Here is a 72,089-nt window from a genome sequence, read left to right as displayed (position 1 = left end):
ACAGGAAGCCTGAAAACAAAGACAAAGGCTTCTACAGGAAGCCCGAAGATCAGTGAGAAACAGGCTTCTACAGGAAGCCCAAAAGCAAAGACCAAGGCTTCTACAGGAAGCGCGAAAATCGTTGGAGAACAGGCTTCTACAGGAAGCCCAAAAACAGAGACAAAGGCTTCTACAGGAAGCCCGAAAGTGCAAACACAGGCTTCTACAGGAAGCCCGAAGACAGAGACAAGGGCTTCTACAGGAAGCCCGAAATTGGAAAAAGGGGCTTCTACAAGAGGCCCGAAAGTCATTGAGAAACAGCCTCCTACAGAGAGTCTGAAGGCAGAGAGAGGGCCTTCTTCAGGAAGCCCAACGGCGGGAAAGAAAGAATCTTCTACCGGAGGCCCGGAAGTGGGCAAAGCAGGGTCTTCCACAGGAAGCCCGAAATCTGAAAAGGAGGGGCCCTCTACAAGGAGCTCTGAGAGAGAAAAACACAAGAAAGAGAAGGTTGGCATTCTCGAAAAGGAGGCAGCAGCGGCACTGGCTGCCCTCAGTACACCTCCAAAACCGAAGGAGAAAAGGGAGAGGGAGACCCCTCTACCATCTGAAGCCAGGAGAGGCAAGAGGATGACCACGTGCAAGCCACAGCCTCCACCCAGCAGCCAAACCACTTCAGGGGACGTCCCTACTTCACCCAGTGCAAGAACCCCCTCTAAAACATCAGCCACCCCCGAAAAGGGGAGCCCAAAAATAACTTCCTGGACACGAAAAATAGGCCAGTCGCCTTCCGAAGCCCGGCTCAAGGAAATAGGAAAGGGGAAGGAAGCATCACCTTCGTCACCACCAGGGGCAGCAAAGGCAGGGCCGCCAAAAACGGGAAAGGAAGAAGCGCCACCCTCGGCAGAAAAGGCAGAACCACCAAAATCAGGGGAGGAAAAGCGTGCTCCGGGCTCTAGTTCTCGGCCAAAGACGAGGAGCCAGGGCAAAGTTGCTCAAGGATGAGCAAATAGTTTAGCTGGGGGGTGATGATGAGCCCCAATTTTTGGTATAATTTGGGCTCATTTGGCCTACTTGCTTTGCTCAAACCATTCACTTTTTACTGCTTATGCATGCATTTCTTAGTTTATTCGTGTTGTTTGTAGGAAGAAGGGTAGACATTTTATCTACGTGACTAATGCATGATGCTTTCAGGTTTTTGGCATTAAAAGGGAGAAAAAGACAACGAAAAAGGAGACAAGGAGACAATGAGGTGGCACTGCTGGTTTTTAGGAGAGAATGTCCACGGTCTTGGGGACCTTCCTCGTGATTCCCACCAAGAACTCCGAGCTCCAATCCATCTCCCCACCGAGCTTAGAAACAGCCAGCTGTTCTACAGGAACAGCATTTATAATTGTTCTACAGGAACAGTAGTTATGACTGTCCTACAGGATCAGCAGTTAAACTTTAGTTGGACAGTCGAGCTCCTAAAATCAAGGACATCTGTTGGATGATCGTTTTTGCATAAATACTGAGGCCGTAGCCTTGCAGAGAAGCTTTTGAAAACCTTGGCATTACTCTTGTAATTGGAAAGTACGAGCTAGAGCTCAGTCTTTGTTCCTTTTTGTAAGCCAATTTGGCATGACCTTAGATTATGAATAAAGAAGGCAGATTTTGATCTAGTTCTAAGTTTTCTCAAGGAGCTATAGCTCTCAGGTTAGGGCCCAACCTGAGAGCAATAGATCTCCTCAATGTTGTAATGTGTTTGCATTTCGTTCCAGCACTTTGAGTTTGTTTATTTCCACATGCAATTCGAATTCACAGTTTGGTAATTTAGTCGTTTTCATGAGCATAGATAGGACTAGTTTATGGTGATTTTCTTTCAGTTGCTTAAGTTTGATAGGAGGATAGATATAATCTCTTGGAGCTCCAGCAAAAAAGGTTGAGGAAGTCTCCACTGCCATCTCTGTTTGGAGATTGGAGTGCAGCCTATACCAACCACAAAAATACGCAGTTCTTCACTTTATACATGCTGCAACATAGTCTCGTTTATGATAGATCTTTCCATGCACTTCACTCTTGCACCATACACCTTCATCACCGCTTCATGCACATTCCTCTACACGCTTTATATTGCTGTTCATTGAGTTCAGGTAGCTTAGGTTAATGAATTTTCATCTTGGTGACAGTCATAAGCCATTTGTTTTATTTACACTGCTCTTTATCGTTCTATTACCTTCTTCTTCGTCTTGATCACGCATACAACCACATCCTTGACCTCTACTCCGCTCTGTTATCTCCCAAACTCCTCCACTCCTCACATAACTGCATTCTTTAGACATTTCATTGTTATAACCTTCCATCCATCAACCCACTTCATACACTCGTTCTCCATCCTACTTCTCCACTCCTAAGCCATCACCAGCTTTATTCCTACCTTGCACATCTCCCCCTCCCATTCCATCACTCCACCATCACTTCAAACACCCACGGTAGGTCATCCTGTAGCAATTTGTAGACTTCCTGTAGAAACCCCTGTGTTTCCTGTAGAATCCCCTGTAGACATCCTGTAGGAGGCCACTCACTCGGTTGTTGAGCCTCTGAATATGAGGAACCTCTATGGACTGATGCTAAGGATCTCTGGGGACCTCTCCTAGCCTCCCCAACCTTTCCCAAGCTTTCCTTCCTTCCGCATCACATCTGCACAACCAAACCCTAATAAGCACAAAATCACAATCACTCCATCCACTTAAAGAAAAAATACAAAAACATGTCTTTTAAGATGCAAGTAGATTAGATTCATGCATTTTCACTTATTAGAAGTAATGGCATCATTGGTAGAAGTTTCCTTCACATTCTTTGCATCATAGAGGTTAGACTAGTTAAATTAGGGTTTCCTAGGGTTTCCATGTTTTGATTTGCTTTCAGTTCATTTTTGCCAAGTAGATTAGTCTTCTTTGAGCTAGCTTTCGTCCATCATTTAACAAGCTTCTTCTGAGAGCCTATAGAAGTTGGCTTGAGCCCTAGCGGACTTGTGCCAGCTGACCAAGTGACAGCTGCGACAAGAGCTAGTACTTGTGCATACAGCACCGTCGCTTCCAAGTTTGTACGAACTACCGGGTTGATAAAATAAAGAGACAGGAAGCCCCAGGAGTTGTAGCATTATTGCTACAATACTGGAGCTCACCACCAGGCTTGCGGATCTTGCTTCAGTCCATATAGTTCCTTCTTCAACCAAAACACATGAGACTCTCTCCCATGAATATCAAAGCCTTGTGGCTACTAAATGTACACCTCCTCTTGTAGAAGTCCATTAAGAAATGTGGTCTTCAAATGCATATGGTGGATGTTCCACCACATCTCTGCTACAGTGGAGATACTACTCGAATCAAAATGTATTGAGCAATCAATGCAAAAGTATCATTATAATCAACTCCCTCCACATGTGAAAAGCCTTGTGCAACAAATCATGCTTTATACTTCTCTACCCTATCATCCACAACATACTTGATCTTATACAACCACTTGGAAGTCACAATTGACTTCCCCTCTGGTCTCAGTACCACCTCCAAAACATCATTCCTCATAATGGAAGCATACTCTTCCACCATGGAATATTTGTAGGCTTATTGATACATTGCCTCCTCATATGAATAAGGTTATGCCACTTAGATGTTTCTAAACATAGCCAAATAGTTACAAAACCTCTCTGGTGGTTTACTCTCCTTGAAAACACTCTTAGAACTCCCCAATGACTCGGCTTCGTTCAAGAGCTCCTGCAACCTATTGAATTTCCTCTTCAGTGGAGTGGCATAATTCTGCTCGTCCTCCTCATCTACCAAAGGAGTAGATGAATTCTGCACACTCAAAAACTATCCACCAATGCTTTGAGATGTTGAACTAGGTGTGCTAATACCCTATGAGTTGATAATCCAGGATTTAGTGACAACTGAAACTAGTGTAGAACTAGTGCTAGATGAACTTATACCTCATGAACTCTTTGGCCTTGTGGTCTAAGAAACCTATGTCTAAGTTCCTTGTTTCTCTCCCTCCAAATATCTCAAAAAGGCTATATCCTCCCCAAATATCACATCCCTCCTCACAACAAAATTCCTCAAGGAAGGAATGTATATGTGGTAAGCCTTCAAAGTCTTGTTATACCCAAAAAAGATACCCTTTCTGTGGTGGGTTATAGCTTTTTACTCTTCCCTAAAGGTACATGTGACCATGCCAGGCACCCAAATATTCAAAATTTCCCAACCTCGGGTTTCTTCCTAGAGAAATCCTCCTTAGGAGTTTTCCTCCCCAATGCATTATGAGGACTCATATTCAAAACATATACTATGGTGCTACAAGACTCAACACAAAGAAAGAATGGTAAAATCTGATGATGAAACATAGCTGTAGTTGCTCCCACAATGGCCCTGTTCTTCCTTTCAATAACCCCATTTTGTTCTGGTTTTGTAAGGAGTTGTCAACTCTCTCTCAATGCCTTCGTGTGCATAAATATTCTCGAAGGCGTTGGAGGTATACTTACCCCCATTATCTGACCTCAACACTTGGATCTTCCTCCCTGTTTGTTTCTCCACAAGAGATTTGAACTCTTGGAACCTATTGAATACCTCATGCTTGGTCTTCATGAAATAGATCTAGGTCTTCCCGAAGAAGTCATCAATGAATATAACATATTACTTGTTGAAGTATGAACTTGTTTTCTTTTTAACTATCCTTTTTCCCTCTCCTTTATTTTTTTGGGACCATTTTGTAGTAGTTTCAACCTAATCAATGTCATCTCAGGTTTACTCAAGCATAAAAAAGGTATTAATAATCCATGTTTTAGAATCTATTATTTCTTTGTGAATTATAATGAAAACATCTCTAAAACTACAAAATTTTGATCATTGTGCAACTAATATTGGATTCTACAGCCATATGCATGGTTAGATAGGTTTCAATGCACCAATGAGGAAATAAAATGTACCTATAGATGATAGATGTTTGCCACATGGATGTCAACCTATCGACATGATTTGGTAAGTTATAGAGATCGCAATATCTAAGAGTCAAACCTAAAGTCAAACTCAGGTTATGATGAAGCAACAACCAAGCGAAGATCGACAGAAGATCATGACAAAATCAAGCGAGTGTGGAGAAGACTTGTTCGATTGAGAAGAAATATTCAAGAAGGATCCCTCATGATTTTCTCTTCGAGTAGAAAATCACGAGGAGATAAATTTTCAATTTAAATCTACCTCTAAAATGGAAAAACAATTTCATTGTCCGTCAGCATAAGACTCTTAATTTAGTTTGATGAAGATCTGTATAAAATCCATAAGGTGAAACCAAAAACATAGTTAAGTTTATTGTTGTTTAATTTTAGTATTTGCAAACCTCGTTTAAGAAAACCTCTACGGATTAATATTACTTTGTTCTTCAATGCGTAGTTGAGTAGTCTTTGACCAGTGATATACTTATGCTCATAGGAGGCCCCCCTCAAGAGTTGTAAGGATAGTTAGTTCTTGTTAGTTTATTTTTTATTGCATTGATAGGTAATTTTTTCATTCACTTTGCAATTTCATACATTTTTCTTTCTATCAATTAGAATAGTTACATTTCAGTTGTGTGTTTTTAATCATCTGTTGTTTCTTTTCCAGAGCACTCATAAATGAAAAATACCAAAAAGGTTTATTTCTAGCATGCATTTCATTTGAGTAATCTATTTTTATAACTTAGTTAAAATCGTGGATAATGAAGAGATGGTTTTTCAGAGCTATTAGCGCACATTAGTAATCACTTGAAGTTACATGTTTTTGGTTTGATTTACTTTTCTTCTGCAATAAGTTGGCATTATAATTTATTTTTTTTGCAACTAGAGTTAAGTTTCTTTTTCTACAATAGAGTTAATTTCCTTTTCTACAAATTAGTGTTACGATTTCTTTTCTGCAATTTAACAATAATCTTTCCCTTGTGAAATTAAGGATAAACTTCCAATTATGCAATTAGAGTTAGGTTTTCAATTTCGTAGTTAGAATAAGTTGAGGTTTTAAGTGCTAGATTAATTTTAAATTCAGTTTGGCATTTGGTTTGGATGTAGCTTTAATGGAAAGAACATGTGCGTCACAACTCTTTAATTTCCACACTTAGATCAATTTCATTTCAAGATATAATTCCTAGCATATATGGTGCACATACATCTCATAAGTACATGAACCTTGGTTGACAACTAATGAAGTAATTTATGGAAAATTAAATTACCCAACTGTTATAGACATTTTTGTGCCTTACAAATTTAAGCATGAAATGTCCATAATCAAAGGGATCCAAAGTCCCTAAAGATGTTGTTACAGCTCCTAAAGGAACAAGGTCAACCAATGACAGCTTCTCCCAGAAGTTCTCCACCAAAAACTACTCAAAACTAGTCAAATTAGGATCAATTCAGAAGCTCCACTAGCTGCCTGTGTTGCAAAGCACCCAAATACACTGGCTAGGTGCGTTGCAACGCACTTGAATGCACTACCCAGGTGCGTTGAGCAGGAAATGACAAGTGGCAGAGTCATTCAACGAGGTGGAAAGACCATGGAAGCTTCCAGAATTTTCTCCATTGACACTTGCCTCACTGAATTCGACCAAGTGATGAGTAAGAGGCTCTCAGTCTCCAAGTGGAAGCAAGAACTGAAAGAGAGAAGCCACAAGTCAAAACATAAGCTGACTCATCCTCTCTGCTTACATCTATATATGGATCCCTCATCCCAGAGATCCAGAGGCTGGAATTTTGTACTTTGCAAAGAATTGTTGTTGGTTTGTACATTGGGTGATTTATGCTTTTTTGGAGGAGAGGAAGGGATTCCTTTGCTGGGAGGTAGATGTTGGATCGGAACTCACTTGGTTGTATCTCCTCTTGGACTTTCTTATCATATCAATAAAATTATTTGAGTTTCTCCTACATGCTGTGTATCAATGATGTTTTGTTATATTTGCATGTTTAGTTTAATCTGATCCTGAGCTTTTTATGAATGTATATCTATATCTTCGTGTAGTTTCTCTCTCTTGTGATCTTGCAGGAATTCGGTGAAGCTGGGCCGGTAAGGGAGCAGGGAGCTGGGAGCTATTGAAGAGAGGAGCGATTGGAACAACAAACTAGCGAAAGACACAGGTTAGTTACATCCTTTCTCCTCATTTACATTTCATAAAGAAGAATACTCAAGTAGTTTTCCTTGTTTGTTGCTAAGGCACTATCACACCTTAGAGTGGGATAGGGGCGTTCTGAATAGATACTTTTCCCAACAACAACTTGGCGACTCTGCTGGGGATCGAACCCAGAATCTCTGGTTTCGTAGACCAGAGTTATCTTTGTCATTAGACTCGTTAAAAAGATTAATAGCGACATTAACTTGTCTTTAGACGAGAACGAGTTTCACTATCGCTAGGCTCATTAAAACATAGCGATGGGTTTGCCCGAAGGGAAAATTATAGAACAAGCATATGTTATCCTCCTCAAGCTTGACAAAAATAAAGAGGTACTGGTCAGCAATGACTGGGGAAAAATTGGGAAGAAACTCAAAGAACCTTTATTGGTAGCAAGTCGCTCTTGAACATGACACTTCCACTCCGTGCCTGAGTCGGGTTGGGTTGTTTCATTCACCGGTCACATCACCATGGTCTCGCCATACCATCCACCTTTGGGGTAAATGCTACCAATCCATCACATAAGTGTCGCTGATATGTTCAAGAGAAGTCATCCAGAGAAGTCAACCGTGTCCCATCCACTGCCATACATTATACTTCATTCTTTCATGACCGCCACCCCGAACCATATATCATCAGATCGTTTTCACCTCCATCAAAATCATTTGCTCCGTTCCGCGTCACTGATGTGGGATTCATTAAGGCCCTCCTTTAACGGATCGCTTCTTGTCGACATCAGCTAATTATCCAAGAAGTTGATCTAGGAACACCCCCTTCAGTACTTTGAAGCTTGCATGCCTCAATGGCAAGTTTCTCACTTTCGGCGATAGGTATACATCAATGACCTTCGACCGAAAGATTTTGCGTGGTGTTCGACGCCAAGTCCTTTATTCACACCACATGAATTGTACTGCAGTACCTTGAGGGTCATTATCATTATCGGTGATTCCTCTCGCGCTTGTTAACAGTTTACATCATTGACTGGTAATCAAGCGATGTCTTTCCATGTTCTACTTCAAAACATTTCTCACATGGATCGACTTGTACTTAGAGTGAAGATCGGATGAGATTGAAGACCCCGGATCTAGTTTCATCCATCCGGGCTGCGATATATATTCAGGAAAAATAAAGACATTGACATGTACAGCATTGCAGAACAGATAATCATCCTACCAAAAGGATGATTATTTCATCAGAATCATCAGTCTACCATCAGACGATTGTCTGTCTTATGTACATAAATGAATTTATAAAGCTGAGCATGGGAATGCCCGCCTCAGCTAGATCATGAAAACAGTATGAAAAATAATGTATTGTATTGTATCTTATTACAGGTCTCCTCCCAGCATTGAATGAACTTCGGATCCTCCTAATAAAGCATTTCACCCGATAAACGGCCTCATACTTTAGGGGGCAACTGTTATAGACATTTTTGTGCCTTACAGCTTTAAGCATGAAATGTCCATAATCCAAGGGATCCAAGGTCCCTAAAGATGTTGTTACATCTCCTAAAGGAACAAGGTCAACCAATGACAGCTTCTCCCAGAAGTTCTCCACCAAAAACTACTCAAAACTAGTCAAATCAGGATCAATTCAGAAGCTCCACTAGCTGCCTGCGTTGCAAAGCACCCAAATACACTGGCTAGGTGCATTGCAACGCACTTGAATGCACTACCCAGGTGCATTGAGCGGGAAATGACAAGTGGCAGAGTCATTCAACGAGGTGGAAAGACCATGGAAGCTTCCAGAATTTTCTCCAATGACACTTGCCTCACTGAATTCGACCAAGTGATGAGTAAGAGGCTCTCAGTCTCCAAGTGGAAGCAAGAACTGACAGAGAGAAGCCACAAGTCAAAACATAAGCTGACTCATCCTCTCTGCTTACATCTATATATGGATCCCTCATCCCAGAGATCCGGAGGCTCGAATTTTGTACTTTGCAGAGAATTGTTGTTGGTTTGAGATTGAGGTTAGTACATTGGGTGATTTATGCTTTGTTGGAGGAGAGGAAGGGATTCCTTTGCTGGGAGGTAGATGCTAGATCGGAACTCACTTGATTGTATCTCCTCTTGGACTTTCTTATCATATCAATAAAATTATTTGAGTTTCTCCTACATGTGTGTATCAATGATGTTTTCTTATATTTGCATGTTTAGTTTAATCTGATCCTGAGCTTTTTATGAATGTATATCTATATCTTCGTGTAGTTTCTCTCTCTTGTGATCTTGTAGGAATTCGGTGAAGTTGGGCCGGTAAGGGAGCAGGGAGCTGGGAGCTATTGAAGAGAGGAGCGATTGGATCAACAAACTAGCGAAAGACACAGGTTAGTTACATCCTTTCTCCTCATTTACATTTCATAAAGAAGAATACTCAAGTAGTTTTCCTTGTTTGTTGCTAAGGCACTATCACACCTTAGAGTGGGATAGGGGCGTTCTGAATAGATACTTTTCCCAACAACAAATAAAAGACATCGCTTGATTATGTCTTTCTTTCTTATGTCTATATCTCTGCAAAAACAAACAAGAGAGGAGATTAAATCCTAATTTTGATGAGAGACAGAGAAAAATTTCATTAAAAACTGTGCAACAACTTTCCTTTCTGCGCCCAACGCACCTACACATGTGTTATGGGTGCGTTGAATGTCAAGTCACCTTCATGATGACCCACAATCAGCGCAGGTTTCGACAAGCCTAGGGTGCGTTGATGGCAGAACGCACCAATCAAACCCCAGGGGCTCAGAAAAGCAGGGATTGAAGCACAGAATGCAGAAAAGAAACCATGAAATGAAAGAGCTCAGGTTTAGCTCCTACCTGGTCCTGACGGCGCCGAGAATCGTCCACAAAATCTCCCGAAATCAGCTGATGAAGATCAAGGGGGAAGAGGCACCTCTGAAGCTCCAACAAACCAAGTTCAAATGAAATGGTAAAATGGGAGGTAAAAACACTTTTTAATTGCTTTTTACGTAGTTCAAAGTAAAATATTAGCGTTTTAATCTCGTTTCTAAGCAAATGTTGTTCATTTCTAACTAGTTTGATGAAGCAATTGAAGATACAGTACTATCTTTGAAAAGCAAAGCTATTTATGGTAAAAAATCAAAACAAGACCATGTTATCGAGCAGTTTTAGCGCATAGTTCATGCTCGTTAAAAAATAAACATAAGATCGAGCAAGTGTTTCAACCCGCGTTTAAGCTCGTTAAAAAATGAACTATCCTCCAGTAAATAACCACCGTGAATGTAACATTATCAGCCATTAAAGCCTTGGTCGTGTTTGCACCGTCACCTCCACTTTTCAATTGGCCGATCATTCACCTCCATTTGATTGTTTACTCATTTTGAGGAACAGCTGCGAAGAGTGATTTCACTAGCCATCCTTGTGACACTAGCCATTCTTGTGAATAGATACTTTTCACTGGGCCTGTTTATGATCTGAACAAGCTGATCCACAAATGCTCTAACTGCCCTTTGTGATAGCTCTTAGTCCTCCTTTAAATCATCCTTCTAATTGTACCTTATTGATAGCTTTTATCCGGCCAAAAACCTCAGATCAAACTGCAAACCGTGACCCAGAACCCAGAGACAATTCTCGTTTCTACTTCAGCGCAGGCTCTGTGAAGAGACTCTGCATTTCAACGCAGGTCCCGAGAGGGCTACCTGCGCTGCAATTCAGTTTCTCTGTGCAACAGGTGCGCTGATCAGCCTTTGCCCTGTGCAGCTGTGGTTCTTTGCATCCTTGTGTTCAGTTTTATCTCTGTTTTTGCAGCCTGTTATCAGTGTGTGTACCTATCTGAAAACCCCTTTTCTTTGCCTTAATTCCGCCTCAGTTGTGTAAAAAAAACTATATTTGTTTTTGTGTATTTGTTACATCATTTGCAGTTTCCCATTACAAAAGTAAACTAGTCATACTGTCGCCCTTAGATCTAGACCTGTCATAAGTGTCGTTTTGATCTTAGGAGTAAGTTTGTTTGCTGTTGACAGTTGATTGCGCTTTTACTTTTATCTTTTGGTTTGAATTTGTGAATTTCTAGTGTCGAAACAAGTGTTTACTTCAAAATCATAAGTGTCGTAATCGTCTTTTTGATTTTTATAATTTTAATTAATTTTATAATTTTATAATTAATTTTATAATTTTATAATTTTAATTTTTATAATTTTAATTAATTTTATTAATTTGATTTATTAATTTGTTTCATTAATTTATAATATAACTTTGATTTATTACTATTATACCTAGAATTAAATGAAAATAACACTAACTCTAATAAGAGAATAACTTATACCTAGAACTAAAAGAAATTAAAATTAACACTAAAATGAAATTAATTAATACCTAGATCTAAATGAAATTATTATTAACACTAAAAAGAAAATAATTTATACCTAGGCAAGTATAAACTCTAGAATATTAAATTGTTTTATTAATATTATATGAAATAATATTAATTTGAATTAATATTAAATTGTTTTATTAATTTGTTTTATTTAATTTAATATGATATAATAATATTAGTTAGTTTTATTAATATTATACCTAGAACTAAATGAAAATAACATTATACCTAGAACTAAATTTAAAATGATGTAATATTATTAATTAGCTTTATTAATATTATACCTAGAACTAAATTTAATATGATATAATATTATTAATTAGCTTTTCTAGAACTAAATAAAATAACATTAACTTTAATATGATTAAAACTAAAATGAAATTAGTTTTAATTAATATTAATTCCTAAAAAAATTTAATTTAATTTATTATTATTAATATAAATTATATTATATTAACTATTATAAATAATTAATATTTAGAATAAATTAATATAATGATTAAAGTAATATTTTAATCATTATATTAATTTATTATAAATATTAATTATTTATAATAGTTAATATAATATAATTTATATTAATAATAATAAATTAAATTAAAAAAATTTAGGAATTAATATTAATTAAAACTAATTTCATTTTAGTTTTAATCATATTAAAGTTAATGTTATTTTCATTTAGTTCTAGAAAAGCTAATTAATAATATTATATCATATTAAATTTAGTTGTAGGTATAATATTAATAAAGCTAATTAATAATATTACATCATTTTAAATTTAGTTCTAGGTATAATGTTATTTTCATTTAGTTCTAGGTATAATATTAATAAAACTAAGATGAATGATCAATTGAGCTCCCGATGAAAAGCTCTGCTACTGCTTCCAAACCCTAACCAGCCGCCGCCCTAGTTTTTGCGCCCTGCTACCGCCGTCGAATCCTTGCTGGTCGTTAGCAATGGATATGGCGGGAGGAGGGGAGAGCTCTGCTCCCCCTCCAAAACATTCTGAGCACTCTGACGCTGCCAGGAACATTCAGCATACGCCCCCTTCTGACGCCGATCCAGAATCAGGACAAGGTGTAAATCAGAAAGAGGAAGCAAGGACCCATACGGCCCCTACAGATGATGCAGAAGATGACAAAGAGACGCCTGCTAAAGCCAAAAAGAATCAGCATAAGGTTACATCAGCCACCTGCATACCAAAAGCAGCTGAACCCATCAAAGTGGAGTTGCCCAGCCATCGCATCAATGGTGAAATCCAGTACATGCAAGACCATGCACTCATCGGAAAATTTTTAGGCTTCTGGCCAACGGAAAGGGCTTTACAAGGCTGGATAGCCTCCAAGTGGAAACCCAAAGGTCAAATAACTCTGCAACTAGGACCAAAGGGCTTCTTCACTGCTATATTCCACTGTGTGGAGGACAGAGTGAGAATATTCGAAGCAGGGCCGTACTTCTTCAATTCTTCAGGCCTCTATCTCACTGAATGGAAGCCCAGATTCAATCCTGATACGGAGGACTTCAGCTGGGCGCCCGTCTGGATCAGGATGTACTCTCTCCCTGCAGAATACTGGAAAGAAGAAACCCTTGCAGACATAGGCAACAAACTTGGCACCTTCATCAGAGTGGCAGCTGAGACAAAGACTCGCAAGTACACCTCTTACGCCAGGATCTGCGTCCTGATGCACCTCACCAATGCTCTCGCGGATACGGTAAAGCTCTACCATGATGATTATGAATGGACTCAATCTTTAGATTATGAACACATTCCCTTTCGTTGCCGCAAGTGTCATGAGCACGGTCACCTCTTTCGTGACTGCCCCTTAAATGCACAGTCCAAAGCAGCCGCAGCTGGTACTGAAACGGACTCAGAAGGTTTCATTAAAATACCTAACCGCCGCAGGCATGCCAAAAAGAGCCAGCCAGTCATTGAAAGCACCCCCAAAGTGGACAACCAGAACAAATTCTCCGTTCTTGCAACGCAAGAAAATATAGGCCAACCTAGTTCTGATCCCCCTCACTCTCCCTCCCCGCCATCTCCACCTCACTCTCGCCCAGATCCCATGCAAGAATCCGACCCTGATCCACTGAAACCCACACCCAGTCCTGCCATGGAGAAAGGCAAATCCATTTCCAACTTCAGTCCCTCCTCATTCTCCAAAGAACATTCCCCTGAGGCTAGCCAGCAGCAGGACACCGATATGGAAACCGATGTCTCTCTTGCTCTCAGGCTCCAGCAAGAAGAGGATGAGGAAGCTCTAGATGACAACATTGATATGGTAGAAGATCAAGCGGAAGTCAACATTGATGGATTAGACATCTTCACACTTGAAACGGCATGCAAACAAAAGGAATATAACTCTATTCAACCCTGGCAGATCGACAAGCTGGAAGGAGTTCTAGCCAAGGCGCAGCATAACAAAAGCCTGGGTATCCAGGGAGGTAGCCCATGGGATGGAAAAAAGCTTCTCAAAGACCTCAAGAAAAGAGGACGGAAGACAGAACTCCAGCGCACAATAGCATTGGGGGAAATACTTATGGAATCGGGGCGATTCCCTAAGTTGACCAAATTCTACAAACCCAAACAATAGTTTCCATGAAGTTAATATCATGGAATGTGAGAGGATTCAACAGTCCCTCAAAACACAGAATGATCAAACACCTGATTCAGCAAGAAAAACCTACCATAGTTTTTTTGCAAGAAACCAAAAGCACCACGGATGCTATTGAACGAATCCGAGGCAAAGTCTGGGCAGGAAGCAGAGCCATCTCTGTTGATGCTTCTGGAGCCTCAGGCGGCTTAGCCATCTTTTGGAACCCCCAGATAGTCACATTATACGACTTTCATGCTACACTTCATTTCATTCAAGCCTCATTCCATCTCATTGGCACTGGCATACATGGCCACCTCACAAACGTCTATTTCCCTCAATCAGTTCAGCAAAAGATAGAACTCCTGGAAACAATTGCTCACCTCAATGAAAGCAGACAATTCCCACTATGGATAGGGGGTGGCGACTTCAACATAATCACTTCATTGACGGAGAAACAGGGAGGCCGAACCGGGCTCGACAGCGACAGCGAAAGCCTCAAAGATTTCATTCGAACCAACCATCTCATGGACATCCCCACCTCTAATGGAATTTTCACTTGGACAAACAAGAGACGAGGCATACAACACATAGCCTCCCGCCTTGACAGATTCTTCCTCTCTGACAATGCAATCCATCTGGGAGGGGATTTTCATGCTTCCATTCTTCCTCAAGGAGGGTCGGATCACTGGCCAATTCTGCTACAATGGAACAGACCAGGCAATCAAAGTAACAGACCCTTCAGATTCGAGGCATTCTGGTTCACAAACGCCACTTTTAAAAAGGTGGTCCACGATGCATGGGCAGCCTACATTCCACCGGAGGGTGCCAAGATGTATCAATTTCAGCAAAAGTTAAAGAACCTGAAACATGTCCTTAAAATATGGAATCGCACAAGTTTTGGCAACATTCAGGAGAAGCGCTTACAACTAGAACAACAAATGAATAAACTCCAACAAACCCTCATCCTCCAAGGCAGAACAGAAGAACATGCACAACAAGAACAGGAATTATGGAACCAAATAGAAGAGCGCAGAAAGCAAGAAGAAATACTCTGGCGGCAAAAATCCAGAATCAACTGGCTCAAAGAAGGGGAGAAGAACACAAAATTCTTCCATAAGACCACCATTCAACGGCGAATGCATAATAACATAGCATTCATCAACAACCAACAAGGTGAAAGAGTTGAAAAGCATGAGGATATGGAAAAGGAATTCACAGGGTATTTCAAGGAAATATTAACAGAGCCCATTGAAAACAGAGAAGCAGCCATCCGCGCCATCACACAGCACATTCCAAGCATAATTACTGAGGATCATAACAACAGATTACTACAGCCCACCACCATGCAAGAAGTCGAAGAAGCCATGGCTCAACTCAAAGATGGAAAAGCGCCAGGTCCTGACGGTTTCACGGCTAACTTCTTCCATGAATTCTGGGACCTCATCAAGCAGGAAGTCTGGAATTTGGTTGAGGAATCCAGAAGCACGCATTGGATTCTTCCGTCTCTCAATACAACTTTTCTAGCTCTGGTCCCCAAAGGTGAAGAACCCAACAGGCCGGAGAATTTCAGACCCATCGCTCTCTGCAATGTGATATATAAGCTCATCTCAAAGGTCATTGCAAATAGGCTTAAGCCTCTCCTCCCTCTTCTCATATCTCAGGAGCAGACAGGCTATGTGGAAGGACGGCAAATTATGGATGGAATCATTCTTTCCAACGAGGTCATACATTCTCTAAAGATCCTCAAGAAACCAGGTATGATTTTAAAACTCGACCTCTCCAAAGCATTTGATAAGCTCAGTTGGAATTTCATCCAAAAAATGCTTCTAGCCTTTGGATTCAATGCCACATGGACCAAGTGGATAATGAACCTTATCTCTTCCCCTTGCTTCTCAGTCCTTCTGAATGGATCCCCCTCTCCTCCTTTTCGACCATCTCGTGGCATAAGACAAGGGGATCCTCTCTCCCCTTTTCTATTTGTTTTAATGGCGGAGGGGCTTAGTAGACTACTCAAAGCTGCCACAGCCTCTCGCAAGCTTAAGGGCATATCCATTCATGGCCTCAATCCGCAGACCCATCAACAATTCGTGGATGACACCATGTTATTTGGCCACCCATCCTCAAAAGAAGCCTCCATGTTTAAATCGCTCCTCTCCCTCTACTCTGAAGCATCTGGCACCTCCATTAACGCCTCCAAATCGCAGCTCTTCTTTTTCAATACCCCCCCCTCCACTCAAAGGAACATAGCCCGAATCCTGGGATTCACCATCTCCCATCTGCCTTCCAAATATCTTGGTGCGCCTCTCTCGTCCTCTGCTATTAAAAATACCTCATGGCAATCCCTCCTTGATAAGCTGGATTCAAAGCTCTCTTCATGGACCTTTCGTGCTCTCAATATGGCTGGCAAATTGGTCCTCATCAAGTCTGTCCTGCAAGCTATGCCGCTGTATCTCTTCTCCACTCTGGCAGCTCCAAAATGGGTCCTAAAAGCCATTCGCAACCTTCAACGAAATTTCCTCTGGGGCTCCTTAGGCAAAAACCGCAAATGGGCCCTCGTGAACTGGAAAGATGTATGTAAACCCAAAACAGAGGGAGGCCTTGGGCTTCGAGATCCTCTTCAAAGCAACAATACTATGGGAGCCCGCATGTGGTGGAATTGGCTCTCCAAGCCTCACACACCCTGGGCACGCTTATGGCAAGCAAAATATGCAATGGGCAGTCAATGGCAAGAACTAATCTGAATCAATCCCAGTGCCAAAGGCTCTCCAATCTGGAATGCGGCGAAGATACACAGCAGCTTCATACAGGATCATAGCTTTTGGGAAATACACTCAGGAACGTCAGCCAGGTTCTGGGAGGATTCGTGGCAGCAACTCCCCAAGCTGACTAATCTATTCCAGATGCCACTTTGGCAATTGTACATGCATCACGAAAACCTCATTCACGTGCATCACTTCTGGCAGCAATTACCCCATCAAGAATACCGAACTTGGAGATCTGCTAACAGCTGGCAAAGAGACTGGGCAGGGGAAACATTCTCAGACTTGGACCAGGAACTGATGCAACGGAAAATACGCCACTCTGACCAGCAGGACAAGCTCAGATGGGGTCACAGGCACAAGGGCACTTTTACCACGCAAGAGGCACACCAGCTGCGCTACTCTAATAGCCAAGAGGTTCAAGACCAAATTTGGGCACGGGTCTGGCATCCTGGGCTCTGGCCCAAAATCTCAACTTTCCTTTGGCTGCTCAGTAAGAGGCGTATTCTCACTTGGGACAACTTGCTAAAGAGAGGATTCGTCGGGCCCTCTAGATGCCCGAACTGTAACCTCCACACTGAAACAATCGGCCATTTAATGGAGTCCTGCCCACTAGCAAAGCAACTTTGGAAGCGGGTGGAACAATGCAACAAAAGAGCAGCTCCACGAAGCGAAGATGTGACGGACAATATAAGGAACTGGGCCAAGAATCCGTTTCAATGCCAAATCCTCAACTCCTTATGGGATCTCACTCCGGGTTTCATGTACTGGCTGCTCTGGAAAGAGCGCAACTCACGCATCTTCAACAGCTCCTCCAGATCAATAGATGCCCTGTGGCTCATATACAAAAGAAATGTCCAGGAAACCCTTGCCATTCGAACCTGGTATGACACGGATATGCCAGCGACGCAACAAGAAAAGGACATCTTAAAAGCATGGAACCTGGACCTTTCAGCCTTTGCAAAGGTCACCACGCGTCCCCCCCGTGGCCCCACCTCTCCTTCCTCTTGGTCCCCTCCGGCTCTCAACTCTTTCAAGCTCAACTTTGATGGGGCGGCCAAGGGCAATCCTGGTCCAGCAGGCTATGGAGGAATCATCAGAAGTCACACAGGTAAACCCGTGCACATATACTATGGCTCTCTAGGCAAAGACACCAATAATGTTGCAGAAATGGAAGGACTTTGGCATGGGATCTGCTTCGCAGAGCAACTTCACTTCCTACCTCTGGAGGTTGAAGGCGATTCCCTCATCCTTATCAATGCAGCCAAGAAAATCCAAGCAGGAAAAGCAGCAGACAAGGTAGCAACCAGCTGGAGACTCTTGAGTAGGCTGGAAGCCCTGGAAACAAAGCTTACAAATCCACATAGCCTCACCTTTCAGCATGTGCGAAGAACAGCAAACAAGGTAGCCGATAGACTGGCTAACCAAGGCGTTTCCCAGACTTCAACTCACTTCTCAGGTCCCCTGGACACGGTTGAAGATGATCAACTCAAAAAAGAATGCATCACCCTGGTGCAACAAGATCTCTCTCCCCCGGATGCGGGTGATCGCTAGACATGTGGCACACAAGGCTCGTCCAAAGGGCAGGTGTCCGCCCGGACGAGCCAAGCATGACGGAAGGACACGCATTCATTCCACCACCCTGCAGCATTTAAGAAGGGGAGTAAAGAAGGTTGACAGAGGAGTCCTGTCGACATTCAAGGCGAGTCTTGAGAAGCGCATCATGGCGCTTCATAACAGCATTCTCCCAGACATTCTTCCGCCATTCCTTCCTGCAACTGTTTCGTTCTCGCCGGAGGTGACGGAGGTTCTGAACTTTGATTGTGAATGTGGGTGTGTTGCTGCGGAAGAGTGGGGCAATTGGCAAGCTCACAAGCATGCCAATTGCGCCTCTGAGAATTTGGTAACGCCTCTCTGTATGCGTCTTTCGTTAGATCCTGCTCTGGCTTCGTTAGAAGGTGAGGGGACTCAGAGCTTCAGCTCGTATCTGCGTCCATTGTTAGGTCCTGTTCTGGCTTCGTTAGAAGGTGTGGAGGCACAGAGTCTCAGCTCTCAATCAAACATTAAGAAAGAGGGTCAAGGCTCTGCTGCCACTGCTCTCGGCAATTGGGAAACTCAGACCTGGTCTGGCAGTATTTCTAGGCCGACAACACTGTTTCACTGTGGAATTGAGCGCTCTGCTCATAAGACCAGCATGCATCGCACTCGGGGAAGAGGCAGCGGCGGCAGGGGTGGATATAGTGGCAGAGCCCCCTCGACTTCTTCCTCAATTGAGGAAACCTCTGAATGCAGAAGGCCGAGGGGTAGGCCCCCGGGCAGAGGCAGATTGGGGGAACCTCCTGCGCGCATGGATTGTGGGCACACGGAACACCCAATGGTGAGATACCGCCTCCCCTGCACCTTAGCCAATTCTACTTTCTTTGTGACTGTCTCTGTTGAGCATTGTAGCAATCCCTGGGAAGATGAGGACGACAACCCTCGGGCCAACCCTCCGCGTGTTCCTGGGATCGTTCCCATGGTGGATATGGAATTCCCTGCTGTTGAGATGATGCGGCCCTTACATGACCCGGGAGCGAGCCTGAGAGAGCCTGTTGGTGACTCAGGCGCTGGCCCAAGCGACCGTGGAGCGCGCAACCTTGGCAAGGCTATCCTACAGCCTCCACGCTGCAAGGCAGAAGATGAGCCGCAGACCACTGACGAAGATTGACATGCCCAGCTTGCACTCCAGGTTCTACAGCAAGAATTTTTCTCAGTCTGCTTCCTATGCGGTTATATATGAGTCTGTCACTCTGTCTCTATGTAATTGTGTCGGTTTTATGTTATCTCTGTTCTGTGTCGATGTTCTGCAAGTGTTTATGTCCATGTGTCAGCTGCATGAATGTGGCCCTAAGTCTTTATCCATGTGTCCTCTGTCCATGTGTCCTATGCAATTCTGGCAAGAATTCTCAAGTGTCTACTGTCTGTCCACGGACAAATTTTACAGGGCCGCGGCCCCGTTGTAATTTTCACAATGTAACTCTGCTCTTGCTGTAATATAATAGTTTAGTATTACTTAGAAAAAAAAAAAAAATATTAATAAAACTAACTAATATTATTATATCATATTAAATTAAATAAAACAAATTAATAAAACAATTTAATATTAATTCAAATTAATATTATTTCATATAATATTAATAAAACAATTTAATATTCTAGAGTTTATACTTCCCTAGGTATAAATTATTTTCTTTTTAGTGTTAATAATAATTTCATTTAGATCTAGGTATTAATTAATTTCATTTTAGTGTTAATTTTAATTTCTTTTAGTTCTAGGTATAAGTTATTCTCTTATTAGAGTTAGTGTTATTTTCATTTAATTCTAGGTATAATATTAATAAATCAAAGTTATATTATAAATTAATGAAACAAATTAATAAATCAAATTAATAAAATTAATTAAAATTATAAAAATTAAAATTAATTAAAATTATAAAATTAATTATAAAATTATAAAATTAATTAAAATTATAAAAATTAAAATTAATTAAAATTATAAAATTAATAAAACAAATTAATAAATTAATTAAAATTATAAAAATTATGTCAGCCGACAGTTTGTCATTCTAAATGTTTTATCCTCATCACTATTTATCAATTCTTTGTTGCTCTTCTGCTCTTCATCATTCTCATATCCTGATGATGGATCCCATTTGGGATTTGAAACGTTGGTACAAAAATGTTAAAACTGTGGATTCTCCGGTCATGAATTCAGATAAAAGCTTGCTTATCATCTTTAGACTGCATTCAGGAATTGTATCTACATCTCGTGGTGATCCAAAAAGGCAAACTTCTAAGAAAGATCAACCTAAAATAAATTGAATGAACTTAACAACGCATTGGAACTTAACGCACAACATAGAGGTCTAGGCTAGAGACGTGTTCCGGCATCGTAAAACCTGGTTACTGTCGGCCTCACTGATGGTTGGGTGATTCTTCCTGAGAGACGATAAGTGCCAGTACGGATTGTGCTCCCACGTACCGTCGAGTATATATTGGGAGACCCCTATAGGCATAAAACCTTTATCCATAGGAAGTCGTGTCAGCCGCCCTACTGATCGCAATGCACTGAACACAGCATTCGGGAAGATTGACCGCCCGTACCCTAAAAAGTATTCTGCGGTTTTGCGATTGGTTTGGCACACCCTCTACCTAGAACTCCAGAGCAGTCCCTTTCGTTCCTTTTCTGACTCCTTAACGGAAAAAGTCCATCTGAGCACTTGTCACTTCAGGCTCATTAAAAATCGAAGGAGACTAGAGTCATCTTTTGCTTTTTCTCGACTCTTTAAAATTGAAAAAGCAAGTTGTGTCCAAGCGTCGTTAAAATTTATTTTAAACGGAATATTCATACCCTTTTTCCTGCGTTGATCTTTAGGTTGAGAAAATGGAGCCTACCAACCAAGGAATTCCCCTTGGTGGAAATCCTAGTCCTTTCTCCTCTTGGGGAGATGTTGGTGCGCCCCATATGGCCACATTGTCGCTTCCAGGACTGACAATTGGCTTGCCGGTCTGGCTCTTCTCAACCAATGTCGTTCAGAACACCACTATTCCTGAACAGTCGAATCAGTAGTTAGACCAGTCCAGAGTTACCCACCAACCTTCTACTTCCTCTAATTCTTCCTCTCTTCCTTCCTCTTCGCTTGACGGGACTGGTAAAGCTAAAAACCAAGTTCCGAAGGAGAAGAAGGAAAAGAATAAGAAAGAGAAGAAGAAGAAGGAGCCAAAAGCGACTGGGGGCAAACGAGTGTCGTCTAACGAAAATCCACACACTGCACTGACCAGGCCTAAATCGCCATGTGTCATTTGCAAGGGAGACCACTTTCACAGAGATTGTCCCTGCATCCCTCGGATACTAAGGGACTAGTCTCCCCGTTTGCACAATCCAGTGGCTTCAACCTCTGATAGCCATGTTGAAAGCACACTGTCAACTAGCGAAAGTGAAGTCCCAAGACGAAAAGGGAGAGCTAGATCTCCCTGTAAACTGTGCGAAGGCGATCACGCCATCCACCGTTGTCCCTTCTTAGACGAAGCTAAAAGAGTTTTGGATGATCGTCCGATTTCACCGTTACGACTTTCTCCTGGATATAAAAAAACTCTTGCCGAGTCCTTCGTTAGTTGAAAATCCAGCTGGCCTGCTCAAGTGGTTAGCTGAAGCGCCGGTCATTGAAGATGAACCAGCCGAATCCATACCCGACGAAAGTCAAAAGGTCGAGGCGGCAGTTGACCCTGTCTTGCCTTCAGAGGTTTTATCTTTGAATGATACAGTCACTGAAGAGGATAAAGATGACACCATCCAAATTCTCTTCATCAACACAGACTCCGACGAGCACGGGGGCAATCCACCCATTCCTTTATCGCAGGAAGGAAGTTCGTCAGAGCGATACCCGGCCGTCTACTCGGTCCCACCACCAAGCAACCTAGTTTTCTCCTTCGACTGGAAGCAGAGAGGATGAGTTAGCTTATGTTTTGACTTGTGGCTTCTCTCTGTCAGTTCTTGCTTCCACTTGGAGACTGATAGCCTCTTACTCATCACTTGGTCGAATTCAGTGAGGCAAGTGTCATTGGAGAAGATTCTGGAAGCTTCCATGGTCTTTCCACCTCGTTGAATGACTCTACCACTTGTCATTTCCCGCTCAACGCACCTGGGTAGTGCATTCAAGTGCGTTGCAACGCACCTAGCCAGTGTATTTGGGTGCTTTGCAATGCAGGCAGCTAGTGGAGCTTCTGAATTGATCCTGATTTGACTAGTTTTGAGTAGTTTTTGGTGGAGAACTTCTGGGAGAAGCTGTCATTGGTTGACCTTGTTCCTTTAGGAGCTGTAACAACATCTTTAGGGACTTTGGATCCCTTGGATTATGGACATTTCATGCTTAAAGCTGTAAGGCACAAAAATGTCTATAACAGTTGCCCCCTAAAGTATGAGGCCGTTTATCGGGTGAAATGCTTTATTAGGAGGATCCGAAGTTCATTCAATGCTGGGAGGAGACCTGTAATAAGATACAATACAATACATTATTTTTCATATTGTTTTCATGATCTAGCTGAGGTGGGCATTCCCATGCTCAGCTTTATAAATTCATTTTTATGTACATAAGACAGACAATCGTCTGATGGTAGACTGATGATTCTGATGAAATCATCATCCTTTTGGTAGGATGATTATCTGTTCTGCAATGCTGTACATGTCAATGTCTTTATTTTTCCTGAATATATATCGCAGCTCGGATGGATGAAACTAGATCCGGGGTCTTCAATCTCGTCCGATCTTCACTCTAAGTACAAGTCGATCCATGTGAGAAATGTTTTGAAGTCGAACATGGAAAGACATCGCTTGATTACCAATCAATGATGTAAACTGTTAACAAGCGCAAAAGGAATCACCGATAATGATAATGACCCTCAAGGTACTGCAGTACAATTCACGTGGTGTGAATAAAGGACTTGGCGTCGAAAACCACGCAAAATCTTTCGGTCGAAGGTCATTGATGTATACCTGTCGCCGGAAGTGAGAAACTTGCCATTGAGGCATGCAAGCTTCAAAGTACTGAAGGGGGTGTTCCTAGATCAACTTCTTGGATAATTAGCTGATGTCGACAAGAAGCGATCCGTCAAAGGAGGGCCTTAATGAATCCCACATCAGTGACGCGGAATGGAGCAAATGATTTTGATGGAGGTGAAAACGATATGATGATATATGGTTCAGGGTGGCGGTCATGAAAGAATGAAGTATAATGTATGGCAGTGGATGGGACACGGTTGACTTCTCTGGATGACTTCTCTTGAACATATCGGCGACACTTATGTGATGGATTGGTAGCATTTACCCCAAAGGTGGATGGTATGGCGAGACCATGGTGATCTGGCCGGTGAATGAAACAACCCAACCCGACTCAGGCACGGAGTGGAAGTGTCATGTTCAAGAGCGACTTGCTACCAATAAAGGTTCTTTGAGTTTCTTCCCAATTTTTCCCTAGTCATTTCTGACCAGTACCTCTTTATTTTTTTCAAGCTTGAGGAGGATAACATATGCTTGTTCTATAATTTTCCCTTCGGGCAAACCCATCGCTATGTTTTAACGAGCCTAGCGATAGTGAAACTCGTTCTCATCTAAAGACAAGTTTGTCGCTATTAATCTTTTTAACGAGTCTAACGACAAAGATAACTCGGTCCTTTTCATTTTAGAGAGTCTGAAAAGGTACGTAAAGTTAACTCCGGAATTCCTTTTTCGTCATCTAATCCCTTAAGTCCGAAAAAGTATAAAACAATACAGAAGGGATGAATTTTCGATAGTTTTAACGAGCCGAACAAAACAAGCACTCGATCTTTTTGTGCAATAATCCCTCAGGTCCAAAAAGATTAAAATCTAGAGGAGGGATAGAACTTCCGGTCACTTTAACGAGCTGGAAGGCCAAAACTCGGCAATCTTTTCATATTTTACGAGTCAAATGAAAAGAGCTTAAAGAAGACTCGTCTTTTGAGGAACGAGTGATAAAATGGGTAGCAGCTGATTCCAGGTAAGGGTTGGAATTTTCCAAGCACGGCAGTGTCACAAGGATGGCTAGTGAAATCACTCTTCGCAGCTGTTCCTCAAAATGGGTAAACAATCAAATGGAGGTGAATGATCAGCCAATGGAAAAGTGGAGGTGACGGTGCAAACACGACCAAGGCTTTAATGGTTGATAACGTTACATTCACGGTGGTTATTTACCGGAGGATAGTTCATTTTTTAACGAGCTTAAACGCAGGTTGAAACACTTGCTCGATCTTATGTTTATTTTTTAACGAGCATGAACTATGTGCTAAAACTGCTCGATTATCCAGTCATATGATAAGAATGTCTCATATAAGATGCCATTTTTTATGGAGCTTGCACCTTACAAAGCTTTGCTCCGGAATCCTTTCTTTATGCAAGTTCGGAAACGACTAATCCTACGATTTTAAAGGGTTAGAGGTCCTAAAAAGTTAAAAAATAAATAGCCGCCCCTTTCTTGCACTCCGAAAGGTTTGCATGCCCCCAGGTATAATGTAGAGTTTCAAGGTTACCTCTACTTCACTTCCGCCAAAACAATTGTTTTACCGAGAGAGGCCTACCTCTTTCAGGTCACCCAAAGATTGTTCTGTTAATATTTCAAACAAAACACTTCTTCGGCGATGTCTACCGAGATAAACAAAGGTGAGTGAAAACGAGCGCCACACACATAACTTTGACAAAAGAATCTTATTCTAGAACAACCCCTCTTCCAATCACGGACGGGGTACGGACTAGTCATATTCTCCCGCGGAAACCTACCTTATACCCAAAGTTTTCCTGCCGAAGCAGACCAGGATGCATGCCCCCTGGGTTCCAGTCATATCCCTCCGAATTACTCGCTCTCATCGAGAGGATGGACCATGGGTTGAGACATTTCTTGCGTGAAGAGACCATTTAGGGATGGTATATGACTATTTGCGATGCGTGATCCGGGAAATGAAAGCTGGTCCACGAGCTTGACCACCCTTCCTTCGTGCGGAAAGCACATTACTCTAAAGAGTGAGGAGACGATGGCTCCCATGCAATATATATAGGCTCGTCCAAGGAGTAGGTTATAATCCAAGGGTCCTTGAACGACCATCACGTTCATTTGAACGGTCTTCCCTTTCAATGTTATGGGCACATTGGGGAGGATCCCTAAAGGTCGACTAGTTCCTTTATCAAAGCATGTCAGATTTCTCATCTCAGGCAAAAGCGATGGTGAACCAAGCGCTTTCCAAGCAGTAGAGGAAAGGATACTCACAGATGCCCCCTCATCAATGATGGTGCCAGCCATGACCATTCTGTATATTTGGACGATAATTCTGAATGGTATGCTTGCTGGCAAACGGGGTCTGCCTAGTTGGTTCCTGTCGAAGGAGACAACTAGGTTGCTTGGTGGTGGGACCGAGTAGACGGCCGGGTATCGCTCTGACGAACTTCCTTCCTACAATAAAGGAATGGGTGGATTGCCCCCGTGCTCGTCGGAGTCTGTGTTGATGAAGAGAATTTGGATGGTGTCATCTTTATCCTCTTCAGTGACTATATCATTCGAAGATAAAACCTCTGAAGGCAAGACCGGGTCAACTGCCGCCCCGACCTTTTGACTTTCATCAGGTATGGATTCAACTGGTTCATCTTCAATGACCGGCACTTCAGCTGACCACTTGAGCAGGCTAGCTGGATTTTCAACTAACGAAGGACTCGACAAGAGTTTTTTATATCCAGGAGGAAGTCGTAACGGTGAAACCGGACGATCATCCAAAACTCTTTTAGCTTCGTCTAAGAAGGGACAACGGTGGATGGCGTGATCACCTTCGCACAGTTTACAGGGAGATCTAGCTCTCCCTTTTCGTCCTGGGACTTCACTTTCGCTAGTTGACTGTGTGCTTTCAACATGGCTATCAGAGGTTGACGCCACCGGATTGTGCAAACGGGGAGACCAGTCCCTTAGTATCCGAGGGATGCAGGGACAATCTCTGTGAAAGTGGTCTCCCTTGCAAATGACACATGGCGATTTAGGCCTGGTCAGTGCAGTGTGTGGATTTTCGTTAGACGACACTCATTTGCCCCCAGTCGCTTTTGGCTCCTTCTTCTTCTTCTCTTTCTTCTTCTTTTCCTTATTCTCCTTAGGAACTTGACTTTTGGCTTTGCCAGCCCCATCAAGCAAAGAGGAAGGAGGAGAGGAAGAATTAGATGAAGTAGAAGGCTGGTGGGTAACTCTGGACTGGTCTAACTGCTGATTCGACTGCTCAGGAATAGTGTTGTTCTGAACGACATTGGTTGAGAAGAGCCAGACCGGCAAGCCAATTGTCAGTCCTGGAAGCAACAATGTGGCCATATGGGGTGCACCAACATCTCCCCAAGAGGAGAAGGGACTAGGATTTCCACCAAGGGGAATTCCTTGGTTGGTAGGCTCCATTTTCTCAACCTAAATATCAACGCAAGAAAAAGGGTATGAATATTCCGTTTAAAATAAATTTTAACGATGCTTGGACACAACTTGCTTTTTCAATTTTAAAGAGTCGAGAAAAAGCAAAAGATGACTCTAGTCTCCTTCGATTTTTAATGAGCCTGAAGTGACAAGTGCTAAGATGGACCTTTTCCGTTAAGGAGTCTGAAAAGGAACGAAAGGGACTGCTCTGGAGTTCTAGGTAGAGGGTGTGCCAAACCTTTCGCAAAACCGCAGAATACTTTTTAAGGTACGGGCGGTCAATCTTCCCGAATGTTGTGTTCAGTGCGTTGCGATCAGTAGGGCGGACGACACGGCTTCCTATGGATAAAGGTTTTATGCCTATAGGGGTCTCCCAATATATACTCGACGGTACATGGGAGCACAATCCATACTGGCACTTATCGTCTCTCAGGAGGAATCACCCAACCATCAGTGAGGCCGACAGTCACCAGGTTTTACGACGCCGGAACACGTCTCTAGCCTAGACCTCTATGTTGTGCGTTAAGTTACAAAGCGTTGTTAAGTTCATTCAATTTATTTTAGGTTGATCTTTCTTAGAAGTTTGCCTTTTTGGATCACCACGAGATGTATATACAATTCCTAAATGCAGTCTAAAGATGATAAGCAATCTTTTATCTCTTTTCAACAATGAAAATCCTAGCTACAAGGGGAAAAGAAAGACACAATCATTTCTCAAAGAGCATAGAGCACACTGTAGATGCACTTTTCCTAAATCAAACCATACAAACTATCAATATGCAAATGCACAAATGCATGTATTTGTTTTCACTTTCTTAATATTGATGCCTAAAAAGAAAGTTGTTGTACAAATTTGAATTCGATTTCAAGTGAAAACACAAGCAAGTTTCTTTTTGAAATCAAAAAGACGATTACGACACTTTATGATTTTGCAGTAAACACTTGTTTCGACACTAGAAATTCACAAATTCAAACCAAAAGACAAAAGTAAAAGCGCAATCAACTGTCAACAACAAACAAACTTACTCCTAAGATCAAAACGACACTTACGACAGGTCTAGATCTAAGGGCGACAATATGACTAGTTTACTTTTTTAATGGGAAACTGCAAATGATGTAACAAATACACAAAAACAAATACAGTTTCTTTTATACAACTGAGTCGGAATTAAGGCAGAGAAAAGGGGTTTTCAGATAGGTACACACACTGATAACAGGTTGCAAAAATTAGAGATAAAACTGAACAAAATGAAGCAAAGAACCACAGCTGCACAGGGCAAAGGCTGATCAGCGCACCTATTGCACAGAGAAACTGAATTGCAGCGCAGGTAGCCCTCTCAGGACCTGCGTTGAAATGCAGAGTCTCTTCATAGAGCCTACGCTGAAGTAGAAACGAGAATTTTCTCTAGGTCCTGGGTCACGGTTTGCAGTTTAATCTATGGTTTTTGGCCGGATAAAAGCTATCAATAAGGTACAATTAGAAGGATGATTTAAAGGAGGACTAAGAGCTATCACAAAGGGCAGTTAGAGCATTTGTGGATCAGTTGTTCAGATCATAAACAGGCCCAGTCATAAACTTAGGAGTGGCGAATCGAACTGCGTTTGCCATTTACAAATGCAAAGTAGAGTTCTGCTACTCTAGTCCATTTACTGGGCCTGTTTATGATCTGAACAGCTGATCCACAAATGCTCTAACTGCCCTTTGTGATAGCTCTTAGTCCTCCTTTAAATCATCCTTCTAATTTTACCTTATTGATAGCTTGTATCCGGCCAAAAACCATAGATCAAACTGCAAACCGTGACCCAGAACCCAGAGACAATTCTCGTTTCTACTTCAGCGCAGGCTCTGTGAAGAGACTCTGCATTTCAACGCAGGTCCCGATAGGGCTACCTGCACTGCAATTCAGTTTCTCTGTGCAACAGGTGCGCTGATCAGCCTTTGCCCTGTGCAGCTGTGGTTCTTTGCATCCTTGTGTTCAGTTTTATCTCTGTTTTTTGCAGCCTGTTATCATTGTGTGTACCTATCTGAAAACCCCTTTTCTTTGCCTTAATTCTGCCTCAGTTGTATAAAAGAAACTGTATTTGTTTTTGTGTATTTGTTACATCATTTGCAGTTTCCCATTACAAAAGTAAACTAGTCATATTGTCGCCCTTAGATCTAGACCTGTCATAAGTGTCGTTTTGATCTTAGGAGTAAATTTGTTTGCTGTTGACAGTTGATTGCGCTTTTACTTTTGTCTTTTGGTTTGAATTTGTGAATTTCTAGTGTCGAAACAAGTGTTTACTTCAAAATCATAAAGTGTCGTAATCGTCTTTTTTATTTCAAAAAGAAACTTGTTTGTGTTTTCACTTGAAATTGAATTCAAATTTGTACAACAGCTTTCTTTTTAGGCATCAATATTAAGAAAGTGAAAACAAATACATGCATTTGTGCATTTGCATATTGATAGTTTGTATGGTTTGATTTAGGAAAAGTGCATTTACAGTGTGCTCTATGCTCTTTGAGAAAAGATTGTGTCTTTCTTTTCCCCTTGTAGCTAGGATTTTCATTGTTGAAAAGAGATAAATGCTTGCTTATCATCTTTAGACTGCATTTAGGAATTGTATCTACATCTCGTGGTGACCCAAAAAGGCAAACTTCTAAGAAAGATCAACCTAAAATAAATTGAATGAACTTAACAACGCTTTGTAACTTAACGCACAACATAGAGGTCTAGGCTAGAGACGTGTTCCGGCGTCGTAAAACCTGGTGATTGTCGGCCTCACTGATGGTTGGGTGATTCCTCCTGAGAGACGATAAGCGCCAGTACGGATTGTGCTCCCACGTACCGTCGAGTATATATTGGGAGACCCCTATAGGCATAAAACCTTTATCCATAGGAAGCTGTGTCGGCCGCCCTACTGATCGTAATGCACTGAACACAACATTCAGGAAGATTGATCGCCCGTACCTTAAAAATTATTCTGCGGTTTTGCGAAAGGTTTGGCACACCCTCTACCTAGAACTCCATAGTAGTCCCTTTCGTTCCTTTTCAGACTCCTTAACAGAAAAGGTCCATCTGAGCACTTGTCACTTCAGGCTCATTAAAAATCGAAGGAGACTAGAGTCATCTTTTGCTTTTTCTCGACTCTTTAAAATTGAAAAAGCAAGTTGTGTCCAAAGCGTCTAAAATTCATTTGATTCGGAAACACATTTCCCCTTTTGTATTTTAGTTGATCGAGTAATCCGCAATCGTGGAAGAAAGTCAATTGAAACCCCGTCGTTCACGGAGGCTTACGAGTCAACCGTCTTTGTCTCCGGAATCGAAAACAGTACGGACAAAGCGAACTCGTTTAACCGGTTCGAAATCTCCTATTAAAGTTAGAACAAGTGTTTCAACAACATCCGAGATTCCGGTTACTCCAAACATTTCTGGAAACCCTGCCTCTACAGAAGAAGTTCAACAGCCACAGAGGGACAGTGATACTGATCCTAGTCTGAGAGCAAACACTTGTGTTACAGAACCAGTTCAATCTGCAACCGGTTCGGAGAGTCTTTCTCCTCAAACATCTGTCGCTGTCGATTCAACCCCTTTTTCGGCACCAGAAATATTTTACGGACCTGATGGTCCTCCCCTTCCACCTGGTTTGATTGCGATAGAGGAAATTGTAGAAGATCCACAAGCAAGTACTCCAACACATTTTGGAGTCGGGGTCACTCTATTTCCTTCGACATCAGAAGTTAGTCTACCACCAATGGAAGTTCCAGTAGAATCGCTAGGTAATCTTTTGGATAGACTCAAAATGTCTGAACAACCGTCAACATCTAGGACTGCGTCGACTGACACAGCGATAGCAGAACTCCCTGCCGTCACTCCAACAATGTTTGCCGGCGTACCATCTGTCCCGACTAGCTCACAACCGCTAGAAGGAGTCCATCCAGGGGCTATTTCGACAGTATGGTCCGTTCCTGTTTGTTCCTCCGGAATAATATCCGGCAACTCTTATGTTGAGACTCGCCAAATTGATCCATTTGGAGGTCAATTTGGGCAATCCAGTCCCCAAGGGCAGACAATCCCCTTGAGTTCCGAGTTACCACCGTATGGGGGGCAGTATGCCCTTTCATTATCCCCTCCGGGAGGATATCCATACGGGAGTTCACAACAGTATTCAGGTTATACTGGAGTTACATCAGGTGGTTGGGTACCTATACTACCCCAACAACCAAGAGTTGTGTATTCTATGCAACAATGTGTACCTATGTCGAACATCCCGACTACACCAGCTATTGTGACAGTGTCACAAGTTCAAACGCTGCCTGTTGTATGTCAACCTCGGATTTCTCAGGTTGTAATGCAACAGCCCCTCGACCCTGTGACTCAACCACAATCGCCAACTGGTGGGACGACACAGGTCCAAACGGGTACAATTACCCCCCACCTTGGTCCAATGGTTAGTATAGCGCAACAGAACATGGCTTCACAACCGTGGCTGGTGCAATACCAACAACCACAATTCCAACAAGTATACCAAGGTTCTGAGCAGCAGATCTTTGCGAACAGTGGACAGCCGTACATTCAAAACGGTCAAAATCAACCACTTTACAATGGTCATGTCCACCAACCGTATCAGTCGTACCAGCATCAACTACATTATGCTGGTATGCAAAGGCCAACTGCTCAGACAATTCCATCATATCCTGGGTATGCTTCACCTAACCTGAATCAACAGTTACCATTCGTGGCAACTTTAGAGTTACTTGATTTACACCGGTTAACAAATGATCCAATTGCTTATGCCCCTTGGTGGCCAGCGATCCCTCATAAACTTCCATCAGATATTCCTAAATTTAATGGAAATCCAGGTGAAGATCCATCGAATCACGTGATGACATTTCATCTATGGTGTTCATCAAACACCCTAAATGATGATTCGATAAGGCTTCGCCTTTTTCAGAGGACGTTAACGGGTCCAGCGGCAAAATGGTATATTGAATTGCCTAGAGCTTCGCTCAACAACTTCAGTACCTTAGCCACGACTTTCTTAACCCATTTTCAATTACCGATAAGGTATGAAACGGGAACGGAAATCCTAACCAACTTCAAACAGACAACGGCCACTCACATATCTGATCATATACATGAGTGGTGACGTCGTCGTAGGATGGTAAAAACGTACGTTCCCGATCAGCTATTAGCTGAATGGCTTATCAAGTCGTTACTTCCTGCCATAACGGAAGATGTGGCAAAGGGGGGAGTCGTAACGGAAGAGCAAGTTATCGCTCGTGCGCAATATCTAGACTTGGTCTATACTCAGTCTGGCACGCTCTACGACAAAATACCTGACGCCCCTAGGCCGGAATTCTCAATTCCTCCTCCTCCTAAATCAAACAATGACTCTCACACCGGCAATGGTGTGATTGGCACGACAAACGCGAAATCGACAAAGGCTACGTCCAAGAAGGCCCGTAAGATTTCAGATCAACATGCAAAAGACGAAATTCTTGCTTCGGAAGTAAATGTCGTATCAGCAGATAAAGGCAAAGAAACCAAACAACCAGGAAGCAAGAAGAAACAAGGCAAAGGGAAGAAGAAGAAACAGGGTGAGTCATCTCCTGAAAAAACTTCTTCAGACCCTCCTGGAAATAGGAAACCCCCCTTTGGGTGTCAGATATGTGATGAGAATCACTGGACGAAAGAATGTCCATACAAAGCTGAGCTTAAAAGATTCTTTAAAAGTTCGCAAACCTCAGTTGTGTTAACTGATCCGTTTCCAAATCCAGGAACAAATCTGGTTGATAGTGGAAATGCTTCCTCGTCGCAAGTGCTAATGCTGTCGATTTCGAAACAGCAGAATGATGATTTGATTTCGACAAGGAACAATGATTACGGGAATCCGCAACTGTCGAACAACAAGGATAAAGATCAACCAAGTAGTTCGACAACAACTTCGACAGAAGTTGTACCACCCATCATTCCTGAATTAACAATAAAACCGCAAAAGGGAGTAGTACACAAGTCGACGTTTAATCCCCGCGCTAGAGCGGCGCAGCATTATAACATAGTGGAAGATTTGGCCCAATCGCCATCTGCTATGTCGGCTCTTGAGGTGCTACAAAATTGCCCATCCCAAAGGCAGGCTTTGTTATCAGCCATTGGTGGGGTTGATCGTAAGGATTCCAATCTTGTATCCTTCGATCACAAAGGATACGATCCTCAGTTACCAGCCCAACTAGCTTTCCTTATTCAAGTGAAAGCCCTCAACAAAACTGTTCATCGAACAATTATTGATGAGGGGGCATCTCCATGTATTATGTCGATGAGTTGCTGGAAAACTTTAGGATCTCCAACCTTGTCGCGATCTTCGACGACGTTAAAAGCATTCGACGGAAGGTCATATACCCCATATGGTATCCTAAATAACTTGAAGGTTGAACTAGGGGGAAAAACAGTAGAAATAGATGTTGAAGTCATCGATGGAAATCTTGATTACAACATCCTACTAGGAAGACCGTGGATATATGCCATGGCAGCTGTTGTGTCGACCTATTTTAGAAAGATTGCATTCCCCTTCCAAGGAGGGATTACAATCGTCGATCAACAAAACTTCCTCCCTAATGGTTCTCAAGTTACAGGAAGCATTCCCATGATCCATGGAAGCCCCCATTCGCTTCAAAATATCGGAGTAGGCCTACTAAAAGATCCTATACTAATGGGAACTTTCTCTCTTCCACCTCCAATCAATCTGGCGGAAGTAGCGTCGATAGGAACCTGCAATATGATATCTTCCACAAAGATTTCAGAAAACGATATCAACATGGATCATGCAATGGTTTTGCCCCCAAGCCCAATAGAAATATTATAGCAATCAATGTTTCTAGCATGGGAGGCAAACCCGAATCAACGCTCGTCAAGCGTTTGGGTAGATAGGTCTAGAGAATATGGTACCCCTTCAGATCCTTGGTCGCGAGTGCATGGAACCGACGAAGGAATTGTACAATAAATGTTGATTGGAGGGGCACCGTGGAATGATTGCCACCATCGTTACCTTCTTCCGGATTATGAAGAAGATACTCAAGATGACCTTTATCATCCTTCAGTTTTTGAATTCCTATCAAATACTGTAAATACGGTGGATTCCGAGCGAAACTTATCCAATATTGAAGAGACTATAGCCATAAATATCTCGACTAAAACGGATGTTGTAGAGAATATTTATGTTGGCAAATGTTGTTCTCCTTCAGAACTGGAAATATATAACGCTCTTTTTCGCGAATTCAGAGATGTCTTTGCTTGGTCATATAGTGAAATGCCAGGCATCGACTCGAGTATCGTTGAACACGAAATTAAGATGTATCCAGATGTCAAACCGGTACGACAACGGCTCAGGCAGGTGCACCCCAAGAAAGCCACTGCCATTAAGGCAGAAGTTGAAAAACTTCTCCATGCTGGTTTCATCTACCCGGTTCCTCTAACCGATTGGGTATCGAATATTGTCCCTGTTATGAAGAAACAAGGGACAATTAGAGTGTGTGTCGACTATAGGGATGTAAATCAAGCTTGTCCGAAAGACAACTACCCTACACCCTTCATCGACCAGATAATTGATGAATGCGCCGGATGCGAAATCTTTTCATTCATGGATGGATTTTCCGGGTATAATCAAATAAATATCCGCCCACAGGACCAGTCAAAGACTGCACTCATTTGTCTGTGGGGCACATTCGCATATCGAAAATTACCCTTTGGTTTAAAGAACGCAGGGGCGACGTTTCAGAGGGCAATGAATTATGCCTTCCATGACATCAAGAACATCGTTCAACCATACCTCGACGACCTTCCGGCTCATTCGCGAAAGCGGACTGATCATCCGCAGCATTTAAGAGCGATATTTCTACGTTGCCGACACTACAAGATACGACTCAATCCACACAAATGTGTATTTTGCGTCAGTTCTGGTCATTTACTTGGCTTTGTAGTCTCCAAGGATGGGATTCGTCTCGACCCGTGCAAGGTACAGGCAATCATAAATTTGCCTCCACCTTCAAATTTGCTTCAGATTCAGAAACTCCAAGGGAAAGCAAACTATCTGAGGAGGTTCATTCCAAATTACGCCAAACATGCTAAAGGTTACACACGTCTTTTGAAAAAGGAGGTACCCTTCGTCTGGGATCAGGTTGCGCAAGCTTCCTTTGATGCTTTAAAAGATTCCTTGATGAAAGCATCATTAATGTACGCCCCCGATTATCAAAGAGATTTTAACCTGTATCTGGCTGCAGCAGATACGACCATCCCGATGGTTTTAGTTCAAGAGGTCGATGGAGTTGAACACCCTATATACTAGACAAGTAAAAACTTAAATGATACAGAAAGTAAATATTCTTATGTTGAAAAACTAGCGCTTGCAGCTGTTCAAGCGATACAAAGATTTCGACACTATGTCCTCTTTCGGAAAACTACCATTCTGTCTGATTGCAACCCCATGACTTATATATTGTCGCGACAGTTGCTGGGGGGCAAATATTCAAAATGGATAGCAATCCTTCAAGAGTTTGATCTGGAATTCGTAAAATCCAAATCAAAGAAAGCTCTAGTTTTGCAGAATTATTATGCGATCTCCCATCGTCGTCCAACGATGAAACATCCGAAGAATCAATCGTGGATGAGAATCTGTTTCTGATATCTACAAGCAATGAGTGGTATGGAGATATAATAATTTATCTCCAAACCCAAAAGTTTAGGCATAACACCTCTCACTCCGAACAGAAACGTATATGATACCAAGCAAAAGACTACATGATCGTCGGTGATACACTTTACCGTCGTGGTATCGATACAGTTCTGAGAAGGTGCCTCACCCATGAGGAGGCCGAGAAAGCCCTGAATGAGTGTCATTCAGGAGCTTGTGGGGGGCATCAATCTGGATATGCTACAGCACAAAAAATCTTACGAGCAGGATACTTCTGGCCAACAATGTACAAAGATTGCATAACTGCAGTCAGAAGTTGCCATGCTTGTCAAATTTTTGATAGCAAAACCAGGAGACCACCCGGACCTCTACAGCCAATAGTTGTTGTTGGGCCATTCGCCAAATGGGGCATCGATTTCATGACATGTAACCCCACCTCGACCGGGGGGCATGGGTATATCATAGTCGCAGTTGACTATTTTACCAAATGGGCCGAGGCGATGCCTACATTAGATAACACTGGTGAAACAGCTCCCCTCTTCTTTTTCAATCATGTAGTCGCCAGATTCGGCGTACCACAGGCTATAGTCACGGATCATGGATCGCATTTTCGCAATCACATGATGCTTGAATTAGCTGCCAAGCTAGGATTGTCTCACGACAGCTCTACTCTGTATTATCCGCAAGCCAACGGACAAGTTGAAGCGATCAACAAGGTCCTGAAGCGTATGTTGCAAAGGATGATCGGAGTTCACAAAAGAAGGTGGCACCTAATCCTGTACTCAACCTTGTGGGCTTACCGAACGTCGGTAAGGAATGCAACCGGGTTCACACCTTTCCAACTGGTATATGGCCTGGAAGCAGTCTTACCAGTCCAGTGCGAAATCTCGTCTCTTAAACTCGCAATCGATTTCCTCCCCGGAACTTCAGAAGAAGAGGCCCGTTTCTTGGAATTAATCCAATTGGATGAAACCCATTGTGATGCCGCTTTGGCTAACGAAGCCCATAAGAAACGAGTCAAGGCGCAGTTCGACAAAAATGTCAAACCCCGTGTCTTCTCAGAAGGTGACTTGGTCTTGCTTTACGACCAAGAATCCGATAAATTGGGAGCAGGTAAATTTAATTCTTTATGGATGGGCCCCTATATTGTTAAGCGAGTGTTAGCAAAAGGAGCCTACGAGTTAATGGATTATGACGGAATTCCACTGGCGCAACCTCGTAATGGGTTGTACCTCAAGCGTTACTATGCTTAAATAGTAACCAATATGCTTTTGTTGTATTTTGTTTTCGCTAAAGTGTTCGTTTTGGTCGAGTAATCCACCTTTTTACATTTATTGCAGATGTCAAACCTTTTGGAGACGTGTTGGATATGCCGACGGAGCGAGTCGTAGTTCGCGGAACCTGTCCTCCGCAGCCTGGGCCATTTTTGATCCAAGCAGCGAGTTAGTAAGTTTCAGAGGTGTATGTATCGGTCAATCAACGAATAACATCGCTGAGTATAGCGCGTTGATAGAACTTCTCTCTGATGCCATTACCCATGGTATACGCTGACTAATCGTCAGGCTAGACTCACAACTCGTAATACTACAACTCAATGGTATATACTCCATCCGAAACCCAGCTATTTATCGCATGTTCCTAAGGGTTAAGATTTTGGAAAGACAATTTGATTTGATTCAATACCAACATATTTCCAGAAACTTAAACACATTAACCGACTCATTAGCAAACTATGTGTTAGATAGACATTTGCGACATTTATAAAAAGAAACATCATCAATGTTTTACATGTGGATCATATAGCTCAACCAGAATAAAACCCGAAAATCAAAATATATATATAGCTGTTTATGGTTTACATATAATGTTCTGTAACCAAGACAAAATCGGTCACATGACCCAAAAACTCAAAATGCTAGGGGGCACCCTAGTCTAATGATGCTCGTGATAGCAAGTCACAGCCTGTGCAATCATGCGTAAGAGACGAGTCCATTGTCTAGGCACACCAGTAGTATGTCGCTGTAACTGCAAAGGTAGCTCGTCGATCCTCACATCGGGAATACCGAGAGTAAGGCTATCAACCTTCTCCTGCACAGCTGTGAGAGTCTCGGCCACATCAAGGTCACGAAGGATAACCCTCCCGGCAGCCTCTCCTGCTGGGGCAGCGGTTGGCACTCTCAAACGGACTACTGGACGAACAGGACCAACATCTGCATGAACACAAGAGTTTGATTAAAAGTCTTGATAGAATAAAGCACGAGGACATTATAAATAAAAACAGTAAACAGTGATATGGTCAAAGATTTTACCAATAGAGCCCCACTGCTCGCCGTCCGGTAGTACTAAATCCGGATCACCCCGGAAATCCATGCCAGCATATGGATACTCGGCATAAGCCATCTCCTGCCGATCAAACCACCTGAAGAAGGTATCGGAAAACGAAATCTGAGACTGAACAGCATGCCTAGACATATGGTCAACCCATCTCTGCATACATGGTTCAGTAGGAGGAGGTATGTCGAGTGCAATGTACTGCGGCTGCATCAGTGGTATCTTCTCCAAGGCAAAGGCGGTCAAAATAGAACCGAACCCAAAGTTCTTCAACCTCCCGTCCTTTACCTTGGTCAATTGACTCTTCATCACAAGAAGTATTGCATCACACCAGTTGAATATTTTCGGTTGGAGGCATTCCAAGGCATGCTGCATATAGGACCTGTTGGCTACATGAAGAGATGCACTCCCGGCCATCCTACCAAAAGTAAACAGGATAGACCTGAGGGACCTGTCAGTGACATCTCGGATGATGATCTTGCCGTCTTTACTCGGCTGAGATCCTTCCCTGCAATACTGGCGGACATAATCTCTCACAGAGTCACTCCCTCGGGCCGAACCTGACAAAGAAATGGGGGCACCCCGCCGCGACAAGCCAATCAAGAAGTAAATGTCTACTGCAGTCAAGGGGATAGATTTGCCCCTAATCTGGAAAACTTGATTGATAGGATCCCAAGCATCGAGCAAATACTGCAGTAGGTTGATCTGCTGTCTCATGCTAGAGATGCGGAAGAACTTCAGCAAACCACAGTTCCGCAGCGCGTTCACTGTAACAGGATCATGTAGGGAAATCATGTCCTCTTCTTCATGTTCTCGTTCTCGCCATGTAAGGGTCATTTTGCTCCAATATCTCTGCAAAAACAAACAAGAGAGGAGATTAAATCCTAATTTTGATGAGAAACAGGGAAAAATTTCATTAAAAACTATGCTACATCTTTCCTTTCTGCGCCCAACGCACCTACACATGTGTTATGGGTGCGTTGAATGTCAAGTCACCTTCATGATGACCCACAATCAGCGCAGGTTTCGACATGCCTAGGGTGCGTTGATGGCAGAACGCACCCACCAAACCCCAGGGGCTCATAAAAGCAGGGACTGAAGCACAGAATGCAGAAAAGAAACCATGAAATGAAAGAGCTCAAGTTTAGCTCCTACCTGGTCCAGACGGCGCCGAGAATCGTCCACAGAATCTCCCGAAATCAGCTGATGAAAATCAAGCGGGAAGAGGCGCCTCCAAAGCTCCAACAAACCAAGTTCAAACGAAATGGTAAAATGAGAGGTAAAAACACTTTTTAATTGCTTTTTACGTAGTTCAAAGTAAAATATTAGCGTTTTAATCTCATTTTCAAGCAAATGTTGGTCATTTCTAACTAGTTTGATGAAGCAATTGAAAGAACAGTACTATCTTTGAAAAGGCAAAGCTATTTATGGTAAAAAATCAAAACTAGACCATGTTATCGAGCAGTTTTAGCACATAGTTCATGCTCGTTAAAAAATAAACATAAGATCGAGCAAGTGTTTCAACCCACGTTTAAGCTCGTTAAAAAATGAACTATCCTCTGGTAAATAACCACCGTGAATGTAACATTATCAGCCATTAAAGCCTTGGTCGTGTTTGCACCGTCACCTCCACTTTTCCATTGGCCGATCATTCACCTCCATTTGATTGTTTACCCATTTTGAGGAACAGCTGCGAAGAGTGATTTCACTAGCCATCCTTGTGACACTGCCGTGCTTGGAAAATTCCAACCCTTACCTGGAATCAGCTGCTACCCATTTTATCACTCGTTCCTCAAAAGACGAGTCTTCTTTAAGCTCTTTTCATTTGACTCGTAAAATATGAAAGATTGCCGAGTTTTGGCCTTCCAGCTCGTTAAAGCGACCGGAAGTGATATCCCTCCTCTAGATTTTAATCTTTTTGGACCTGAGGGATTATTGCACAAAAAGATCGAGCGCTTGTTTTGTTCGGCTCGTTAAAACTATCGAAAATTCATCCCTTCTGTATTGTTTTATACTTTTTCGGACTTAAGGGATTAGATGACGAAAAAGGACTTCCAGAGTTAACTTTACGTACCTTTTCAGACTCTCTAAAAATGAAAAGGACCGAGTTATCTTTGTCGTTAGACTCGTTAAAAAGATTAATAGCGACAAACTTGTCTTTAGACGAGAACGAGTTTCACTATCGCTAGGCTCGTTAAAACATAGCGATGGGTTTGCCCGAAGGGCAAATTATAGAACAAGCATATGTTATCCTCCTCAAGCTTGACAAAAATAAAGAGGTACTGGTCAGCAATGACTGGGGAAAAATTGGGAAGAAACTCAAAGAACCTTTATTGGTAGCAAGTCGCTCTTGAACATGACACTTCCACTCCGTGCCTGAGTCGGGTTGGGTTGTTTCATTCACCGGTCACATCACCATGGTCTCGCCATACCATCCACCTTTGGGGTAAATGCTACCAATCCATCACATAAGTGTCGCCGATATGTTCAAGAGAAGTCATCCAGAGAAGTCAACCGTGTCCCATCCACTGCCATACATTATACTTCATTCTTTCATGACCGCCACCCTGAACCATATATCATCAGATCGTTTTCACCTCCATCAAAATCATTTGCTCCATTCTGCATCACTGATGTGGGATTCATTAAGGCCCTCCTTTGACGGATCGCTTCTTGTCGACATCAGCTAATTATCCAAGAAGTTGATCTAGGAACACCCCCTTCAGTACTTTGAAGCTTGCATGCCTCAATGGCAAGTTTCTCACTTCCGGCGACAGGTATACATCAATGACCTTCGACCGAAAGATTTTGCGTGGTGTTCGATGCCAAGTCCTTTATTCACACCACGTGAATTGTACTGCAGTACCTTGAGTTCATTATCATTATCGGTGATTCCTCTCGCGCTTGTTAACATTTTACATCATTGACTGGTAATCAAGCGATGTCTTTCCATGTTCGACTTCAAAACATTTCTCACATGGATCGACTTGTACTTAGAGTGAAGATCGGACGAGATTGAAGACCCCGGATCTAGTTTCATCCATCCGGGCTGCGATATATATTCAGGAAAAATAAAGACATTGACATGTACAGCACTGCAGAACAGATAATCATCCTACCAAAAGGATGATGATTTCATCAGAATCATCAGTCTACCATCAGACAATTGTCTGTCTTATGTACATAAAAATGAATTTATAAAGCTGAGCATGGGAATGCCCGCCTCAGCTAGATCATGAAAACAGTATGAAAAATAATGTATTGTATTGTATCTTATTACAGGTCTCCTCCCAGCATTGAATGAACTTCGGATCCTCCTAATAAAGCATTTCACCCGATAAACGGCCTCATACTTTAGGGGGCAACTGTTATAGACATTTTTGTGCCTTACAGCTTTAAGCATGAAATGTCCATAATCCAAGGGATCCAAAGTCCCTAAAGATGTTGTTACAGCTCCTAAAGGAACAAGGTCAACCAATGACAGCTTCTCCCAGAAGTTCTCCACCAAAAACTACTCAAAACTAGTCAAATCAGGATCAATTCAGAAGCTCCACTAGCTGCCTGCGTTGCAAAGCACCCAAATACACTGGCTAGGTGCGTTGCAACGCACTTGAATGCACTACCCAGGTGCGTTGAGCGGGAAATGACAAGTGGCAGAGTCATTCAACGAGGTGGAAAGACCATGGAAGCTTCCAGAATTTTCTCCAATGACACTTGCCTCACTGAATTCGACCAAGTGATGAGTAAGAGGCTCTCAGTCTCCAAGTGGAAGCAAGAACTGACAGAGAGAAGCCACAAGTCAAAACACAAGCTGACTCGTCCTCTCTACTTACATCTATATATGGATCCCTCATCCCAGAGATCCAGAGGCTCGAATTTTGTACTTTGCAGAGAATTGTTGTTGGTTTGAGATTGAGATTAGTACATTGGGTGATTTATGCTTTGTTGGAGGAGAGGAAGGGATTCCTTTGCTGGGAGGTAGATGCTGGATCGGAACTCACTTGGTTGTATCTCCTCTTGGACTTTCTTATCATATCAATAAAATTATTTGAGTTTCTCCTACATGCTGTGTATCAATGATGTTTTCTTATATTTGCATGTTTAGTTTAATCTGATCCTGAGCTTTTTATGAATGTATATCTATATCTTCGTGTAGTTTCTCTCTCTTGTGATCTTGCAGGAATTCGGTGAAGCTGGGCCGGTAAGGGAGCAGGGAGCTGGGAGCTATTGAAGAGAGGAGCGATTGGATCAACAAACTAGCGAAAGACACAGGTTAGTTACATCCTTTCTCCTCATTTACATTTCATAAAGAAGAATACTCAAGTAGCTTTCCTTGTTTGTTGCTAAGGCACTATCACACCTTAGAGTGGGATAGGTGCGTTCTGAATAGATACTTTTCCCAACAACACCAACATTTTGGCGTCGTTGTCGAGGAGGTGTATATAGGATTCCATTTTTGGTTTGCATATCATTTTGGGTGCATTCAATTTTATAGATGCATAATTAAAGCATGGTAAAAATCATTTATGCATAGAGAAAGGGATTCTAGGGGTAGATTTGTAAGTAGAGGTAGAAGTTCAATTCCAACATCACTACTCACCCCCATTAGACCTCATAGTGCCACACCATCCATTCATACTCGCATCACATTGTTTGCAGGTAGACATAGACTTCATGAGGTGCATAAATCTGAAATCCAACCAAGAGATTCACCAACTTCTTCTACCAACGCTATACTTGAAGAAACTACATCCCCAAGAGAAGGAGTAATTTTCCTCTCTTCGACAGGAGAGCAGCTTCTAGGACAAGAACTAGAGGTTACTAGTGAAGAATAAGAAGAAGGAACTTATTTTAATATAGCATTAGTATAGGAACTAGAAGAAGAGATAGACAATCCTATTATATAACCTTATATTAGCTTTACAGAATCTGCAATAGAAGGGGAAGGAGAAGGGTAAGTACACAATGTAAATGGTGAACTTAGGATTGGAGGTGGAAGAGGTAGAGGAGGAAATAGAGGAGGAGGTGGAGGAGGAGGCGATAGAGGAGAACCATATCCTTATGGATTTCCCATTTTTTATGAAGATACCACAACCACAATAAAAAACATTTCACCTTCTATCCTCCCTAATTTCCATGGTTTGAGAAATGAGGATAATAAAAAAAAAATATTTTTGAGTTTGAATTTTTATGTAGATCTTATGACTGCTTACTTGATCTTCAAAAATTGAAATTATTTCTAGCTACTCTTAAATATGGAGCACTTAAATGGTTCATGGGACTAGGAACACATACTATTAGAACATGGGAAGAAATGAAAAATGTGTCCTTAGACAAATACAAATATTATTGCATGCCCCATAACCTTGAGGATGAAGTCTTTAAGATGATGCAGAAAGAGGATGAAAACATTGAAGACCTAGTTGAAATATTTTCCTGTAATGTTAAAATGGATAGGATACATCATTTATATGATGAAACATTAATAGCCCTTCTATTAAAATCCATCAAAGATGAATGGATTGACCTTCTCAATTTAATGGGCAAGGGAGATGTTTCTAAACTTTCATTTGGTGAAATTTATGATTTGTGCAAACATATATCAAGAGGCAAAGGTAGAACTAGTAAAAGCCCAAGAGATCCTATTGTGTCTAGAATTAGTAAATCTACAACTGGAACAGTAATAGAGCTAAAATAGGAAATTTACTTGATAATTCAAAACAGATATCCTTGGGAGTCTTAGTGAACAACTAGATACTCTTAAGATACAAAACAAGAAAAAAAATAAGAATGTTGCATTATCTATCTTGTGTCCTAGATGTAGGAAGAAACATGCCTTGAGAGAATGTCCCCTTGATAGTATATAAATTTGTGTCATATGTGTTGAAAACCATAATACAAAGGAATGCATGTTACACAATATTTTGTCACACCTCCTGCACTTCCCTGTGTCATACCCCAGAGTGCCCAAACCTTGACAACTATGCAGTGTACCCATCCTGATATGCAGTCCATAACCTCCCTAAAGGACTAATGAAAAGTTGACTTGAGACTTTCCTGAGAAAAATGAGCTCAAAACCCTAATTTTTGGGTTAGTGAGACTGTGAAACGGCCCTCTCGCATTGATGGCAGGTTGCACCATATGAGCCTCGCATTTCCAGTGCGGATTTTGATTAGATACTTGCGCTGAACCCTAAAAGGAAAGCTTTCCCAAAGTGCAGAATAAGCTTCGTGATCTAGAGGCTTCTAGAACGACGAGTTGGATGATTTTCATTGTGGATGTGGTCAAATTCTCCCAATATTACCCTTTGATCTTATCCCTATGAGCTTCCTCCTTGATATGAGGACCTTCCCCTATATTTGGTGAGATCTTAACTCCCTCTCCATGCCTATAAATTAATCCCCCTCCATTCCAAAATGGTTGGTCTCTGATTATTTGCACCCTTATGCTGAGATACTGCCTACATGCTATTCACTTTGGCTTGGAGAAGGAATGCTTGGAGAGCTTGAGCTTGGACTTGGACATTCACTCAAGGATGGCTACTCACATCAAGGCTTGGGTTGAATGCTTCCCCTTTTGTTTATTAATATATACAATTGTTGGTTCACTTTCCATAAATGTTTGTGTTTATGCTTCATTTATCTTAATTCTCTTTGATATGTTAAGTAGATTACAATTGATTATGCTTGTTGCACTTTTATGCTTTGTCATGTCATTGGTCTATTTTGCAGGTATTCAAATGCTATGTGCAGCAAGGACTAAGCATGTGGAGCAAGTGATCAAGGGTTTCAACAAAGGAGTGCATTATAGCATTAGAGTGGGGTAGGTCTTCATCTTCTCTTATTTCGATTGTAATCTAGGAAGGTTTCTTGTAGATTGTCTCATTTGTTGCTAGATTCACTCATTGGGCTAGTGGGATCGTCTCTATCTGCAGAGAGGATTTACCTACACAACAAAATGGAGACTCTTTTGGGGAAGCTATAAATCCATTTTTCCATCCGTTCCTTTGATTAGTTTGACCAATCATTTATTCTCGGCTTGTGTGCATCAGTGTAGCTTTATACAATCACTGATTACTTCCTTAGGGTGCAAATTCTGGATTTTTTTGACATCTCTTTTGTTTTTTCCCATATTTCTCACTCAACACGAGTTTTATCAGTGACAATCGCATTGGCAGCGCTTGTTTTTACTTGTACAGTTGCGCCGAAAACCCTATTTTCTATTGTTTTCTTGCGCTGAAAATCAACACACATTTTTCTATATAAAGTAGTGCTGATGACCCCAACCAGCACAGGTTTTTCTATGAAAAGTAGCGTTGATGACCCTATCAGCAAGGTTTAGCTATATAAAATAGCATTGGTCCTTGAATGTCATAAATTTTAGGGTTTATCTTAGAATCCAACGTGTCTTGGCCCTTGAGGTCTTTTTCCATCTTGTATGCTTGGATTTGTCAGTATTTTTTATTGATTGCCTTGATTAATTTGTAAAATTTGTCTCATTGGATTTGAAGTGAAATCTGATTGAGTTCTAGGGTTTTCTAGTCAATTAGTCATCACTTGTTGCTTGTTGGTGTCACTGAGATGTTGGTTTTGCCGATTGATTGAGTGCTTTTTCTATGGAATCATTGAAAACATTGTTTTGCATTTGTTTTAGCTTGTCTTTTGAAATTTACTTTTCGTGAAAATGCATTATATTAGTTGCATTGAAAAGTTTATTTTTGAGATTCTTCATTGAAAATAGATCACATTTTTTAGTGATTAAAAGCTAAAGACTGTATTAGGTGCATCAAATCATTCAAAACAAAAAGAAAAGCATAATTCATATAAGTGCATCTTTGTAAGGTAAAATCATTTTGCTTTCGAAAAAGTTGCATTTGGGATAGTGAAAAGTGAAAATCATTTTTACTTTTGGCATTGCATTTTGAAGACGAAAGTGAAAGTTAGTGAAAGGAATTTTGCATGATGAATTTTTTTTATGCATTATTGATTGAAATTTCTTCCCTTGATTAGTCTAGCTTTCATTGAAACGAAAAGTTTTCCTTTTCTCATATAGTTGCGTCATAGGTGTTCAGGTGACATTGTTTTGAGACTTAAAACTGAAACATAATTGAAGATAAACATTAAAATTTACTCAATTAACCTAAGGAGCATTTGGAACTTAACGAAAATATTAGGAGATCTAGGCTAGAGACGTGTTCCAACGTCTATAAACCTAGTAGTTGTTATTAACTACCTGCAATGTATCCCGAGGCGAAATCCTATTCCAGTACGGAAGTATATCGTAGGTTCTCTAGTACTCTTGGGTATATCAAAGGAACTCTAGTATGGAAAGTATATGAGAACACTCTCATCGAATGGTTATGCATTAGACAATGCTAACACAGACTTGTGTTCCTCGTACTATAGAGTATATATTGGGAGATCCCATTAGGTTGCTATCCTTTAGCCACAGGTAATCGAGTTAGCTACCTTGTAGATGTGATACACTGAACACAACATTCAGGGAGATTGGTTGTCATACGTAAAGTCCTTGGTTTCAACTAAGGTGTATATAGCGGTTCACAGATACTTGGTAAACCCTTTTGCCTAGTTACCCCTTTTTTATTTATTTGTTGTTAATTTCTAAAATTAATTGATATCAAAACAACATCCTTCTTGTGGAAATACTCCTTAGTAGATCTTAGGTTGATACTGGTGGAAACATTTCCTGAGTTTACTAGTCAAGGCAACCCCTCTGACAATAATCCTAGTCATTTTCCTTCTTTTAGAAATACTGGTGCTCCCTATATGGAAACATTGTCTCTTCCTAAATTGACCATTGGTCTTCCAATTAGGTTATTTTCGACCTTGGTGATTCTGAGTGTCAAAACTACTTTTCAACCAAGTTCTCCTCCACCTGAACAACATCAACCTCGTGGTGATCCTAAATTTTACCCCTTGCCTTCTTAGCCTATTTCTTCACCCTATTCTTCCTCTTCGCTTGGTGAAAGTCTGGATTCTAGTAACCAGGAAGCTACGAAGAAGAAGAATAGGACGACGAAGAAGAAGAAAAATAAGCAAGGGGGCAACCAAGAAACCATTGCTACGGATGCAACTGATGTAGAAAAAGCTTCCAACCAGCCCCGGAAAGTAAAATTCTCTTGCGTATTATGTAAGAGTGACCACCTTCTTCAAAATTGTCCTGGTATTCCCAAGGTGTTAGAAGTGTGGTCCACAGGTTCACATCGACCTTTGTTATCAGCCTCTGGAGTTCATGCTGGTCATAAACCTTCAACTAGTAATAATAAGGTCCATGGGAAAAAGGGAGAAGTCAAATTTTCCTATAAGTTGTGTGAAGGTAATCATCCCATTCACCTTTGTCCTCTTATGGATGAAGCTTCCAAAGAGTTGGAAAACGTTACAACTTCCAACCTTGTCTTCGGGTTGGTTATCAAAAGATTTCCCTTGATCCTTCGCTAGGTGATCAAGTGATTGATCAAAAGCCATCTTTGGTCAACCCTTCTCTCTCTGAAAGTGAGTCTCGTGAGTCCATTCTCGACCAACCATTGGTTGAGAACACGGTAAACTTGGCTCCACCTTCAGTTAATCGTACCTTTCCAGTAGAGAGTGAACCTCATATTGCTCAGGGTCCTCTTGTTTCTTTAGTTTTCAATGAACTAGAGGGAAATCATCCCATTCTTGAGGTGCATGAGAGCAGTTCTCTTGTTCCCATAGAGAAAGGGGGTAGCTCTCCCATTCCTATGACACCCCCTCCGAGTATTTTAGTCACTTATTTTGATTGGAGTCGACTGGTAGGATATCGCCTTCTGTCTTACGTGCCTTTCCATATTACAGTATACTTATAATATGGTCATACCTAGCATAGTCATAGACGAGGGTGCATCTGTTAGTATTTTCCCCCCAACTTCTTGGAAAGATTTAGCTTCTCCTCATCTTGTCCCCATCACCCAGAATCTGTTAGATTTTAACATAGGAACCAAACAACCATTAGGGATCCTTCTTAAGTTGCCTATTACTTTGGGAGAAAAGACTATCTATATAGACGTGATGGTTCTCCAAGTCCCGTTGGATTTTAATCTACTCCTTGGTCGTGACTATGTTTATGTCATGGGAGCTCTTGTCTCTTCCCTCTTTTGAGTGATGTGCTTCCCACATGAGGGAAGCATTGTAATCATTGTTAAACTTACATTCATTGGTCCTTAATCAACTCCCAATCAACCATCATCTCTAAATGGTTCTTACGCGAAAGCAGTATCACCCCCTCCAGAGGTTAATTACGTGGCCACTTGTTCCATACCCGCATCTACTGATGATCTAGTGGGTGATGTACTATGCCATGTGTTGAGGGCATTGGAGCCCGAATTTTCATTTGGATCCTTGGAGATGTATCCCTTCCATAATGTTGTTCTACCATCTGATGAGAACCTCTTGGAATCCATGGCCTCTTTTGATATTTTCTCAAGGGCATGGAGCAGAGTTCCTTGTCTTGTGTCAAGCTCATTAAAAAATGAGACAATGAACATGAGTTGAGTTCTTTTACTATGTCAACCTCGTTAAAAAATGAAATAGGTTCCCTTGAGGATAGTTCTTTTACTTGTGTCATGCTTATTAAAAAATGAATCAAGGTGTCATGAGCATGGTTCTTTTGTTGTGTCAATCTCATTAAAAAATGAAACAAATCCCCTTCCAATTCGAGTCTTTGATTAGATCTCGTAAAATTCCAGTTGAGTCTTTCACTTGATCTCGTAAGTGAACCTTTATTCCATCCACCTGTTAGTAACCAATAGTCTACTTAGGTGAATGAAATGAAGCTTAGTGGGGCATGTACCTCGAATTGAGTCTTTATGTTGGGGGCATGCAAACTCATCTCAAACATAGTTTATCTTTGTTTTAATCTTGTGTAAAATGAAATCAAATCCAAGCATAGTTTATCTCCATTTCAAGCTTGTGTAAAAAATGAAACCAAATCCAAGCATAGTTTTTTCCCATGTTTCAAGCTTGTGAAAAAATGAAACCATCTTCAAGTATACTCAAACATAGTTTCCCATGTTTCAAGCTTGTGTAAAAATGAAACCATTCCCACTTTACATCTCATGATTTCCATTTTTATCAGCCAATTTTTTCCAGATGATCCTTGGTTGTTTCATTCCATCGTCACCATCTCTTTGGTCGATCATACACTTTCACTTAGTTGTTTTACCCTTGCCTGAGGAACATCTGCAATGAGTGGTCTTATTAGCTAGCCTCTTGACCTTTACATGTTTTGAGCAGTTCGATATTGACTAAAATCAGTTTATATCCTTTTATACCACTCGTTCCTCCAAGCATAGTCATCTTTCAGCACTTTTCTGACTCTTGAAATATGAAAAGATTGTTGAAAACTTATCATTTTGAACTTGTAAAAGTAAATGAATTGAAGTCTACTCAGTATGAGTTTAACCATTTTCCAGACTGAGATAGTCTATTGTACAAAAAAGGAACACCTTAGCTGAATATGGCTAGGAGGTTCTCTTGGATATTGTTTTCTAACTTTTCAGGTTCAAGAGACAAATTACGAAAAGGGACCTGATGGAGTTTTCTTTTTCGTTTCTTTTTCAAACTCTCTAAATATGAAAAAGACAAAGAGTTACTCTTCCATCAAACTCGTAAAAATTAAACGACGAAAGACTTGTCACCATGACGAGACTGAGTTTCTCCTTCCTAGGACTCGTAAAAATTACTAGGATGGATTCGTCTAAAGTATGAAATTATATGACAAGGATATGGTATCCTCTTCAAGTTTGTGTAAAAATAAAGAGGTAATCACTAGAAATAGTGGGGAAAGGGTGAAAGTGAAACATCTCTTGCATACGCAACATGTCGCTCTTGAACATGACACTCATATGTTTCTCATGTCAGGTTTGGGATATCCTCACTCAGTCACTTGTCCTTTCAGGTTTGGGTGATCCATTTTTCCTCTCATCTAACTATTCCACTTCGTCATCATGACCCTTGGTCTTATGTTGAGTCAAATGTTTCCACACTCTGGAGTCGTGTCACCTATATGTTTAAGAGAAGTCCTATCTACAGCTTACTACCTATACATTGTCTGACTTTTTTTTGTAGTCCTGGGTCATACTCATTTATTCCACCTTATTCTTTGTTTTGTATCGATGACGATGGAATCATTATGGCCCTCCTTCGATAGATCATTTCCTGTCAAATTCAACTCATTATCCAAGAAGATGAATTAGAAACTCCCTTTCAGTATCTTAGAGCTTGCGTGCCTTAATGGCAAGTTCTTCGCATTCGACAACAGGTTTTCATCACTGCCCTTCGATCGGATGATTCCATGAGTGTTCGACTTCAACTTCATTTTCACATTCATACATTGTACTGTCGTACCTTGAGATCCATTGTCATTATTGGTGGTTTCTCTCGTACCTGTTAACGGTTCACATTATTGGTTGGTAATCAAGTGGTTTTCTAGCATATTTAACTTCGACACATTCATTCGCATGTTAGAATTTGTACTTTGATCGGGTTGGGATGGAACGCAAGACCCTGAGTTTTGTCTAATATGACTAAGGCTTGGTGGAGTAATGTATTATTCACGATTGTATACATGTTTCCTCTATACAAATGGTTGTGACCATACTGTGGGACCTTATATCTATGATGATGATGATCATTCTATAGCGGTTGGCTTTGTCCATACCGTGGATCTTAAACTTCGAGGCGATCCTTTTCATTTGGATGGTTGCGCCCATACCGTGGATCTTAGATTTCCAGACGGTCCTTTTCATTTGGATGGTTGCACCCATATCGTGGATCTTTTCACATGGTCCTTTCTATCTGGATGGTTATGCCCATACTATGGATTCATGTTTTGACATATATATGATAGAGGTATCAGATATGTATATGTATATGTGTCCTTGATTTGCATGTCTCATGATGGTGTTTGTTATAGTCCTTGCACTAGCTCGTAAAACATCTCAGCCATCACTCCCTGTTTTGCCATCATGCTTTAGGGGGAATCTGTTACATAATATTTTTTCACACCTCCTGCACTTCCCTATGTCATACCCTAGAATGCCCAAACCTTGAAAACCATGCAGTGTACCCATCTTGATATGTAGTTTGGATTCTCCCTCAAGGACTAATGAAAAGTTGCCTTGAGCCTTTCCTATGAAAAATTAGCTCAAAACCCTAATTTATGAGTCAACACAATTGTGACACTGCCCTCTCGTACTAATGGAAGGTTGCACCATATGAGCCTCGTGCTACCAATGCGGATTTTGCTTGGATACTCACGATGAACCCTAAAAGGAAAGTTGTCTCAAAGTGGAGAAGAAGCTTTGTGATCTAGAGGCTTCCAAAACGGCGAGCTAGATGATGTTCGTTGTGGATGTGGTCGAATTCTTCGAATATTACCCTTTGATATTATCTCTATGAGCTTCCTCCTTGAGATGTGGACCTTCCCCTATCTTTGTTGAGATGCTAACTCGCTCTCCGTGCCTATAAATTCATCCTCCTCCATTCCCAAATGGTTGGTCTCTAACTATTTTCACCCTTATGTTGAGATAGTGCATACATGTTATTCACTTTGGTTTGGAGAAGGAGTGCTTGGAGAGCTTGAGCTTGGACTTGGACACTCACTCAAGGAGGCTAGTAACATCAAGACCTGGGTTGTATGCTTCCTCTTTTGTTTATTAATATATAAAATTGTTGGTTCACTTTCCATAGATGTTTTTGTTTATGATTCATTTATCTTAATGCTCTTTGATATGTTAAGTGGATTACATTTGATTATGCTTGTTGCACTTTTATGCTGTCATGTCTTTGCCTCTTGTGCAGGTATTTAAACGCTATATGTAACAAGGACTAAGCATGTGGAGCAAGTGATCAAGGGTTTCAACAAAGGAGTGCATTATAACATCAAAGTGAGGTAGGTCTTCTTCCTCTTCTCTTATTTCGATTGTAATATAGGAAAGTGTCTTGTAGATTGTCTTGTTTGTTGCTAGACCCACTAATTAGGCTAGAGGGATCGTCTCTGTCTACAAAGAGGATTTACCTACACAAGATGATGTTCCCGTGAAATAGATCAAGTGATATTAAGACAGGAACATGATGAGATAAGCAAAATATATATAGTGGTTATGGTATTTTAATTTGATGAATCATGATGAGAATGCTTATGATATATTATTGCTCTTTGTTTGATATGTATTCAGATGATTCTCATGGTTATGAAGTTATGTCAATTTGTGTTTCCATTTATTATGTGATGTCATAATATATATTTGATACAAATATGTTGATGTTATAACATATGATCGTATTTCTTCGTGTGAAACATGTGGTAATTACATGCAGTTTTATCATCCATAATTTTGTGATAACTACGATGTTATATTCTCATGATGTTATGTAAGAGTTGACATGTGGATTATTTTCTATGATATTATGATGTTATAACTAATGCATTGGTTTCATGTTTAGATGTGATGACTGACAAGAAATCCATAAATGGGCCGAGAGGGTCGATTTATTTGATGATCTCGTGGGAGCCCATACCTACGAGTGAGAATATGAAAAACCATATGGGTTGGGGACATCCTCAATCAACACTACATATGACATTGGTTCCTTTGTCTTGTATAACTCTTGAGGGGCTATGAGACCATATTGACGAGGCCAAGTGCCTAATATTATAGACCAAGCGCTTGATATTGGATTAGTATGCCGAAGTCTAATGGGGGTGTAAGGACTTCGATGCCTGGGGTTGTGCACCTTAGTGAGTGTGGAGGGATTGGGCCAATCTTTCAAGATGCCTGGAGTACTACTGCATGGAGTACTAAGCTGGGTGCTTACCTTAGGGTAGATGAGGTCTGAGTCAGACGCGAGCCTTGGGGCAGCCTTGGGCTATGGTACAGACCGATGAGGCTCATGCCTCGTTCCAAAAGTGGGAAAAAGGATAGAGATTCCTTGATATTTCTCAAGTGTTGTAGAAACTTTCGATGTCTGTTGGTTATACTAATTCAACAGAGGGTGTAGGGCAAACGTGAAGTAATAAATAAATAAAAATTTAAATGATTCAACTTAACTTCGGGACGAAGTTCTTTAAAGAGAGGGAAGTATGTAATGCCCCTAATAATAATAAAAATAATAAATAATAAAATATAATATTAAAATATAAGTAAATAAATAATAAACAATAAAGAAAAGATAATAATGCTAAATAAATAGTAAAAATAAAGAAAAGATAATAATAGTAAATAAATAATAAATAATAATAGGAAGTAAATAATAAATAATGATGAAAATATAATAATAATAAATAAATAAAATAGTAAATAATAAATTGGAGTTCTAAATAAATATATCTAAAAGTAAACTATAAAAATAGTAAAAATAAGTAAAGTTAACAAAAAGTAAAAAGGGATAAAATAAGAAAAAGTTAAATTAAGAGAAATATTAAATTAAGTAAAACTTAAAATAAATAAATAAAAGTTGCATGTTGACACATGGAATGTGTGCATGCGGACCCCTTTCCATTTTTTGGTCTATTTAATGGAAGATGAGGAAGATGTCATGTTCCTTCACAAATTAATTTGGAACAAGATTAATTATTGCATTTTGGGGGCCAATTTTGGAGATAGTGGGGCCCATTCAATATTTAGATTAAACTTCGGAGAAGTTATTTTGTTGTGGTTAAATTACACATGGGGACCAACCACACTATGGAAATATGCACTCCCTAGTTCGGTTTGCATGGAGGTGGCTAACAGAGGGCCCATGATGGAGGTAAAATTGGAGGGAAAAGTGTTCCACAAAATCTATATAAGGAAGGCAACTCTCTTCATTTCATTCATCTTTGGAATATCAAATTTCTCTTTGGTCGCTCAAGTTGCTTACCGAGTCACTTGTTGTTTATCCTTTCTTCAAGGGACTTCAAGTGCCACCGTAGGAAGGTTTTTATTCATTTCTTCAAAAGGAAGATCTCATTGTGATTTCCAGTGATTGCATTCATCTCTAGGTGGTGCGTATTACTGGAGGACGCAGTGAAGAGGAGGCTGATTTTTCTTGTGGTGTCTTGCAGTGGAGTTTGGGTGAGAGATTTTCTGGAGAGGAGGCATTAGAGGATTGTTGGCATTTGGGAGAGTTTTGGAGCTGGAGGAATATGCTACCTTGTAGGGTGACTTTCGCACTTCTTGGGCCAATGCAAAGGAAGCAATGGGAGTTCACATGGACGGTAGAGTATCAGCTTTTGAGGCTGAAATTTACCATGGAGGTTAAGGGAAATATTTGGAGAGCTGATTTCTACATTTTCTAAGCTTGGAGGAGGATTCCGTTGGTGTTCCTCGCAAGGCATATTCCTTGAGCAATTTGGAGGGCGTAGGGCTTATTAGAGGCCGAATTTGGAAGTTCAAAATCTGACCAAACCATTTGTGGGTTTTTTTGGGTTTTTGACAAGGTTCCCAGATATAAATTTTCAAAATTTTCTGAGCAACGTAGGTGGGGTTTTCAGCCATATCTTTGAAACAGATAGTGCAAAATTATTGGGGATTCCACAATACCTTTGGGGGTCGATTTTGGGAGGTCAAAATCAGGCCAAACCATTTTTGGTTTTTTTTAGGTTTTGGTCAAGGAGCTTGGGGCTGAATTTGTAGCATTTTCCGAGCAGTGGAAGTGGAATTTCTTACAGTTCCTTTCCAGCCAATAATGTATTTTTCTGGGCAGCGCAGAGCATTAGAGGAGCAGACATTTTCCAGTACTTGATATCATTGTCTCATCACCTAGATTTTGTCATTCTTACCATTGAGGCAAGCCCAGGTGCATTCATCTATATTATTGTACTTGCTCCATTGATTAATAAAATGGCTTAGCTGGTTCTACTTATGGAATTTTTATGAGCATGTGTTGTTTGTTAAAATTTTATGTGTTGAGAATCGTTTTTGTTTTATATATCATTGTTTGTTTAAGTTAGAAACATTACAATGGTATCAGAGCTATAATCTTGGCTCAGTCAGTGGGAAATATTAGAATCAAACAACATGGCAGTAACCTTGAATGAGGTGATTAGGTTGCAACAAATGATGGTTGATGTGGGGGAGAAGTTGATTCATTCCACAATTGGGAATCCGGACATGATTGCCTAATGTGGAGTTATTGGGAGAAAACTGGAGGGCATACCAATCACTGGGTTATAGCATTCAAGTTTCCCTCTCTTTTTGGGAATTTTGTGAACTAAGGGGCATGCACAAACTAATGGAGATTCAGTGGGATTTTGCATGGATAATGAGGAGTATTAAGGAAGAAGATGAAAGAGTAGTTGAAGGAGCCATGGTTGGCAAGGAGACAGTTGAGCATACACCCATTGATGAGGAATCATCCATTGTTGAGGTATCCATTGACAAGGTATCCGAGGTTGTAATCGAGTTTTTAGGTGATAGAAACACACCACAAGTTGATGAGGTGTCGGAAGACAACTCCACCATTGTTGAGGAGTCGATAAGTGCAAAGGCCTCTAGGTCCATGACAGAGTTTCTGGACGACAATCACCTAACTAGTGAGCATGTCTTGAGTGTTGGGTTGTCTATGGAGGAGCAGTTGGAGGCTCATGTTGATTCCATGATGGAGGAGGATGTCCACCCATCCTTTGGGCTAGCCATTGATGAGGGGCAACAGAGAGGCCACGTGCCTATTTTTCAGCACAGTTCACTTCAGAGGCACATTGATGGGATCTACATCATTATTATCCCACCCTTAAACATTGGGTTGAGGGAGGCAGAGTTGTCTAGACATACCCGAGGGGATGGCTATGTTAGCAGGACTGAGCGACATGAGTTGAGTATGACAACACATCATCTTGCAGGGCTTGTTCCTTCCACAGGGCATTGTACATTTGATCCCTCCTTTGGGATTGGATGGCATGAGGTATTCAGCTGGTACCCAATGGACCAAGTTAGGCAATTGGATACATCCATGGAAACAATTCAATAGAGGTCGAGGATTACCAGAGGGAATGAGGGCCAGGTTTTTTTTGGGATCCAGGTGGGATTTCCCATCACATCATAGAGTTGTTAGGTGATGGTAGTAACTATGTGATGGATTTTACGCTTGGGTGCACACACATTTTTCAGATCTCCATCAAAGCCCCAGTCAACACTAGTGACAAGATGGTTTGACAGGAAAGCAGACAAATTTCATGAGTTGTCTTGGCATATTGCTGTGTGTGGAGTCAAAGGGTGATTAGCTTACTCTGGTAGGAGCTAGTAGGAGGAGGTGGCATCAATAGGCTACCAAATAGGGCATTGTATGGAGACAGTGCTCTCTTATTGGCATATGGGACGCATAAGCTACTAAGGCTAGGGACGATAGTATCACTCCCATTAGCTTGTGAGCAGTTAGGCCACTTAGGTCTATCTGGGCTGATGAGGAGATATGGCTCACATCATGGAGGGCTCACCAACATAGTGGTAGTAGAGATGGTGATCCTGAGAGGATGTGAGATGTTTTCTTTGGACTAAGTCTTAGCCCTTGATATCCATGGGTGTATAGGGATATGCGGTGGTGCACAATAGTATGCGGAAGAGTACAGAGGTGTGCAGTAGTGCACAGTGGTGTGCAGGGTTGCATCGTGGTGTAGAGGAGCGGTTGACATATTAGTGCATTACCTCATACAGTGGTAGACACATTAATGAAGCAGTGATAACAGTTGATCTGGGATGATGCAGTCGCATGTAGTAGGGTCGGGTGGTGCACAAAAATGTGTGATTGGGTGTAGTTGTATGCCAGGAGACACGAGGATACATGATTATATGCAGTAGTGTGCGGGGTTGCACTAAAGACTGAGGGAGTTCTACTAGCAGGGAGATTCCTTGACGAGGATGTTAGGCATGTCATTGGGGTCCTAGGTTGGGAGAGCGGACCGGTCATGGGATGAGTCGAGAGTGTCCACGCGGGTTCTTGATCTTACCCATAGGAGCCCACACATATTCCACTTGTTGGCACCACATATAGTTGAGGGGATCCTTATGTTTGATCCAGACCCACAGTGTGGATAACATGACTTGGGATATTATCCTAAGATGACACTATGAGATTCAGTGCCTCGGGGGCACGATAGGTATTCTCCAGTGGAGGATTAGGGTCGACATGTGAGCTGACAACCATAGTCTAGGAGATGAGGTGATCTTCTACAGGGGTGGCATATTGTTCATCAATGTACCTATACCTGGGGAGTTGGTCATAGGGGAGACATGTGCCACTCTTTCCATGGGGCATGTTAGGATCCTACATGAGTAGGGGATACAGTGTATTATTGAGGAAGTTTTCTAGTGGGTGTTCGGGCTCCAAACATTGTATTTTATATTATCGAGAGGGTGGATGGAAGAATTTGTGGTGATGGTTTGTAGGAGCAGGATTCATGGCAGAGAGTGACCTAGTTCACTCTTGGGTTGGCACATGGGGGTACACAGAGACCTTCATTGGCTGGCGAGGCAGGTTTTATCTATTATTGCACAGGTTCAGAGTTATATTTGGATGGGTAAGCTTTGGGGCCATGGAGATGTCTTGGCATGATGTGTCTTGCCTCTATCAGTATTCCACCATCGGGTTCCAGGAGAGGAGGATACAATTTGCACACGATGGGCAGTCTGTTAGAGCCAGAGTGGCACAATGACAACATGGTAGCACCCTTTTGAGACTAGCATGGGACCCAGGCATCACATTACTAGACAACTCAACGACCATTAGGGGTGAGCTAACTGCTACAGGGGGACGTCACTCAGATCTTCCTTTAGGCTTTAGCGAGTCACCGATGATGTGGGGGACTTTTGGTATTTATACCATACATGATAGTGAGTGGAGCGAGGGGTGCTCCATGTTGATTAGGTTGGCTTCAGATCCTGGTATCGAGGGACTCCTTCACTATAGGATAGTACAGTGATCGGGGACGATCCAATGGCATATTTGGGACCCTAGTGAAGTTTGGAGACAGTGGGGATCGACAGTCAGAGAGGGCGCTTGTTCAGACACTGCTTGAGGACAAGCAATTTTTGGTGAATTAGAGGAGCTTGCGGGATGGGGATGCTACTTGGGAGGGCAAGCACATACTTGAGCATTCAACACTGAATTTTCTTGGGGACAAGCAACATTTGGGAGGGGAGGACTATCATGTCCCTTCCTAAATTAATTTCGAACAAGACTAATTGTTGCATTTTGGGGGCTAATTTTGGAGATAGTGTGGCTCATTTGATTTTTATTAGGAGATTAGATATAGGAGAATTTATTTTGTTGTGGTTAAATTACACATGCGGGCCACCCACACTAGGGAAAAACGTACTCCCTAGTTCGGTTTTCATGGAAGTGGTTAATTGAGGGCCCATGATGGAGATAAAATTGGAGGGAAAAGTGCTCCACGAAATCTATATAAGGAAGGAAACTCTCTTCATTTCATTCATCTTTGGCATATCGAATTTCTCTTCAGTTGCTTGAGCTTCTTAGCCGAGTCACTTGATGTTTAGCAAGAGTTCTTCAAGCGAAGAGCTCACCCTTTCTTTAGGGGACTTCGAGTGCCACCCTAGGAATGTTTTTCTTCATTTCTTCGAGAGGAGGATCTTATTGTGATTTCCAGCGATTGCATTCATCTCTAGGTAGTGCGTATTACTGGAAGACGCAGTGAAGAGGAGGTCGATTTTGCTTGTGGTGTCTTGCAATGGAGTTTGGGTGAAAGGTTTTCCAGAGAGGAGGCATCAGAGGATTGTTGCAATTTGGGAGAGTTTTGCAGATGGAGGAGTGTGCTACCTTGCAGGGTGACTTTTGCACTTCCTGGGTCAGCACAGAGGCAACAATGGGTGCTCACATGGAGGGTAGACTATCAGTCATTGAGGCTGAGCTTTACTATGGAGGTTAAGAGAAACTTTTGAAGAGGTGATTCCTTCATTTTCAAAGCTTGGAGGAGGATTTCGTTGGTGTTCCTTGCAGGCCATATTCCTTGAGAAGTTTGGAGGGAGTAGGGCCTATTGGAGGCCGAATTTGGAAGGTAAAAATTCGGCCAAGCCATTTCTGGGTTATTCTGGGTTTTTGACAAATATCTCAAATATAAGGTTTCATAATTTTATGAGCACCAGATGTGGGGTTTTCAGTCATATTTTTGTAGAAGATATTGTAGAATTGTTGGGGATTGCACAGTGCCTTTGGGGGTCGATTTTGGGAGGTCAAAATCAGGACAAACCATTTCTGATTTTTTGTGGGTTTTGGTCAAGGAGCGTGGGGCTAAATTTGAAGCATATTCCGAACACCGGAAGTGGGGTTTCTTGCAGTTCCTTTCCATCCAGTAGTGTAGTTTTTTGGGCAGCGCAGAGCATTAGAGGAGCAGACATTTTCTAGTACTTGATATCAATGTCTCATCACCTAGATTCTATCATGCTTTCCATTGAGGTAAGCCTAGGTGCATTCATCCATACTATTGTACTTTCTCCATTGATTAATAAAATGGCTCAACTGGTTCTACTTATGGAGTTTTTATGAGCATGTGTTGTTTGTTGAAATTTTATGTGTTGAGAATCATTTTTGCTTTATATATTATTATTTGTTTAAGTTAGGAACATTATAGAAGAGGAGATTCATCCATTCCTTTATCCATTCTCTTAGGAGAAAAGTGTTGTGAGACAAAGGATTCTCTGACAGTAGTACGCTAATTGAGGGCTCGGGGGTGGCCAACTATAGAAAGATTATGTGCAGCTGAGCCTAAGGTTGGGTGGAGAGTCATCCCCAAAACTTTGTTGCGATTAGCATGATTCAAATAGAGTTCAACTCCGAAATCACAAGTAAGGAATATCGTCACTACAGGTAAGTTGTCTTTTCTCATATTTTTCGAAATTCTATGCTAATTAGTTGAATAATTGTGTGTGATTATAAATTGCATAATTGATCTAATTAGTTGTATATATAAATAATACCAAGGTTTTAATCGTTTTAAACTAAATAAATATTAATATATCAATTGTTTTCAAGAAAAGTGTTTGAGTGTCAATATAGCTAATGATATTTATATGAATGATAAAAAGGGCCAAGGTTTTAATCACAATTTAGCTACTTAACCATCCCACACAACAGACTAAATTCTTCCTTTCGCATAAATTTTTCCAACTATTGAAATATCAAAATTCCCACGTAACCAAATTATTGTCACTTGATAGCGTCAAACAAAAAATCCAATTCACGGTGGCTATCAGGATTACATTGCCAGTGGCCATTGAGTTAAAATGTTATGATTTACAAAACACACTAAATGTGTAAATTGAATGAAAGAAAATGGCTCTCTAAAATCGTAATTGTTTTGTTAGTGTTTTTTTGTTTTTTTGCTAGGTTATGTGAGTATTGAGATGACTGGCATACTTAAGTTGTGGCTTGAATAGTCACAAGCGAAGGGAATCTAAGTTGTGTCATCAAAATAACCTAGGGATCACAGCCGACATGGGCCACACCAACCCTTAGCATGGTAAGATTTTTTCCCACAGAATTTTGAACCGATGACGTTTACACCATAGAGTGCCTTAATAGAAACAACCTGTCACTATTTGCTCTACACCAAATAGACTAAGAACAAAAAAAACAATATTATTTTATTATGATGTCATTGTAATACAAAAACAATATTACATAAAATGTCTTCGTTAGAAAAATGAAAATAAGGATCAATTAACCATAACAATAGATGATTCTTCTGTTCGCCCCTTGCAATAGAACAATGAACACGAAACGTCTTATCAGTTTACGCATGTTTATAGTTTATGAGATATTTATAGTTACTATTATTATTTTAATGTTTATTTGGTTTTTCACCCTTGGTTGTAGGAATACCTTTTTGATAGATTTTAATTTCAGTTTCTGCTCTTACTCTAATCCTTTAGATGGTGAGGCTTTCTCTTTCATTTATTGGATCTCAATAGTTTTTAATGCTTGTGATATTGTATATGACAAATCTAGGTTTGGTAATAGTCTCATTTAAATGTTTCGACTACTTTGGTGTTCAGATGTTCAGCTTATGTTGGTATACTAATTTTCTTGGATGTCATGTGGTATGTTTGTTCTATATTTGAATTGGTCGATTGTATACCTTATTGGTAAAGGTATTTTATTGTTTCTTTTTTCTTAAAAAACTTGAGGGATGAACATGGCATATAGTTATAAATATAACGTTTTTATTTCAATGTGGTATGGTTGTGACACTTTGTGGGCTATTTCAATTATTTAAAAGGGTAAAAGGGTGTATGGTGTGTTATTTCAATTATTTAAAAGGGTAAAAGGGTGTATGGTGTGTTACTCAGAGAAAATTTTAATTCTAGTTTATTTGGTTGGTTAGTATTGATACCATTGTTTTGTGGAATGGATTATTTTTAATAAAATTATTATAACTTTAAAAAATTATAATTTTTAAAATTTTTATTATTAAAATTTAAAATTTATCTGTTTATTTTTTGAATTATTGAAAACTTTATTTAAATACATATCATAATAAAATTATTGCAAACTTTATTTAAATAGTTATCATAATAGTATAAAGTCTAAATGCTAAAAAGTATATTCAATAAAGATAGTTTAAGAAGGGAGGCTCTCCACTTCATCATCTGGTTTTCATGACGGATCCCATTGTTGTATTAATGATTTTCTTTGAGAGTTTCCATGTTGATTAGACACACTATGATTTATATTTTAGAACCAATGCTTTGTTAATAAATCCTAACAAACTTATGTCTATTCTCATTGTTAAAAGGAAAAAATTGTATGTTGAGGTTAATCTAATAGTTTTGCCAGTTGCAACCTTTTAGGTAGTAGGAAAAAAACTACCCACAACTCAAATGGTCCTATGTCCTGGGTGGTGAAAGGGGGAATATAAAGATGTGGGGATTTGCATACAATCCCTCTTAGGACCCCCTAGCTTGGGAATTGTCCTCCCTCGTCACCTTAGCAAGCCAAAAAGGCCAATAAGTGATAATTGTGTGTAGTGGATGTGAAAATAAGCTCGTTTGTTTTTTGGACCAACAAATTAATAAGAATGAACAACATGTTATTATCTCCCTAGTAAGCTAGAAAAATGGACTAGGCTAGCATCTGAGGTTTATCATAGTCTAGGACAACTTAACAAGTGGTTTGTTAATGTAATTGTGCATTGGATGTAAGTTTATTTAGTAACTAACATTTTGAATCACGACATGCTTTAATATGGCTTGAAATTTTGAACAACAAATATTAGATGTGAACAAGAAGTTGTGAACACCAAAATAAGCTTGAAATTGAATACTAAATAGCTTGAAAAGTGCATTAGGCAATGAAAAATTAAAGTTGGGTTATATTTCTTAAATCTGAAAGCTAAAATCAACTTGCTAATAAGTTGCCACAAGTAAATTGAAGAAAATGGATGAAAAGCACTTTAGAAAATGAAAATATTACTTTTCTAAAGATTCCAATATAGTTTTTATAACAAATTGTAGGTTTTAGCCCTATAAAATTAATTGTTGCAAACCAAAGATGCAATGACAAATACACACATTACTTTACATAGATATTTTATCTTGGAAAACTAAACTGGGAAAACCAACAATATTTTTAATATATATTCTTATGTACAATATTACAATTTACATCCATGAACCACCAATCCATTTACCATAGTTTAGAAGACAACCATAGTTCCTTAATTGAAACTAAAAAGAACATGGGAAAAACCACCATGCAAAACCTCTCTTTGGAAAAAATCATGTGCCAAAAACTGCCAAAAAGTAGATGCAAAAAATCACCCAATTTTTTTTGGATGTTGCCTATTAAGCTAATTTATTGGCATAAATTAAGGCATGATATTTCAATAAATTTGGGTGTTCATCAACTTAGAATCACACTATTGTATGTAAGGAATTAGGATTAGATTTATTATCATGTTAAGAAATGGAAAATTATTATTTTTCATAAAGATTAGAGCTAGGTTACTTAAGTTATTTAGTAGACAATTTAGCAAATTAATTTAAGAATAATGATCACATAGAGAAGCGGGTTAAATTAGTGTAATGGCCAATTCAACCCATTTAAACAATTTTACAATTGATCACAACAGAAAACATGACAGAGAATCAATCGCAACAACACATAAGAACACTTGATGTACATAGAAACCGTTGCAGGAGAAAACCACAAATCTTATTATCTTCTTCAATTTTTAATTACATCAATTTACAAGCACCAACCCCCAAAATATATTTGCAGGCACCAACCTGCTAGAGGCACCGACCCCCAAAGATATGCAAGCACCAAATTGTTGTAGGCTTCAACCTGATTGAGGCACCATCCTCCAAAAGAAATGAAAGCACCAACTTGTTGTAGGATCCAACTTGATTGAGGCACCAACCTTTGATAGAGGCACCCACCTCCTTCACACAAAAATAGTGGACCACTTTTGACAATCTTTCAAATTGGATCCACAAGCCCAACGCAATAAATACCTCTTCTATATTTGATAATATCTATGAAACTTCAATTAGTTCTTCAATCATCAATAAGTCCTTTCTTGATTTCTTGTATCAAAACTAAACCTATTCATATGGCCAAGAACATTTTGATGACAATGAAAGAAATACAACTTCAAAAACTTGTCTTCATGAATTTTCATGTCTCCTTTTCAATCACAAGAAAATTCTAGCCATTCCCCCCTTTTCAAAAATCAAATTAGCCCTCAAAATAATGTTATGAAAGTTAACAGTTCTACAAAATGCACCTTTTCGGTTTGTTGTCTACAAAATGCACCTTTCCAGTGCAAGTTCGATAAAATGGATGCTACCGTTCTATCAAAAAGTACGACATAATGCACTCCTGAGGGAAAAATAACAATTTCACCAAGCTTGACCGAACTCAAACTCGTGACCTCCTGTGGCACAATAATACTCAATACTAACTATGTTGCCATATTACTTGTATAGAGCCATCCATCAAAATTTTTTATTAATCAATCAAACCATACAATTGAAACTAAAGGCAAAGGTGAGACTCGAATTCACAATCGAGTGCTGGCCAACATACATCATGACCGAGTGCCACACCATAATGCCAACCAATTGACCTCATGATCGAGTGTCACACCAGAGTGCTAACCAACAGACCTCACAACTGAGTGTCATCTTAGAGTGCCAACCAATATACCTTGTAACTGAGTGTCACACTAGAGTGCCAACCAATAGACCTCATGATTGAGTGTCACATCATAGTGCTAAACAACAAACCTCGCGACTGAGTTTCACCTTAGAGTGTCAACCAATAGACCTTGTGAGAAAGTGCCACAACAGACCACACTATGCCAATCAAACTTCAAAATGGAGAGGCATGTCGAACCACACTACACCAAACAAACCTCACAATGGAGAGCCACATCAAACCACACTATGCCAATCAACCTTCACAATCATGAGCTACATCAAACCACACTATGCCAATCAAACTTTACAACAAAGAGCCATGACAAATTGCTCCAATAAAAGTTTTCAATGGAGACCCACGTCAAAACACAACTACCAATCAAAATTCAGGCTTTGCAACAAAGAGCCATGTCAAACTTCCAAAAAAACTTGCAACAGAGAGCCACATCAAACCACAACTATTAATCAAAAGTTAAGCCTTGCAATAGAGAGCCATGTCAAACCACAACTACGCCAATCAAACCTTGCAATAGAGACCCACATCAAACCATAATAGAGTTAACCATAACACAGTCTTGACCTTGTTACTTCATGTTTCCCATAGCTATAATGCCTCATTCAAACCATGAGGTCAAACCCTCCACTTGTGAAACAACACTACTCTGAACACAGTTGACTCCATGCCATTGAATCATGTATTTATATGTATGTGGAGTCGATGTTGATATGGGGCAACCTTTAGAAATTTCATATGACCATACTATGTGACTCGGTACTAGGGGTCCATAGTCAAACTTGTGCTGACATCAGCATGACATCACCAATGCCACATGGCACTCTTTGAATAGTGCCACATGTCACTCATATTTGGCCCTATTAGCCATCCAAAAATTTTGATTCAACATGCCATGTGGCACCTTTCCATGCTACCACATCAACCACTATACTACCATATCATCAATGATGTGTACGTCCATGTCATCATCTGTTAGGTCCCTATACTACTAGTGTAACCCCTTATTGTTATTAGTACAACCCCCTTATTATATCGTTGTGCCCATATAGTCCCCATATTGTTATTATTGTGCCCCATAGAAGCCCACTATTGTTATTAGCTGATTATATTATGACCCCTTAGAGCCCTATATATAGAAAGGAGGTCTTGTCATTTGTATCATCCAATAATTGTTCATTTATGTAATGTAAAGGAGGCTTCCCCCTCGAATATGCTTATTTCTAAGGCATTCATCTATCTTTTCTATCTTTTTGTGAGCTGGTTTCATAACAGTTGGTATCAGAGCTTTGGATTCTAGCGTTTCGCTGCTCCAAACAGGTCATCGTGGTATTTTCGCGATAACTTTTTTTCTACGACGTTTGAGAAGCTAAAAGAAAACCCATTTGAGAAGAAATCTTTCTGAACCGTGTGTCTGAATTTCATATCTTGTCTCGCTATATTTTTGGAGATATGATATAAGGAAGTTAGGGTTTTTGCAAGCTCCAAAATTTCAACTAAAACAGGTCATCGTGGAATTTTCGCTATAACTTTTTCGCTACAAAGTTTTAGAAACTAAAAAGAAAACACATTTGATAAGACGTCGGTCTGAACCTTTCATCCAAATTTTAGATCTTGTCTCTCTATATTGTCTGATATATGATCTGCGGAAGTTAGGGTTTTTGCAGACTCCCGAATTACATCTTAAACAGGTGACCTTGGGAAAATCGTCATAACTTTCTCTCTGAGCATCAGATTGAAATTTCGTAAGAATTTATAAAAAGATGACGGACTGTAGTTTTTTGTTTGTATTTTTCAGATCCGAAGGTCAAAACAGTGACACGTGGCACGTCATACAAGTTCGCTATTCTGAAAAGGTGTATAATCAGGTCATCTTGGGAGATTGTGCATAACTCTTTCTTGGAGAATCCAATTTCGATCAGACTGGTGGCATTGGAAAGAGGATGCAGAGGACTATTGCAGGTCATGATTTCAGAACTGGAAGATCTGAAATTACAGAGTTACAGTCGTTTCAAGATCGAGCTCCTAAAATCAAGAAAAAGTGAGATGAGGAAGTTTGATGGCAAGGATCCGGTAAATTGGATACTACAGATGGAGAAATATTTTGATCTACATGGTGTACCACTGTTACAAAAGTTATGTATTGCATCTAATTATTTAGACAAAATCAATTTTTATGGTATAAAGGGCTTTGTTCTCGTAAACCACTTGTCACGTGGTCAATTTTCACAGAGGAAATGATAGCATATTATGACGATACAAAGAGAAACACCTTCTTCAGCCAATTGATAAATCCCAAACAAAAGTGTTCAATGGCAGAGCACATTGAGGACTTTCAAAAATTGAATATAAGGAAAATTGATAGTCCAGAGAAGCAGAGGGTTGATGTCTCCATAGGGACTTTAAAGGATAACATTCAACATGAGGTTCGTCTTTGGGAACCTGATTCATTGGAGAAGGCATTCAGGTTGGCAAGAAAAGTGTAAAGCAAAATTATGGAAACAAGGAATTCTACCCCTCACAACTATAAACATGGAAGTGTTGTTTCTCCTAGCCTTCCACAACCTATAAGGGTGACACCACAACAATTGGAAGAAAAAAGAGAAAAAGGGCTTTGTTATAATTGTGATAACAAATACATTAAAGGTCATAAGTGTGCTGAGAAGAAATTATTTTACATTGATTGTGGAGAGGAAGAAGAAAAGGATCAAGAAACGTCAAAAGAAGAGTATATACACCAGGAACCAACCCCAGAGAAAGAAGAAATGAATCCGACCATATCTTGTAAAGCATTGGAAAGAATTACCACTCCTAAAACTCTCAAGATAGAAGGACATATCAAGAACAAAAAGGTTCAAGAATTGAAAGATCACATCGAGAAAGAAGAAATGAATCCGACCATATCTTGTAATGCATTGGACGGAATTACCACTCCTCAAACTATCAATATAGAAGGACATATCAAGAAGAAAAATGTTCAAGAATTGAAAGATCACATTGAGTCTCAAGAAATCAATCCGACCATATCTTGTAATGCATTGGAAGAAATTACCACTCCTCCAATACCTGCCTTCCTTACATCCAAGGAGTCACTGACAAAATAGCCAAAATCCTCAATAAGAAAAATATAAAAACTGCTTTCAAACCCCTGTCTACCATAAAGCAAAGAATGAGATCTGTTAAGGATAACCAAGAGCCTCTTCAGCAAAAAGGAGTTTATATCATCGAATGTTCTTGTGGGGATCAATACATAGGAGAAACTGGTAGATCGGTTAGGATTAGACTCAAAGAGCATAGTGCAGACATTCGTAACGAAAGAACCAAGTCCTCAGCCCTAGCTGAGCATGTAGGTAAAACTAATCATCATATTTGCTTAGAAGACACCAAAGTCATTGCTAATGTAGAACACCATTTCAAGCGTAAAGTTAGGGAAGCTATTGAAATCATTAAACATCCTAGAAACCTTAATAGGGATGGTGGCATGGAAATTAGCAAAAATTGGAACCCCGTATTAACCTCCGCTAATAATCTTAATAACAATGTCAGAAATTCCTAACCTGCCTTCATAATATTAAAGACAAATATAAGAGCAAATATAAATTATAATAGATATAATAAACAGGTATAAGAGAACATTTTTAGATATTTTGGAATTAACATATATAATAATATAGATTAGCTACTATCAATAATCAAGCATCCATGATAACAGTTAAATAATAGATAAATTAATAAATATATATAGTAGAACATTAATAAACATCATAATAAATGTCAATCATAATAGATAACAATAAGTATATATAAAGGAACTATAGCTAATACCATAATAAATATCATTAATAATGATATAGAACAAAATAAGAATATAGAATTAAAATAACATTAACAATAACAAATATTAAAGATAAACAACAAAAGCATTAAATATTAAAAACTAATAAAAATAATACAAAATAATCTTAAGAATTACAAAAAGAGATTTTAATAACAAATAAATTATTTATAAATAGACATAATAAATAACTTACATAACAATAACAATAAAATCTCATTTTAATTAATTAAGAATAACATCATAAACATCAACTAGCATTAACCATAATTAATAAACAAAATTTAATTATAAGCAATTAATAGAAGCATTAATAACATTAAAATTAATTAATGATAAAGCTTACATTATCCGCATCAAATATAAAAGCATATTAACATGTATAAGAGAACATTATTAAATAACTTAGGAAATAACCTATAAGATAGATTAGTAACTATCATTAAGCTAACATCCATTATAATAGATTAATAATAGATAAATTAATAAATATTAACAATAACAAATAATAAATATAAACAAAAAAATGCATTAAATATTAAAATACTAATAAGAATAATACTAAATAATCCTAGAATTACTAAAAGAGATTTTAATAACAAAACATATGATTTATAAGAAGACATAATAAATAACTTTCATATCAATAATAATAAAATCACATTCTAATCAATTAAGAATAACATATCAATAAACATAACCATAATTAATATGAATAATTTAATTATTAGGCATAATGACATAATAAGACAAAATTTAAAATTGTAACATTAATAAAATAATTAAAAATAAATTACAAGGTAGTTATTAAAAATTTGTATAATGAAAAAACATAAAGCTTATAATAAATAAAATCATCATTAATGAAAAGAGTCGGCCATTGGACTTCACATCCTGGGTTTTCATATTTATACCTAAAAATTTCCTTCTTTTCTCCTCACATTTTGTCCTGATGATGAGTCTAGTTGCAGACTCGAAACGTCGACTTCAAAACATGAACACTGTGGAAAATCCGAACTCCATTCAAAAATCACACCACAGTAATCTGCAAACTAAAATGATAACATTGTACCCAACAATCTCCTTCCTTTGACATATCCTTTGACATCAATGACATTGGTTGTCATCAATGAAAACACTATTTCCAACAATCTTCCCCTTTGTCATTGATGGCAACACCACTAGAAATTGGTGATCAATAATAGCAAGGCGTTAAACTCCCTCTATCAAGATGCTAGTCCAAAGTCTACTTTTTTATTTTTCTCCTCAATGAAATGAACTCCCCTGTCAAGTAGCTAGTCCAAAATATGCTCTATTTTTCAACGTTTGCTTTCTCTCCCCCTTTGACATCAATGGAAAAGGGACCCATTGAATATGTCTACTTATTTGGTGACTAGTTATTACTAGGCCAATGCTACACAATTGTTCCTATATCTTCTTATGGAATGACTCCCCCTATGAATGGGATCTCCCCTTGTGAATAAACCCTTCTCTTGTAAATGTTTCCTATCACATGGATATCATCATACTCCCCCTGCTTATACTCTTGTTACATATGAGATATCATATGCACAAAACCTTGATCCAATACAAGTGTCTTAGTATCCAATACAACTTTCCTAGTTTTCTCAACTGCTCTTTTTGATAACATTCCCCTTATGATTGGTCTCCCTTCTTTCTGCATCTATCTTCCTACTCTTGTTTCTTCAAGTTTAATTTCAATCATCCATTAAAGAAGCTTTCACAAAGGGATTAGATTTCAGTTGTCATATCTGTTGTTGTCTCTTCCTGTTTCATTTTCCATGCTTTAGTGATCTCTCTTGGGTTAGTAGAGAAACTTTCTTCCTTGAACCATCTCAAATTAATCCAGCAATCACGGGCTATATGCCCTTCATTATGGAATTTGTAACATTTTGTATTGGGCTTGAAAAATTAGTGGGAATGCCCCATATGACCTGTTGCTATAACTTCTTCTTTGATTGCCCATATATTTTTTCCTAGAAGTCTAATAGTATCATGTATGTCTAAAATTATCATTCATGACATAGGTTCTGCAATCCCTTACTTTATTTCCAAATCTTGTGCATGAGAAACAATGAACAAAAAACACACTTTGATACTTGGCTAAATGGAGTTGTCTTGATGAAGAATTTATTTTGAAGTTATCCCTAGGAAGAGTTTCATCTCTTTGCTGATATTTGACTCCTATTCCACTACTGCTTGTAGATCACTTGAGAATATTTTTTTTCATAATGGTCCTTATATACTCAACCTGATTTCTTTCCTTGCTTGGGCTAGTCATATCTTGCTAATTCATGGTTCCTTTCTAATTGCTACGTGAGATGCTGAAGTGAACATGCTTAGGTTGATCCATTACTCGACTCGAGTCTTCAATTGTGTTTCTTATGAATATATCAACATATCTCTTAACATGTTCTCCATTTGGTGTTGTTGAGCGATCTTCATCTTTGGATGTCTCATGATCTTCCTGATAAAAGAGGTTTGTTTTTATGAGGGGAGAACATTGTAGACTGAGGATGTGATCTAATGACTCATAATATTTAAATAATTTCAAGTTTCAATTGAGCTGATATGAGGTCTTCTCAAATTCTCCTCTCAGAAGCACAATTTATTCTTCCATTTTTTCATAATGTTCTTCCTTTTCATTTAACTACTTTGAAAAAATCTCCTTTATCCTCCTAGAGTCTTCTAGTTCAATTTTGAGAGAGACAATATAATTTTCATCACAATATTTAGCTTTATATTCTTGTAACTGTTGTTCTAGTTGATCTACCTTCTTTCTTAGATATCTTATTTCTTCCATAGCACTTATGAGTTCTCCTTCAAAGTCTACTTCCACTTCAATCTCTTCTACAACTATGAACAATAACTCTCCTATTTCATAATAAAACATGACTTCATTACTTTCATAATCTATATCTTCCTTGGAGTATAAACTTCCCCTTTTGGCATTTCATCTTCTTTTATAATCATTAGATTTGAAGTTTACTTCATCATCATATCACTTTCTTTTGCATAATGACATTTAGAAGCATAGTGTGATATTCTTCAACATTCAAAACATTTAAATGGAAGCTCACCTTTTAATTTTTGAGTTCCCTACTTTAGTGCTCTAATGAATTTGGATTCCTCTTCATCTAATTCATGACTGGAGTCTTCTTGAGTCGTATGCTTGCTTCCTTCCTTGGCTTCTTTGAATGTGCTTTATTTATATCGTGTCTTCTCCTTTTCTATCCTTAGTTCATATGCAATAAGAGTTCCATAAATGGCATCAATGTTTAGCTTTTGAATGTTAGATAGCTCTTTAATGACCAATACTTTAGGATTGAACCTTGAGGGAAGTGATCTCAAAATTTTGCTAACAATACCATATACTCAAAGGAAATACAAGGCAATATTTCTATCTTCTTCCATTTTCAAACTTTGAAACTGACCTCTATAAGTTTTCATCTTGGCCTATTTTATTTGTTTATCCCCTTCATAACAATGTCTGAGTTTGTCCCACAGTTCTTTGGCTGAATTGTCGTGCATTACTTTGACAAATTGAGTATCTGATAAACCACTTAAGATGGTATTTTTCACCATGGCATTAGATTTATAGAGAGTTTTACTAATTGATTAGTGGGAGGAGTAGTTGGTACTTGGAAACCATTCTTAATAATCGCCCATACATCAATACCCAAGGACATGATGTAGGCTTCCATCCTTATTTTCAAAAAATCATAGTTTGTTCCATCAAACTAAGGAGGATTGCCTAAAGATATGAGACTGGCCATGTTATTTGTGATCAACCTTTCAGTGATTAACTATTATTGAGGGAACATGCTCTGATACCAATTGTTAGAATAATTATCACATTGAGAGGGGGAGGGGGTGAATCAGTGTAATGGCCAATTCAACCAATGTAAACAATTTTACAATTGATCATAATAGAAAACATGATAAAGCATTAATCACATCAACACATAAGAACACTAAATGTATGTGGAAACCATTGTGGGAGAAAACCACAAATCTTCTTATATTCTTCAATCTTTAATTACATCAATTTGCAGACACTAGCCTGATGGAGGCACCAATCCCTAAAATGAATTTGCAAGCACCAACCCCCAAAGAGATGCAAGCACCAACTTGTTATAAGCTTCAACCTCATTAAGGCACCAACCTCCAAAATAAATGCAAGCACTAACTTGTTGTAGGTTCCCACCTTTGACGAAGACATGCACCTCCTTCACAAAAACAT

Source organism: Pinus tabuliformis, chromosome J (assembly GCF_031772625.1).
Source record: "Pinus tabuliformis cultivar Carrire ecotype Pingquan chromosome J, CPIR1, whole genome shotgun sequence".
NCBI lineage: Eukaryota > Viridiplantae > Streptophyta > Pinopsida > Pinales > Pinaceae > Pinus > Pinus tabuliformis.
This window is presented reverse-complemented; position numbering follows the sequence as displayed.